The sequence below is a fragment of the Bos javanicus genome, chromosome 16 (genome assembly GCF_032452875.1).
Source record: "Bos javanicus breed banteng chromosome 16, ARS-OSU_banteng_1.0, whole genome shotgun sequence".
Classification (NCBI taxonomy): domain Eukaryota; kingdom Metazoa; phylum Chordata; class Mammalia; order Artiodactyla; family Bovidae; genus Bos; species Bos javanicus.
This window is the reverse complement of record NC_083883.1, coordinates 43,305,875-43,377,378: the sequence shown is the minus strand read 5'-3', so window position 1 is coordinate 43,377,378 and position 71,504 is coordinate 43,305,875. Positions and strand designations below refer to the sequence as shown.

General features: G+C 43.9%; 2 protein-coding genes across 12 annotated transcripts; one reads left to right on the top strand and one right to left on the bottom strand.

The window, feature by feature from the left end:
- The first annotated feature begins 36,816 nt into the window (after positions 1-36,816).
- TARDBP (TAR DNA binding protein) lies at positions 36,817-48,640 on the top strand. Of its 8 annotated transcripts, none has more exons than XR_009729956.1 (8): positions 37,120-37,221; positions 38,207-38,454; positions 39,972-40,135; positions 40,365-40,505; positions 41,138-41,308; positions 41,683-42,895; positions 43,876-43,909; positions 44,677-48,640. XR_009729956.1 is itself a non-coding variant. In XM_061382750.1 (6 exons), exons 2-6 carry the CDS (start codon positions 38,217-38,219, stop codon positions 42,211-42,213), a joined length of 1,245 nt encoding a protein of 414 aa, XP_061238734.1. In that variant the 5' UTR covers positions 36,817-36,903; positions 38,207-38,216; the 3' UTR covers positions 42,214-48,640. The 8 variants fall into 8 exon arrangements, 2 of the variants coding, with proteins under 2 accessions (XP_061238734.1, XP_061238733.1); XR_009729953.1 differs by having other exon boundaries at positions 43,630-43,909; XR_009729954.1 differs by having other exon boundaries at positions 37,104-37,221; positions 41,683-44,773; positions 48,292-48,640.
- On the bottom strand, positions 46,298-60,677 carry MASP2 (MBL associated serine protease 2). Of its 4 annotated transcripts, XM_061382745.1 has the most exons (11): positions 60,575-60,677; positions 60,263-60,491; positions 59,966-60,143; positions 59,066-59,197; positions 56,759-56,955; positions 56,538-56,685; positions 52,971-53,089; positions 51,126-51,204; positions 48,864-48,995; positions 48,289-48,363; positions 46,298-47,064 (listed from the first exon to the last, which is right to left on the bottom strand). In XM_061382745.1, the coding sequence occupies exons 1-11, from the start codon at positions 60,577-60,579 to the stop codon at positions 46,298-46,300; spliced, it is 2,061 nt and encodes a 686-aa protein (XP_061238729.1). In that variant the 5' UTR covers positions 60,580-60,677. The 4 variants fall into 4 exon arrangements, with proteins under 4 accessions (XP_061238729.1, XP_061238730.1, XP_061238731.1 ...); XM_061382746.1 differs by having other exon boundaries at positions 46,571-48,363; XM_061382747.1 differs by lacking the exons at positions 46,298-47,064; positions 48,289-48,363; positions 48,864-48,995; ... (1 more) ...; positions 52,971-53,089; positions 56,759-56,955 and having other exon boundaries at positions 56,544-56,685.
- Positions 60,678-71,504: the final 10,827 nt, after the last annotated feature.

The following is a 71,504-nucleotide window of genomic DNA, read 5'->3' as shown; positions in this document are numbered from 1 at the left end:
AGTGGGCCTGGATTTGATCCCTGGTCAGGGAAGTAAGATCCTGCTTGCTACATGGCTCAGCCAAAAAGAAAAGTAGCACATCTTTGTTGAACACTTATTCTAAATGTTGTACGTACATCGTCTCATTTTATCTTCTTGGTACCCAAGGAGGGAGGTGCTGGCTCAGGGGTCCCCAAGACTAACCTTGCTTTTGACACTAGCTTCAAGTTGAGGGTTCAGTCATTCATTAAAAGGACTCACAGAACTCAGAAAAGCTGTTACATTCATGGTTCTGATTCATCATAGTGAAAAGATACAGACGGAGATCAGGCAAAGGGAGAGGCACACAGAGCAGAACCCAGAACAGATTCTGGTACAAGTGTCTAGTCACCCTCTCCTGGTGGAGTCGAGTGGACAGAATGACCCCCTTCCAACAACGATGACAATATGTCAGGGTGCTGCCAACCAGGAGAGCTCACCCCAACCTCGGGGTCTAGAGAGTTTACTGGGGATCAGTCACATAGGCATGGCTGACCACCTGTGTGGCTGACCTTAGTTTTCAGCCCCTCTAGAGGCTGAACTGATATCATAAAATTCAAGGTCCTCTACCATATATCACATAGTTAGCACAGAGTATCTTGTGTGGTCCAAGGCCCCCAGGTAGACACAGAAAAACACTTACTAGGTGAGATAATCCAAGGGCTTAGAATTTATCTCCCAGAAACTGGGGGCAAAGGGCCAAACCTTTCTATGGGCAAATTAGTCCTTTACTGAACATGTGCCCATTTAAAAGATGTATTGATTTATTTTTGGCTGTGCTAGTGGTTGTCCTAAGAGGGCTTCTTATTGTAGTGGCTTCTCTTGTTTCAGAACACGGGCTCTAGGCACGTGGTCTTCAGTCACTGCAGCACATGGGCTCAGTAGTTGTGGTATGTGGGTTTAGTTGCCCCGAGATACATGGAATCTTCCCGGACCAGGGGTTGAACCCGTGTCTCCTGTGTTGGCAGGCTGAACTTCCAGGGAAGTCTGAACATGTGCCTATTTTGCACAAGAGGAAATGGAGTCTCAGAGATGTTAAATAACTTGCCCAGGTCACACAGCTATATCCAGGTTCTGAAACCTGACAGTCTAACCCCAGGGCCCCATGTATCTTTATTCTTTCCAGCAGCTTTAATGTCTCTGTTGAGGGAGAAGTTAACCCAGGAGATAAGATTTTTCCATCTCCCGATTTCTCCAGTTGTCAGATAAGTCATGTTTAGAGTCTATTTAATTTAAGGTCTCTATCAACTCTATGCATTAGGGAGGCCTGGGCAAGGCTCTGTTTGAGGAACTATATTATGTCCAACAAGATTATGCCATCTCATTTGGTATTGTTTCCCATGTGGTTACAGAAAACTGCACGTATTTGGAATAAAAAACACGTATTTAACATTTATTTACCAGGCACTGGGCAAGGGATTGGAGTGCTATGGTAAATAAGTTAGACACAATTTATGCCTTTTCATGGAGCTTACCTTTTATGGGTCAGGGGGAAAAGGGAAATAGACAAATCACCAGACCATTACTTTGTCCATCATTCCCTGTCTTCTGGGCAGACTAGGCTGCAGCCAAAACCATTTACTGGAGAAATATTTACTAAGCAGTTACTGTGTGCCAGGCACTGGCCTTGGGAATAGAGTGTGAACAAAACAGTCAGTCACTGTCCTTCTGAGCTTGTTTTCACTTGAATGAGAGACGAGCTCGTCTGCGCCTGTTGTTGTTGTTCAGTCGCTAGGCCGTGTCCAACTCTTTGAGACCCTATTGACTGCAGCACACCAGGCTTCCCTGTCCTTCACTAACTCCTGGAATTTGCTCAAACTCATGTCCATTGAGTTGGTGAAGCCATCCAACCATCTCATCCTTTGTTGCCCCCTTCCCCTACTGCCCTCAATCTTTCCCAGCATCAGGGTTTTTTCCAAGGAGTCAGCTCTTCCCATCAGGTGGCCAAAGGACTGGAGCTTCAGCTTCAGAATCAGTCTTTCCAGTGAATATTCAGGGTTGAGTTCCTCTAGGATTGACTGATCTCCTTGCTGTCCAAGGGACTCCCAAGAGTCTTCTCCAGCACCACAATTCAAAAGCATCAGTTCTTCAGCGCTCAGCCTTCCTTATGGTCCAACTATCACATTGTACATGACTACTGGAAAAACCAGAGCTTTGACTATACAGACCTTTGTCAGCAAAATGATGTCTTTGTTTTTTAATATGCTATCTACGTTTGTCATAGTTTTTCTTCCAAGGAACAAGCATCTTTTAATTTTGTGGCTGCAGTCACCTTCTGCAGTGATTTTGGAGCCCAGGTAAATAAAATCTGTCACTGTTTCCATTGTTTCCCCATTTATTTGCCATGAAGTGATGGGACTGGGTGCCATGATCTTAGTTTTTTGAAAGTTGAGTTTTTAAGTCAACTTTTTCACTCTCCTCTTTCACCTTTATCAAGAGGCTCTTTAGTTCTTCTTTGATTTCTGCCATTAGGGTGGTGTCATCTGCATATCTGAGTTTGTTAATATTTCTCTCAGCAATCTTGATTCCAGCTTGTGATTCATCTGGCTTGGCATTTCATATGATGTACTCTGCATAGAAGCTAAATAAGCAGGGTGACAGTAAACAGACTTGACATACTCCTTTCCCAATTTTGAACCAGTCCATTGTTCCATGTCTGGTTCTAACTGTTGCTTCTTGACCTGCATACAGGTTTCTCAGGAGGCTGGTAAGGTGGTCTGCTATCCCCATCTCTTTAAGCATTTTCCAGTTTGTTGTGATCCACACAGTCAAATGGAAGAAAAGCCATGACCAACCTAGGCAGCATATTAAAAGCAGAGACATTACTTTGCTGACAAAAGTCCATCTAGTCAAAGCTATGGTTTTTCCAGTAGTCATGTATGGATGTGAGAGTTGGACCATAAATGACTTATATCCCTTACATATGGAATCTAAAAAAAAAAATGATACAAATGAACTTACAAAACAGAAAGAGATGCACAGACTTACTGTTGCTGGGGAGAAGGATAAGGGCAAAGGATAGTTAAGGAGTTTGGGATGATCACATACACTTGCTATATTTAAAATGGATAGCCAACAGGGACCTATTATATAGCACAAGGAACTCTGTTCAATGTTATGTGGCATCCTGGATGGGAGGGGAGTTTGGGGGAGAATGGATACAATGGCTGAGTCCCTTTGCTGTTCACCTGAAACTATCAGAGCTTTGTTAATTGGCTATACATCAATACAAAATAAAAAGTTCAAAAGAAAAAAAAAATTACTTTTAGGGAATTCCCTGGTGGTCCAGTGGTTAGGACTCATGGGCTTCCATCACAGGGGGCACAGGTTGGATAGCTGATCAGGGAACTAAGATCCCACAAGCTGCGTGGTGCAGCCAAAAAAATTAAAATGACTTGTAGGCAAAAACCTAAGCTTCCTGGGAGGAAGTTTTCCTTAGGGAAATTCAGAAAGTAATCCTGGAGCTAGAAGCCAGAAAGAAGGACCGATTACAACAGGAAGAGACAGTAGGATGCAGTGCAGTGAGAAAGGTCGTGCCTTCCAGTGGGAAGGAGATTGGCTCAACGTTAGGAGCCTGATGTGCGTGTGCAGTGTCAGTCATGTCCAACTCTTTTCGACCCCATGGACTATGGCCCGCCAGCCTCCTCTATCCATGGAATTCTCCAGGCAAGAATACTAGAGCAGGTTGCCATTTCCTGCTCCAAGTGATCCTCCTGACCCAGGGATCAAACCCAAGTCTCTTGCATCTCCTGCACTGGTAAGCGGATTCTTTACCTCTGTGCCACCTGGGAAGCCCCTGGGAGCCTGGTAGGATCTGCTAAATCGAACATACCTCCACCCTCTGACCTCTAGTAATTCCACTCCAACAGAAGTGTAGACACATAGGCACCAAAAGACACAGAGAAGAATTCACTGCAACACTATTACTTCCTAAAACTAGAAACTGCTCAGATGCCCGTCAATACTAGAACAGATACAGCAGTTGTTGTTGTTGTTGTTCAGTTGCTTAGTCGTGTCCTACTCTGCGACCCCATGGACAGCAGCACGCCAGGTTTCCCTGTCTTTCCCCATCTCCTGGAGCTTGCTCAAACACATGTCCATTGACTTGGTGACGCCATCCAACCATCTCATCCTCTGTCATCCTGTTCTCCTCCCGCCTTCAATCTTTCCCAGCATCAGGGTCTTTTCCAGTGAGTCGCTGTTCGCAACTGGTGGCCAAAGTATTGGAGCTTCAGCTTCAGATTCAGTCCTTCCAGTGAATTTTCAGGCTTTATTTCCTTCAGGATTGACTGATTTGATCTCCTTGTAGTCCAAGGGACTCTCAAGAGTCTTCTCTAACACTACAGTTCAGAGGCATTAATTCTTTGGCGCTCAGCTTTCTTTATGGTCCAACTCTCACACCTATACATGACTACTGGAAAAGCCATAGCTTTGACTAGATGGACCTTTGTCAGCAAAGTAATGTCTCTGCTTTTAATATGCTGTCTGGTTGGTCATAGCTTTTCTTCCAAGGAGCAAGCCTCTTTTAATTTCATGGCTGCAGTCACCATCCACAGTGATTTTGGAGCCCAAGAAAATGAAATCTTTCACTGTTGCCATTGTTTCCCCATCTATATGCCATGAAGTAATGAGACCAGATGCCATGATCTTCATTTTTTGAATGTTGAGTTTTAAGCCAGATTTTTAACTCTCCTCCTTCACCTTTATCAAGAGGCTCTTTAGTTCCTCTTCACTTCCTGCCATAAAAATGGTGTCACCTGCATATCTGAGGTTATTGATATTAATACAATGGTAAGTTCATCCAATGAACAACTATTGAGTAATGAAAAGGAATGAATTACTGATATGTACAACAGCATGGATGAATCTCAGAAACACTTTGCTGAGGGTAAGAAGCCACACACAGAAGAGTATATGCTCTTCAATCACAGTGATAGAAGTTTAAACATAGACAAAAGTAGCCCTTGGGTTTGGAACCCGGAGAGTAGTTGCCTACAGGGAGGAAGACAAGAGAAATGAATGAATGAGAAGAAGCCCAAGAAGGACCACCAAAGAGATGATGATAATGTTGGTATGTTTCTTGTTCTGGATGGTATTTACAGGAGCGGTCACTATGGAACAACGAATGAAGGAGTCATACACTAGAGCTGAAGGGAAAACTGAAATCCTTTGAAATAGATTTCAAAGATTATTAGGTGTCTTTATTGGAAAACTAGGAGTTGTCTAGTGCACACTTCCAGATTATTTGGTTCTGTGCACCTTTCATCAAATGATTCTTGTCTGGGACTTCCAGTGGTCCAGTGGCTAAGACTCCATGATCCCAATGCAGAAAGTCTGGATTGGATCCTTGGTTGGGGAACTAGATCACACATGCAGCAACTAAAAATCCCACACGCTGCAACTAAGACCCCACCCCCACCCCCCCAACTCCCCCAACCCCCCAACCCTCCCCACCCCCGTGCAGCCTAATAAATATATATTTTTTTAATGATTTTTATCTACAAAAATGGGTATATTGTATCCAGTGGAGTTTTGGAGTTACAATATTGAGCAATTTTGTATCTACTAAGCAAATTCATTCCAGCATTCCTGACTACCTATATGTGTGTCTGTTCTTTGGAGTCTCCTTTGAGCAGATTATAATGTGTTACTTAAATGAGTTAATATGTGCCTTTTTTTTTTGGCTGCAACCTACAATATGCAGAATCTTAGTTCCCTGACCAGGAATCAAACCTGTGCCTCTTGCAATGAAAGCCTTGTGTTCTTATTACTGGACAACCAGGGAAGTCCCTACGTGTTCATTTAATATTTGTATGAAAGTCACGATTACACTATTTTAAAAAATTCTCCTTGAACAAGATCTAAAGGTTTTTTGGCCTATGACTTCAATTTTAAAAGTTAAATATATGGGGTGGGAGGTGAAAGGAAGGTTCAAGAGGGAGGGAACATACATATACCTATGTCTGATTCACATTGATATATAGTAAACCAACACAATATTGTAAAGCAATTATCCTCCAATTCAAAATAATAAATAAATAGTGTGTGTGTGTGTTAGTCACTCAGTTGTGTCTGATTCTTTGCAACCCCATGGACTGTAGCCAGCCAGACTCCTCTGTCCATGGAGTTCTCCAGGCAAGAATACTGAAGTGAGTAGCCATTCCCTTCTCCAGGGGATCTTCCTGACTCAGGGATCAAACCCGGTCTCCCACATTGCAGGCAGATTCTTTACTGTCTGAGCCTCCAGGCAAGCCCAAAGTTAAATAGAAAAGGGCAGAGCAGGGCGTTGTGATTCCATCTAAGACTGTTGTCATCGAGCCTTGGGCCAGGGCCAGGCCAATTGCCAGAACCCACAGCCTCCCCAGAGTGAGTTGGCAAGAATGACAGGGTGATTCCCTGGCCGGGAATCTGAGCTGAGGCTGCAGCCTGAGAGCCAGAGGAGCAGGAAGCTGCCAGCTGCCTAACTTTATTCACCAAATTCACCAGCTACTGGGATCCGCCTCGGAGGAGACGGGCTCCTCCCCACTCTCTGAATCTTCTGCGTCCACTGGCTCTCAGTAGGGGCAGGGAGCATTATTATTATTTGATTAATTCAGAAAACAAAGACCTGGCTGGGACAACTGGGCTTGAAGTAAGTTTCTCTGCGGGGGAGTAAATCTGAAAGGAGAACAGAGAAATAGACCAGGGAAGGAAAAGAGTCATCTCTGACATTTAGCACCGTCCTCACGGGGGAATTCCTGCCTCTGCCTCTGCATGAAGGAAAACTACCCAAAGTTGACCTTGCAAAACCGGACATGGGTGGACAGCCACCCCCGCTTCTGTACCCAATTCTCCTCCTCGAGTTTCTGACCCACTGCAGATTGACAAACAATTCGGAGAAAGATGCAGATTTGTGTTTTGCGCCCTCATTTCTGCAACCCAGCTGAGGTGGCCCCTGAATCTGCCTGTCCCAGCTGCAGGGTGGAATGACACCCCATCCCGAAGCTGAGCCCCCTCGTTGGGCATCTGTGAGAAGTGGATGGGTCCTGGGGACCTCAAGGAGGACACAGCCCAGGCCTCCTCCTGGCCCACCCTCCTCCACCCACAAAACTGGAAACAGAAGCCCTGCAGTCATCTGCCAGCTCCCACCCCAGGGGAAGTGACAACAGCCAGCTAGTGTTGCCATTCAAGCCGGCCCTTGGAGGCCTCCCTTCCCACTCACAGGAGCTTTTCAAAGTGCTTCTGAAAAGTGGTCTCAGCTGGGGAAAGGAGGCAGCAGTCCTGCTGTTGAGACCAATGACATTTTCTCCACATCCTGACCATTCACTAACTTGTGACCAGAGCCCCTGTTGAAAACTCCTTGAGGGACTTCCCTGATGGTCCAGTGGCTAAGACTCCACATTCCCAATGCAGGGAGCTCAGGTTTGATCCCTGGTCGAGGAACTAGATCCCACATGCCACAACTAAGAGTTTGCATGCCGCAACGAAGATCAAAGATCCCGTGTGCCGCAACCAGCCAAAGAAAAAATGAGTAAGTAAAAATAAATATTTAAAAAGAGAAAAACTGCTTGAGATCAAGCATCTCTCAGTCAATATGAACCCTAATTTGTTTTAAGGATCCCCTCTAAGAAAAACAAGGCGTGTTCCAGTTTCTCCTTCACAAGACAGAATGACCCAGACTTGGTCACACCTCACACCACCCACTTAGCTGCAAAGTTTCAGAATTCTGATGAAATATTTGGCTTCTGCTCCAAGCAGTGCTCAGCACTCCAGTGGCCTCCCTGAGTCCCACAGTAGCCAGATGAGACCTTTGGGGATGCCCTGGATAAGTAACACTCATCAAATGACCACTGGGAACCCTTATCATGTCTTCAGGCTCAGCAGTTCTCTCTAGCACTTGACAATTTCACCCAGAAGCAGTTCCAAGCACATGAATGAAAGGTCAGCCTCTCCCTGCCTCCTCCAGTGCAGGTCTCAAGGGTCACTCAGGAAGCATCCCCCAACTCCTGTTTTAGCTCTGGGGGCCCCAAGTAAGAGTGGGGATCAGAAGGATGACAATAGATCATCATTCTTTTGTCATCTATGCCTTCTAATAGAAAGGCAAGGGCTCAACCTCTGCGTGCAGGAGCAGCCTGTGGAGGGAGGAAAGAAAAGTTTCCTAGACCTTCTTAGGGTCCCTGGGGTCTCAAAATTGAACTGATCAGGCAGAGTAACAGGAGAAAAGCATACACATTTATTTCACAGAAGTTTTACAGGACACGGGAGCCCTCATAAGACAATGAAGACCCTGAGAAATGGTTCAAACTCCAGGAGCTGGTGGTGGACAGCAGGGCCTGGCGTGCTGCAGTCCATGGGGTCGCAAAGAGTCGGGCACGACTGAGAGGCTGAACTGAACTGAACTGAAGAAATGGTTCAACCCAAGTGTTTCTATTCGAGATTTGAGGAAGATTGGAAAGCCGTGGAAAGATAAGACTAAGGGTATGAGTGAGAGCAGTCAGCTGGACACGACTCAGTGACTGAACAACCAAACCACAGCATAGTTGATCTACAAGGTTGTGTTAGTTTCCGGTGTACAGTAAAGTGATTCAGTCATAGATACAAGGAATGATGCTGAAGCTGAAGCTCCAGTACTTTGGCCACCTCATTCAAAGAGTTGACTCATTGGAAAAGACTCTGATGCTGGGAGGGATTGGAGGCAGGAGGAGAAGGGGACGACAGAGGATGAGATGGCTGGATGGCATCACTGACTTGATGGACGTGAGTCTGAGTGAACTCCGGGAGTTGGTGATGGACAGGGAGGCCTGGCGTGCTGCGATTCATGGGGTCGAAAAGAGTCGGACACGACTGACCAACTGATCTGATCTGATCTGACACATATGTACTTACGCTGAGTGCTCAGTCATGTCGAACTCTGTGTGACCACATGGACTGTAGCCCATCAGGCTCCTCTGTCCATGGAATTCTTCAGGCAGGAATGCTGGAGTGGACTGCCATTTCCTCCTCCAGGGGATCATCCCAACCCAAGGTTCAAACTAAAGTCTCCTGCATCTCCTGCATTGCAGGAGGTCTCTTACTGCTGAACCATCGGTGAAGGCTCTCATGTACATATATCCATTCTTTTTCAGATTCTTTTCTCATATAGATTATCACAGAGGATTGAGTAGAGTTCCCTGTGCTATACAGTAGGTCTTTGTTGGTTATTTATCTTATATATAGTACTGTTCATATGTTCACCCTAAGCTCCTGATTTATCCCTATTTCCAACACTTTGCTAATATTTCCCCTTTGATCAGACTTTATTTTTAGGGGCTCCAAAATCACTGCAGATGGTGACTGCAGCCATGAAATTAAAAGACGCTTATTCCTTGGAAGAAAAGTTATGACCAACCTAGGTAGCATATTGAAAAGCAGAGACATTACTTTATCAACAAAGGTCCATCTAGTCTATAGTTATTCCAGTGGTCATGTATGGATGTGAGAGTTGGATTGTGAAGAAAGCTGAGCACCGAAGAATTGATGCTTTTGAACTGTGGTGTTGGAGAAAACTCTTGAGAGTCCCTTGGACTGCAAGGAGATCCAACCAGTCCATTCTGAAGGAGATCAGCCCTGGGATTTCTTTGGAAGTAATGATGCTAAAGCTGAAACTCCAGTACTTTGGCCACCTCATGTGAAGAGTTGACTCATTGGAAAAGACTGATGCTGGGAGGGATTGGGGGCAGGAGGAGATGGGGATGACAGAGGATGAGATGGCTGGATGGCATCACTGACTTGATGGACGTGAGTCTGAGTGAACTCCGGGAGTTGGTGATGGACAGGGAGGCCTGGCGTGCTGCGATTCATGGGGTCGCAAAGAATTGGACACGACTGAGCTACTGAACTGAACTGAATCATAAGTCTGTTTTCAGGATCTATAGGAATCCAGTTACTTCTGTTCATCATTTTTGGATTTTTTAAATGGAGCTGGAAGAAAATTACCCCAGTTATATAAAAATTTTAAATTTGAGGGTTCAGGGATAACAAGACCTTATTTTTCAATTGGGTCTCTCCCTTTACCCAGCATTTCATTATGATAATTTTCAAATGAACAGAAGTCAGAAGTGTACAGTGAACACCTATGTACCTACCACCGAGATTCTACTTAGACTGTTGAGCTATTGCTCCATCTGTTTCGGATTATTATTTTTTTTAACTCATCTCCCTGTTGATCAACTTTTCCTTAATCCCACATTGCTCTGGATTTATCATGAGCCACGTGAGAAAACATGGGATTGGACGTCGGCCCCCATTGTGGTGCCCAGGGGCTGCTCATCACCAGGGTCTATCCATGCACGGATGGGAGGCACTCACAACACCCAACAGAAGCAAACAAGAGCAGAACACACAGCTGGTTAAACCTTTACAGGGACTCTGGAGGGTACCAAGGGGCTTGGAGGCCCTGGCCCTCTTCAGAAGGTCTCACCGAGGAAGGCCAAGGCCAGTGCATCCTCATCTCACTCAAAAGAACCTGTGAGAACCTCCCCTGAGCTCTTGTTTAAATCTTTTTTTAAAATTGAAGTATAGTTTCTTATTTGTTTGTTTGTTTTTGCTGCATGGCATGTACGATTTTAACTCCCTGACCAGGGACTGAACCCTGCCCCTGCAGTGAGAGCTCGGAGTCCTAACCACTGAACCACCAGCGAAGTCCCTTTTGAAGTCTAATTGATTGACAGTGCTTCAGGTATACTGCAAAGTGATTCAGTTTCATATATATCTATAGATATAGATATATGCTTTCAGATTCTTTTCCATGATAGGTTATCACCAGATATTGAATATAGTTCCTTGTGCTATACAGTAGGTTCTTGTTATTTATCTATTTTATATATAGTATACAGTAGGTCTGTTGTGTGTCTATTAATCCTAAATTCCCAATTTATCCCTCCCCCCTTTCCCCTTTGGTAACCATAAGTTTGTTTTCTTTTTCTTTTCTTTTCCACAGGTTTGTTTCTATGTCTTTGTTTAAATTTGAAAAAGAGAAGAGGAAACAGGAATTGAAAAGCAAGTTTCTTCTCTATTTGACAACCCAAAGTCCATTTCTCCTACATACACATTCCGCTTCACACATAGCTCCACACTCCCACACACACCCCTATACAAACCCTTACACATACACCCTTCACACACACACACACATATATATACACATGAGGGCTCCTGTGTTGGATATTCTTAGAGAAAGTGGTTTCATTGGGATCTTTTCATTTGCGCTCAAATTTCATTTCTCCATTTGGGAAAAATCACATTTTGAAAATTGCTTTTACTCAATAGACTGTATGCCTCGGGAATTGACTGAATCACAGTCCCAGCGTGGTTTCACCACAATTTTATTTATTAACACCCTCCCTCCCTTGCAAATAAGAAATTGTGAAATCCTTTTTAAACGAAGGGCTCTTCTACCTGCTCAGCTGGTTTTTCAAAAACAGAAACCACTGACCCACTCACTGGTTTCCTTTGATACTTAGAGGTCAAAGGTTAATAAAATATATTAACACCAATTGCCAAGCTTCCAAAGTATTCTAAATTCGCCCATCTTGTGAGATCTGGCACCATCATTACCACTTTATAGATGAGGAAACTGACATTTAACCAACCAATTACAAGGCTTGTTAAAAAGGTACTGATTAGTCAGTTGCAAAACACACACAGCACCCTGGGAACCAGGAAATGAATGGTCAATGAGCTGTGATAAGAAAACCCAACTTTCTTATTTCTTCTATTAGAAGCAGTAATCTAATTTATTCTTGAGAGGAGTTCCCTCTCCTGGCGTGCGTGCTCATTCACTTCAGTAATGCCTGACTCTTTACAACACTATGGACTGTAGCCCATCAGGCTCTGCTGTCCATGGGATTCTCCAGGCAAGAATACTGGAATGAGTTGCCATGCAGTCCTCCAGGGGATATTCCCGACCCAGGGATCAAACCTGAGCCTCTTATGTCTCCTGCATTGGCATGCAGGTTCTTTACCACTAGTGCCATGTGGGAACAGAATGAAAATCTTTTATCATCCTTCCCTCCAAGAGGGCAACCAGTTTTTCTGCTGCTAAGAACCATCATTTATCAAGTGATTCCAGAATCAGGCTTGGTTCTAAAACATGGAACATCCAATGTGGGAATTCTTACCCAGGGTCCACCCCAAGGGTACATGTATAGAACTGGGGGTTTCTTCAGCTTGGATGGGAAAGAAAATCACATCTTTATTCCCATTAACTTCTAACTGGAATTTAGCATTTTTATTACAATGAAGACAACAAGCCTCATCATTATTATGACTCTGTCCACAGTGGAAAACCCAGATATTTTCGTACAACATGACAGTTGATACAGAGATATCAAGATCTTTTACAAATATCACTATTTTTTAAAAATAATAGTGAATTAATCTGCTGCCATTTAAATTCCAGGTGGTACAGTGGTAAAGAATCTGCCTGCCAATGCAGGAGATACAAGAGACAAGAGTTTGATCCCTGGGTCGGGAAGATCCCCTGGAGTAGGAAATGGCAACTCACTTCAATATTCTTGCCTGGAAAATTCCATGGACAAAAGAAACTGGTGAGCTACAGTCCATGGGATTGCAAACAGTCAGACACAATTGAGTAACTGAACACATGCGCGCACACACACACACACACACATTTAAATCCTAATAAAGCTGTGCTTATTCTATCACACATCATACCTTATTAGTTTGTGTGTTTTCTCAGTCACTTGACAGTCACGTCCAACTTTTTGCAACCCTATGAATTGTAGCCTACCAGGCTCTTCTGCCCATGGGATTCTCCAGGCAAGAATACTTGAGTGGGTTGCCATGCCCTCTTCCAGGGGATTTTCCCAACCCAGGGATTGAACCTGGGTCTCCTGCATTGGAGGCAGATTCTTTACTGCTGAGCCACTGGGAAAGCCCCTATACGTTAGCTTAGTATCTTGATAACCCGATAGGAGTTTTGATATCGGGTTTTGTAAACCACCTCTTTTATCATTTTTATTTGTAGTAAAACCCAGGTAGTAATATAAAATTGACCATCTTAACCATTTTTCGGTATACAATTCAATAGCATTAATTGTTGTTCAGTTGCTCAGTTGTGTGTGACTCTTTGCAACTCCATGGACTTCAGCACACCAGACTTCTCTTTCACTATCCCGGAGTTTGCTCAAACTCATGTCCATTGATTTCATTCACAATATTATGCCAACATCACCACTATCCATCTCCAGAACCCTGTCTTACAAAACTCAAACTCTACATCCATTAAAGAATAACTCCCATTCTCCTCTCCCTCAGCTGCTAGCAATCACCATTCTACTTTCTTTCTAATTTGACTAGCCAGACCTCAAATAGGTGGGATTATACAGTATTTGTCCTTTTGTGATTAGCTTATGTCACTTAGCTTAACATCCTCAAGGTTCATCCGTGTTGTAGCATGTGTCACAATTCCCTTCTTTTTTAAGGCTGAATATTCCATTGCATGTATGTACCACATTTTATTACTCATTCATCCATCTATGGAAACTTGGATTGGATATAATTATTTCTTTGTTATATCGTGTATTTTATTATGTGCATTTTAATCTTTTTTAAAGACCTTATTGAATTTATTACAATATGGCTTCTGTTTTATGTTTTTTGGTTTTGGTGCCGCAAGGCATGTGGGATCTTAGCTCCCAGCCCAGGGATTGAATTCGTACCCCCTGCTTTGGAAGGTAAAGTTCTAACCATCGCACTGCCAGGGAAGTTCTTTATTATATGCATTTTAAGAAGTTATCTTGAGAGGAAGTCCATTGACTTCATCAACCATCCAAGGGATTCATGTGTAATACATAAAGGGGGAAGAAGCCCAGTGAGACAGACATGAGGAAGTGGGCTCAGAGAAGTTGACATTTGCCCAAGGTCACCCAGGAGGGAGTCAAGTCCAGCTCGGTCACACTTGACCGAGGTCAGGTATGACTTCCCTTGCACAGAGAATGGCTCTGGTTTCAAAGGACACTTGGTGTTTTTCCAGAGAGGCCCTCCAGGAACACTGTGAAAGGAATGAAGATGCCTTCATCCTAGCACTGAAATTCAAGGTGTAAGTCACCATTTGTGGGAGGAAAGTCCAGCCCTCTCTTCACTCCCATTTCTCAGGCAGTGCTCCTGTGATTAGGTCTTCACTTGCCTCTGTCCAACCCCTGAGTGAAGACCCCAGGACAGCTGAGACACAAGCGGGCCTCTGATGTCTCATAAGGTACCTAAACCCCCAGATCTGGGACAGTGGGGAGTGTGCACCCCACTAAACCCTTAAGTCTGTGAGCAGACAACTAGAATACCCTCATTCTCACCCAACAGCTGGAAGAGGGCAGTGATTCGCAAGCCTCTCCCCAAGTCGTACTGACAAACAGTCACACAACTTTAACACCCAATATAAACTTTCAGGTCCTGTAATTGCTCTAGTTTAGCAAAACTTACCCCTGAGAAAACTAAATACTGAGATTATTCACACTGGTGTCATGGGAGACCCTCTAGAAAATGCTAAACTCTCTGACATCACCATATAATGATTCTTTTTCTTGTGAGCACTGATGGGGATAATAATAACAGGGTGGAAAGGGGAGGAGGGATAAATTGGGAGATTAGGGTTCACATATACACACTAATACACTATTGTATATAAATAGATAAGTAATAAGGACCTACTGTATAGCAGAGGGATCTCTACTCTATACTCTGTAATGATCTATATGGAAAAAGATTCTAAAAAAGAGTGGATACAAGTATACATACAACTGATCCACAGCTATACAGCAGAAACTAACACAATATTGTAGATCAACTATACTCTGATAAAAACTAATTTAAAAAATAAATAATAGTCACTATTATTGATTGGCACTTTCTGTGTGCCAAGCATGTTAATTCTCCAACAATCATAGGTAGCAGGGGCAACTACTGTCCCTCATTTTACAGAAGAGGAAAGAGAAGCCCAGAGTGGTCAGTAATTTTTAAGAGTCACACAGCCGGTAAGTGACTTGAACTTTGACCCCAGGTGGTCTGCATGAAGCGCATCATGCCAAGATCTGGGAATTTTCTTTCTGAGACACAAGCCTGCACTTGCAACAAGGGAGGAAGGCATATAAATGTCTGTCAATTTCTTGGTTACACTCTTTTTTCACCTTGTGTAGGAGATAAAGTACAGTAAGTCCCTTACATGAAAACCTTCAAGTTGCAAACTTTAAAAGCTGCAAATGTGCCTGTCTACCAGGCTCTGTATGCCAGCTGTTGTACGGGTGTTGTTCAATTACTCAGTCATATCCGAGTCTTTACAACCCTATGGACTGCAGCCTGCCAGGCTTCCCTGTCCTTCACTATCTCCCAGACCTTGCTCAAACTCATGTGCATTGAGTTGGTGATGTCATCCAACCATTTCATCCTCTGTCGTCCCCTTCTTCTCCTGTCTTCAGTCTTCCCCAGCATCAGGGTCTTTCCTAATGAGTTGGCTCTTCGCATCGGGTGGCCAAAGTATTGGAGCTTCAGCTTCAGCATCAGTCCTTCCAATGATTATTCAGGCTTTATTTCCTTTAGGATTGACTGGTTTGATCTCCTTGCAGTCCAAGAGACTATCAAGAGTCTTCTCCAACACCACAGTTCAAAACCATCAATTCTTTGGTCCTCAACTTTCTTTATAGTCCAACTCTCACATCCATGCATGACTACTGGAAAAACCATAGCTTTGACTAGATGGACCTTTGTCAGCAAAGTAATGTCTCTGCTTTTTAATATGCTGTCTAGGTTGGTCATAGCTTTTCTTCCAAGGAGCAAGTGTCTTTTAATTTCATGACTGCAGTCACCATCTGCAGTGATTTTGGAGCCCAAGAAAATAAAGTCTGCCATTGTTTCCCCATTTATTTGCCATGAAGTGATGGGACCAGATGCCATGATCTTAGTTTTTTGAATGTTGAGTTTTAAGCCAACTTTTTCACTCTCCTCTTTTACCTTCATCAAGAGGCTCTTTAATTTCTCTTCACTTTCTGCCATAAAGGTGGTGTCATCTGCATATCTGAGGTTATTGATATTTCTCCTGGCAATCTTGATTCCAGCTTATGCTTCATCCAGCCTGGCATTTCACATGATGTACTCTGCATACTGTACTGTAAGATTAAAAATGTTTTGTTTTTGTGTGTTTGTTTTTTATGCATGTATTATTTGTCTGGAAAGTATTATAAACCTATTACAGTATGGTACTATATTACCAATTATGTTACTAAGGCACCTAGGCTAACTTTGTTGGACTTATGAACAAATTGGACTTACGAATGTGCTCTCAGAACAGAAATCCTTCATAAGCAGGGGACTTACTGTAGTTTTATTTCAAGAAGCAAATTAACAGCTAAGAGCCCAGATTCTAGGAATATTCAAATTCACTAGATACCAGAGAAGTGCAAATTAAAACAACATTACGACAGAGGATTTACACTCATCAGAATAGCAAAAATTATGGAGGTGGAAATGAGAGAGGAGGAATGTTGGCAAAACTGTGCAGAGAGGCAGGAAGGCAAAGAGCTCAGAGCCCAGGTGCCACAACCAGTCTGGGGAAGGCACACCCACCTGGGCACTCCTGAGCTGGTTTCCTTATCTGCAAATGGAGGTGATTTTATCTACTTCATAGAATTGCTGCGAGGATTTCAACAGCTAATGACACCCAGTGCTGGGAAGGGCACCTATGCCAAGTAAGGGCTCTGAAAACAGCACAGGCAAGCCTGAGCTCCCAGAAGGCAAGGCCTTTTCTCTTGTCATTGGCTGCATCCTAGTGCCTAGAAGATTCCCTGGAAAAGGGCATAGCAACCCACTCCAGCATTCTTGCCTGGAGAATTCCATGGACAGAGGAGCCTGGTGGGCTATAGTCCAAGGGGTTGAAAAGAGTCGGACACAACTGAGAGACTAACACTAACTCAGTTAATATTTGTTGAATAAATGAAAGCATTTACAAATTGTAGGGGGAGAAGGCGACATCTCAGCACCACTTGATGGAACATCAAATAGTTAAAAATTGAAAATCTTGAAAACTGGGACAACACGGAAGGAAAATTAAGTGTCTGACCACTCTGTGAGGCAGTTGTCTCACTTAGATGTATCTCAAGAGTTCCTCGTCTGGTTCACAAAGGGGGCAAACCAGGGGACAATCCAGGGAACAAGTGAGTCAATGTGGGAAAGCCACACGAGAGAAGATGTTGCAGCAGTTAGAAGCGATCATCCAGGGACTTTCATGACGGCCCATCAGGTAAGACTTTGCCTTGCAAGGCAGGGGCTGTGGTGGCTGTGGATCCCTGGTTGGGGAGCTAAGATCCCACATGCTTTGCAACCAAAAAGCCAAAACAAAACAGAAACACTATTGTAACAGACTCAATAAAGACTTAAAATAAAAAGTGATCATCCAGAGCAGGGCTTGGCAAACCTTCCTGTAAAATGTCAGATAATAAATATTGTAGGCTTTTCAGGCCACAGGATCTGTTACAGCCTTAGATGATATGCAAGGCTGTTCCAACAGAACTAACTATTCATGAACTCTCAAACTTGAATTTCATATAATATTTATGTGTCCCAAAATATTAATCTTCTTTTGAGTTTCCCCACCACCACCAAGTTGTTTAAAAATCTTAGCTTGCAGGCTGCTCAAAAACTGTTGGGAAATGTGAGACTGGACACTGCAAAACTCCTAGAGGAAAACATAGGCAAAACACTCTCTGACATAAATCGAAGCAATATCAGAATAATGGAAATAAAAACTAAAATAAACAAATGGGATCTACTTAAGTTCAAAAGTTTTTGTACAACAAAGGAAACAATAAACAAAACAAAAAGACAACCCACAGATTGGGAGAAAACATTTGCAAACAATGTCACCAACAAGGGATTAGTCTCCAAAACTTACAAACAGTTCATGATGCTTAACAGCATCAAAACAAACAACCCAATCAACAAATGGGCAGAGGACCTAAATAGACATTTCTCCAAAGAAGACATAAATATGGCCATGAGGCACATGAAAAGATGCTCAACATCGCTAATCATTAGAGAAATGCCAATCAAAACTAAAACGAGATATCACCTCACAACAGCTAGAATGGAACAATAGCATCAAATAGCATCAATAGCATCAAAAAATCCACAAACAATAAATGCTGGAGAAGGTGTGAGCCCTACACTGTGGATCCAACACTTACATTGTTGGTGGGAATGTAAATTGGTACAGCCCACTATGGAGAACAGCACGAAGGTACCTTAAAAAACTAAAAATAGAGCTACCACATGACCCTGCAATTCCACTCCTGGGCACATATCCAGAGAAAAATGTGATCCAAAAGGATACATGTAGCCAAATGTTCACTGTAGCACTGTTCACAACCCACAAGATACAAAAGCAACCTAAATGTCCATTGACAGAGGAATGGTTGAAGAAGATGTGGTACGTATGCACAATGGAATACTCCTCAGCCATTAAAAAGAATGAAATAATGCCATTTACAGCAATATGGATGGACCTAGAGATCGTCTTGGAGAAGGCAATGGCACCCCACTCCAATACTCCTGCCTGGAAAGTCCCATAGACGGAGGAGCCTGGTGGGCTTCAGTCCATGGGGTCGCTAAGAGTCGGACACAACTGAGCGACTTCACATTTACTTTTCACTTTCCTGCATTGGAGAAGGAAATGGCAACCCACTCCAGTGTTCTTGCCTGGAGAGTCCCATGGACGGAGGAGCCTGGTGGGCTGCCATCTATGGGGTCACACAGAGTCGGACATGACTGAAGTGACTTAGCAGCAGCAGCAGAGATTGTCTTACTGAGTGAAGACAGACAGAGAACGAGAAATATTGCATGAAAACCCTCATATGTGGAATCTAAAAAGAAATGATACAAATGGACTGACTTACAGAACAGAAAGGGATCCACACACTTAGACAATGAACTTATGGTTGCCAGTGGGAAGGATGGGGTTGTTGCACGAAGGCGGACCCCTTCCAGGGCCCAAAACTGGGCTGTTGTCTAACACTCGGAAATGAATTGTCCAAGGAGACACATGTGCTGACAAAGCAAGAGATTTTATTGGGAAAGGGCACCCGGGTGGAGAGCAATAGGGTAAGGGAACCCAGGAGAACTGCTCTGCCACGTGGCTTGCAGTCTCAGGTTTTATGGTGATGGGATTAGTTTCCGGGTGGTCTTTGGCCAATCATTCTAATCCAGAGTCTTTCCTGGTGGTGCACGCATCGCTCAGCCAAGATGGATGCTAGCGAGAGGGATTCTGGGAAGTGGACGGACACGCGGTGTCTCCTTTGGACTTTTCCTGAACTCTTCCACTTGGTGGTGGCTTATTAGTTCCGTATTCCTTATCAGGATCTCCTGCCATAAAACAACTCATGCAAATGGTTACTATGGTGCCTGGCTGGGGTGGGTGGTTTCAATCAGTGTGCTTCCCCTAACAGGGTGAAGGGATAGTTAGGGACCTGGGGATGCACATGCACACACTGCTGTATTTAAAATGGATAACCAACAAGGACCTACTGTTTAACACAGGAAACTGCTCAATGTTGTGTGGAAGCCTGGATGGGAGGGGAGTTTGGGTGGAATGGATACGTGTGTATGTATGGCTGGGTCCCTTCGCTGTCCACCTGAAACTATCACAACATTGTTAATCAGCTATACCCCAGTACAAAATAAAATGTTTTAAAAATGTTAAAAAAAACTGCTGGGGCTCAGGTTTTGCCCATGAGCCATCATTTGCTGAGCCCTATTCTAGATATGTGTCAACAACATGGATGAATTCTAAAAACACAACCAACAAGGCTGGTAATCTTGGATAGGATGGGGGTTAAAGAGAAATGACCACACATTCGAGATTTCCAGAGAAAGACTAGTTTACCCCAGGTTGTCCCAGTAAATAATAGCCCATATCTCACTCTCTAAAGTCACAGATCAAATGATAAATTATATGTGCCCTCCCTAGTTAAACCATCATTCTTGTTACATAAATTACAAACAGACATTCAGAACAACCATCAACAGAAGGACACTGGAACCTACCAAAAAAAGATACCCCACGTCCAGAGACAAAAGAGAAACCACAAGCAGACAGTTTGATAAGCACCTAGTCTCTTCCTATCTAAAAAAATAAAAATAAAAAATTAAGCAAGAACGATAATTCTTCCAAAAAACAGACACTCGCTCATGTATCCTCCAACATCTAGAAAAGAGGTTGGCAACTTTTTTCCTCATAAAGGACCAGATAATAGATATTTTAGGCCTTGTGCCATGTGACCTATTGATGAAGCCTGAAAACAGTCAGAAACAGCACAGAAATTAAGGTGTGAGGCCAGGTACCACTAAAACTTCCTGATGGACGTTGAAATTTGAGGGTCATATAATTTTCATGTATCAAAAAATTTTATTCTTCTTTGGATTTTTTTCAATCATTTGAATATGTGAAAACACTTTCAGCTCGTGGGTCGTATACAATCTGGCAGTGGGCTGGATCTGGCCCAAAGGCTGTAGTTTGTTGACTATCAGTCTGGAAGAACACCTGGCCCCATGGTAGGTGCTGCAGAAATGTCTGTTTTTAGCTGAGTGCACTTACCATCAACAACCATGCCTGTCTTACAAGGGCACATGCATATTTAAGGACAGATAAACACCTGAGAGGGCTTCCCTGGTAGCCCAGATGGTAAAGAAGCTGACTGTCAAGTAGGAGACCTGGGTTCGATCCCTAGGTCAGGAAGATTCCCTGGAGAAGGAAATGGCAACCCACTCCAGTATTCTTGCCTGGAGAACCCCACGGACAGAGGAGCCTGGCGGCCTACAGTCCAGGCAGTTGCAAAGAGTCGAACATGACTGAGCGACTCACACAAATGCCTGACTGAGGGTCGAGGAGACACTTAGGAGGGAATAGGGATTGGGAATAAATGAGAAAAATAATGAAATAAGAAAAACTTCACTCAGACTGAGAAAGATGACATTTAATCATGAACTGAGTTGGGTGACAAATGAAACTCCACTTCTGAGGCAACAAAAAAGGGAAAAAAGAAGAAAAGAAAATCAGGGCTCTGGAGCTAGAGAGCCTAGATTTGAAATTCTGAGGCTGCCCCCACTATCTGGTGACTTTGAGCAAGTTTAACTTCTCAAAGGTTCTTTGGAAAATGGAACTAAATATGGGACCTTCTTCCTAGGGCTGCTGTGAGGACGGAATGAATCCATACAGGAAAGGGCTTGGCACAGTGTCTGGTCAATGAACAGTATACTGTTATGGCTGTTTTCCATAAAGAACAGAGAGAATCGTATGCCCAGGAGGTATAAACAAGGTGAGTGAGCACAGGTAATTAGGGCTTCCCTGGTGGCTCAGATGGTAAAGAATCTGCCTGCAGTACAGGAGATGAGGGTTCGATCCCTGGGTGGGGAAGATACCCTGGAGAAGGAAATGGCAACCCACTCCAGTATTCTTACCTAGGAAATGCCATGGACAGAGGAGCCTGGTAGACTACAGCTCATGGGGTCGCAAAGAGTTGAGACCACTTAGTGACTAAATAACAGCAACAAAGAGATGATTGAGGGAACAGGCTCTAGAGCCAATAACCCCAGTTTTGCCACATACTGGCTGTGTGACCTTGACCAAGTCCTGTGTGCTTTCTGTACCTCAGTCTCCTCAGCTGGACAGTAGTGCTTGCCTCATCGGGTTGAGGTAAAAATCAAATTACTCAAAACATAGCTTAGCACACAAGTCCTCAGGTACGTTAGTATGTTACCACTCTGGACCCACAATTTCTGCCCCAGGGGAAATTAAGAAAGGAGTCAGAACAACAATCCCATGTGACACACTCCAAAAGGTCCAAGGAGCTGGGCTGTGGGCTTTGAGCAAGGATTCAGTGGAGGAAACATCTAACATGAGAGACAAGACCAAAACAAACAAACAGAAAGTAATTATTCTGATGAAACAGACATAATGTTGTGTGCAAGAAAATATCAGAGAAACTATCATTAATAGCTTCAGAGAGTTAAATAAAAAAAATATTGCCTGCATGAAACAAGAATCATGGCTATAATCAAGGAGAAAATAAGGGAATAGGAATGATCTTTTGAAAAATGAAAATATAGCTGCTAAAAAAAATTCAAATAGAAAGACTGAAGGTAAAGTTGTTGGAGAAATTTTACAGAAAGTAGAACAAAAAGAAAAATTTGAAAAACACAAGAAAAAAAGATTTTTTAGATGATGTGTTATTGCAGGAGGTTCAGTAGCTAACTAAAGAATTTTAGAAAGAGAGAACCAAGAAAACCATGGGGAAGAAATTATCAGAGTAATAATGTAACAAACTTTTCCAGAATTGAAAGAGAAGACTATCTGGAAAGATGCGATCACCTTATGCCCAGAACAATGAATGAAAAACAAGATCTCCAGGAAGACAAAGTAAGTCACCATCTTCAATTTCAGAATACAAGTGGTAAGAAGATTATGAAATATGTTAGAGAAAATGCAGATTACTTGAATGACCAAGAATACAATGGCCTTCTCAAAACAACAAGAGAAGCTAGAGAGCAGTGGAAAAAAATATCTTCAAAGGGCTGAGAAAAAATAATTTTCAACCTGTTATTCTGTATACAACCAGACTATCAGTAAAGTTTGAAAAAGGAATAAAGCCATTGTAAGGAAGTCCCAGGATGACAGCTGATACAACTCCCAGAAAGCAACTGAGAAATAAGGTTTGAAGACTCAAAAAAAATCTAAAAATGAAAGTGATAATTATCGGACAGATTGGACTATAAGGAAAACCTTAAGAACTTTCTACACCTTTTGGAAGGTATAGGGAGATGGAGATGGAGATGTTCAAAGAGAACAAAACAAATGAAAAAACAAGGCAATTAATAACAAAAAATATTAAAAGTTGCACAGGAATAGCTACTTCTTGGCTCAGTATTGAATAAAATTTATGTAGTCACAATAAAAAAAAATATTATGTGTATTTAACCAAAACTTGTGATATAACTATATTCTAAAAATGGAGGAAATAATAATGGAGCATATGAGTTAAAAATCTTCACCAATCAGGACTTCCCTGGTGGTCCAGTGCAGGGGGACACTCAATCTCTGGTTGGAGAACTAGGATCCCAGGGGCCATGGGGCAATTAGGTCTTGAGCATCACACCTGAGAGGCGCCGCACCTCAAGTAAGACTTAACACAGGCAAATAAATAAACAAAAAGGAAAAAAGAGAGAGAAATAGATTTTAAAAAATCCTCGCTGATCATAACAGGAAATCAACAGGTGATCTCTAAGATAGGTGAATCAAAATATTATATAACAGCTGTACTATTTAAAAAGAAGGAAATCTGTAAGAAGCAACTAAAAGAATGGTTACTTTGAAAGGGGAGGTGGGGATTGAAGAGAATATGGGACTGCAGCCTTCATTACTGGTGTTTTGGCACTAATTGTCTTTTAACAAAAAGCATTTTAGGGCTTCCTTGGTGGCTCAGTGGTTAAGAATTCACCTGCCAGTGCAGGAGACACTGGCACCCCTGCATTGGCATGAGCTCCATGCCTGATCTGGAAGATCCCACATGCAATGGAGCAATTAAGCTCATGCATCCTGGAGCCTGCACTCCACCCAACAGGAGAAGCCACTGCAACCAGAAGCCTGAGCACCGCAAGTAGAGAAAAAGCCTGCACAGCAGTGAGACCCAGCACAGCCGAAAACAAATAAATAAACAACTTAAAAAAAACTTTTTTTAATCTAAGACCTAGGCCAAATAGGGGAGGCAGACCTTAATTCTGGCAGGTTCTAAGATATTTAAATGAAAAGGAAAGTAAGTCATGATGAAAGAAAAACAGCTTGCCTTGGTATTATATTATCTTTCAAAAATGCTTCTGGCAACCAAAGCAGTAATGAGTACACCTAATGCCTGGCTTCTAGTTTCTAAATGTCTCTTCTGACTGAAAGGAGCCAGGGCTCTTTAGAGGAATGGCTGATTCCAGGCTTGGCACATGGAAAGTATAAGGTGAGCCTGGAACACTTTGTTATGCCAGAAAGCAAGAATGTACTCAAAGAGTAATGGGAACACATCAAAAGGACCAAAAGCCAGTTTAAAGGGCTTCCCCAGGCCATAATTAGGACAATTTGATCATTAAAAACACTAATGACTATAATTATTGCAAAACATTGAATAAATAAAATCCAAGAGTTCATGGTAACTACAAAAAAAAAAAGTAGTTACCATTGCAGATGACTATTGGTGGTTTAGTTGCTAAGTTGTGTTTGACTCTTGAGACCCCATGAACTGTAACCTGCCAGGCTCCTCGGTCCATGGGATTCTCCAAGCAAGAATACTGGTGTGGGTTGCCATTTCCTTCTCCAAGGGATCTACCCAACCCAGGAATCGAACCCAGGTCATCTGCATTTCGGGTAATGACTATCTACAGGAGAGGACTATTAGGCCAACCTATTCTGAAAATTGATAACAAGTTAAGCATTTAGGGGGAATTGCAGTTCATCTCCAGTTAATGAAGAAAAGTTCTTCTTTACAAAAGAATGCAGAATAAATTATATATTTAAAATTTTGCCATTCTGCAATCCCTAGTGAAGTAACTGAATCAGGCAAAGATCATCAGTGGATGTTAAAAACATTAAGTAAAAGGTTGTAGGGAAATGGGATATTTGCCTTATGCCTGAGTATCATCCAGAGATCACTTGCAAATTGCAGAGGGAAAGTATACCTTTTCTGTGGAGGGATCCAGTGGTCACAATCTTAACTAAGGAGTCCAAATTTAGCATCATTGAAAGTAAGACAATCAGACATTGTGTTCCTGACGGGTGTAATAGGACATATTTGGCTGTACCCACAAACTGACCTGGCCATTATCTAACCTGAATTTGATCAAGACTTTACACCACAGAGCAGGAAAAACGAGGAGAGAGGAATGCGCTAAGGAATGTCATGAGGAATAAATCAGGTGACTCCAGAATGTATCACGAATCCAGTTGATCCTTGAACAATGCAGGGCTTAGGGATATTGACCCTCCAAAAATTTGAAAATTGGAGTGTAATTTATAATGTTCCTCTGTATTTGTGGTTCCCCATCCTCCTATTCAACCAATCAGACAGTATTTGGAATCATCTCAGGGTATCTACCTAATTATTAGATTCCTTATTAGGTTTATTTATTAGGGGCTTCCCTGGTGGCTCAGACAGTAAAGAATCTGCGGGAGACCAGGTTCGGTTCCAGGGTTAAGAAGATCCCCTGGAGAAGGGAATGGCTCCCCACTCCAGTATTCTTGCCCGGAGAAGAATTCCATGGACAGAGGAGCCTAGTGGGCTACAGTCCGTGGGGGTTCATGGGGTCACAAAGAGTCGGACATGACTGAGCAACTAACACTTTCACTTTTATTAGTTCCAAAAGGGGGGAAATGGTATTTTTATGCTGATGGTAGTTTACAGTGGAGAATAGCAGGACAAAAAATACACCGCACTGCCTCTATGGTATTCATGCCAAAAATTAATGAGAAAATTCCTGAATTTGATAATAGCACAATATTGAATTATACACATTATTATTATTTTATATATCTAGAGAGAGGGAGTGACAAAGCAAATGTGAAAAAATTTTATCAGTTGCTGAATCTGGATAAAGAGTACACAGGAGTTCTTTCTACTATCCTTGCAACTCTATCCAAAATTTTAAATAATTTCAGAGAAAAAAATCTTTAGAAAAATCTAAGTTAGACCTGGACCAGTTGGGGAGGCAATTCCTAAAAATATAGGGATTAAGAAAACATTTAAGTCTTGATCAAAAAAGTTACCTTTATTTAAACACCTTGTATTATGTTGGCATTTCTTTTAGTTTTCAGGAATACTTGTTGACTTCATGGAACTGGCAGAGCTGGGACTCCAAGGTAAGGAGGCATGCATGGCCAAGTGACTGAGCTGCAAACTGAAGTCTGTTCCCAGACATTCTGGCTCTCAGCCAGTATCCTTTCTTTCCAGCTGAATTGCCTCATCCTTATGCTGGAAGCCAGCCCCCCAAAAAAGCTACTGTGGAACCCCTCAAGCCCTCAGCATCTGCCCAGCACTGGCACCCACGTGCTTTATACTCTAGAAATGCTTTCCAATTATTCTGTTGCCACTCCCGCCTGGATTAGACCACTTCATCCAGGCCATGACTGGGTTGTGTGTTTTTACACTATAGTTTTAGCACAGTGCTAAAGGCAGAAGAGCATAAGGCATAAGAGCTCAGAAAATCTTTTCTGATCCATTATTTTCAGAAAGCATTTAATAAATAAATACTCAGAAGATAGGATATGGGTAAGAACAGATACTTTTGGGCCATCTAACAACCTTTGGGCTTAATGTGTAAGGGATATGAACACACAAGCAAACAAACCAAGATAATTTATAAAGCACATCGCAAGTAAGTAGAACTTTTTTTCTCTTTAAAAAAAAATTTTTTTTTTTTTAATATCGTCGCTTTAGGGCTTCTCTGGTGGCTCAGTGGTAAAGAATTGACCTGCCAATGCAGAAGATACAGGAGACTGGAGTTTGATCCCTGGGTCAGGAAGATCCCCTGGAGCAGGAAATGGCAACTCACCCCAGTATTCTTGCCTGGGAAATCTCATGGACAGAGAAGCCTGGTGGGCTGCAGTCCATGTGATCGCAGAAAAAGTAAGACATGACTTAGCAACTAAACAATGCAGTTGCTTTAACAATGTTGTGTTAGTTTCTGCTGTTCAGCAAAATGAATCAGCTGTACATATACAATCCATGAAGTCGCAGCAAGTCGGACATGACTGAGAAACTAACACTTTCACTTTTTTCCATACCTGTACATATATCCCTTCCCTTTTGGACTTCATTACCATTCAGGTCACCACAGTGTATTAAGTAGACCCTGTGCTACATAGTAGGTTCTCATTAGTTATCTACTTTTAACATAAGTATCAATAGTGTAAATGTGTCAATCCCAATGCCCCAATCCCTCCCACCCACCAGTAGAACTTTTTTTTTAATTGAAGTATAGTTGACTCACAATGTTGTGTTAGTTTCAGGTGTAAACAAGCAGAACTTTTGACCTGTTTCGAAAGTACTGTTTCAAGCTGAAACTCAGAGATGAATTTGGCTAGGAGTGGGAGGACTGTCTCCCTCTGGCCTTATCAATTCTCTTCCTCAAGGAGTTATTTACCTTCTTCAAGATTGTGTTTGCTGGTCTTCCCAACTGGCCTGAAAACTTCTGGGGAAAGGGACAGACGTTGTGGTTTTGTCCCTCTGTGAACTTTCTCCCTTTTCTGCATACTTAGCTCCGCCCACTTGCAGCAAGCATCCCAGGCCCAGAGGAGCCACCTGCACCCAGTACCTCAGCCTCAGTCTTGCCAGAGAGAGTGGGCCAGGGAGACGGACGGAGCACAGCTTCAGGACCTGACAAACCCTGACAGTGACTTACGGGCCGGGTAACATTCTCACGCAATTCATACAGCCTCTGAGCTTCAGTTCCTTCTGCTGCAAAATGAGGGAAGTGGGAATTCCCCAGCAGTCCAGTGGTTAGGACTCTGAGCTCCCACTGCAGGGGGAATGGGTTCAATTCCTGGTTGAGGAACTAAGATCCCATCAAAAAAACAGAAAATGGAGGTAGTAAAACTGACTTCTTGGGCTTCCCTGATAGTCTAGTGATTAAGAATCTGCCTGCCAATGCAAGGGACATGGGTTCAATCCCTGGTCCAGGAAGATTCCACATGCCACGGGGCAACAAAGCCCGTGCACCACAACTCCTGAGCCTGAGATCTAGAGCCTATGCTCCACAACAGGAGAAGCCACCACAGTGGAAAGCCAGCTAGACACAACACAGCACACCACGAGAGCAGCCCCTGCCGGCCACAACTAGGGGAAAGCCTGTGCACAGCAACAGGGACCTAGCACACTCAGAACACATTTTTTTAGAAAACTGACTACTCCCCCAAAATGACTGGGTGGATTGTGACGATGAGGCCTCTGTGCTTCATCCAGTGTTTGGAAACCTTAGTGACCATCAGGGGCCTTCTGTCCAGTTTTGTCCCTTGTTTGCACAGCTATCCCTGGCGGGGTGGAGTGGGTAAAGTCACTCATTCTTACTGTCTCCGCTCCTTCCTTCCTATCTCTCCAAATTTTGTTGTTGTTCAGTCGCTAAGTATGTCTGACTCTTTGTGATCCCATGAACTGCAGCACGCAAGGCTCCTCTGTCCTCCACCATCCCCTGGAGTTTGCTCAGATTCATGTCCATTGAGTCGGTGATGCCATCCAACCATCTCATACTCTGTCACCCCCTTCTCCTTCTGCCCTCAATCTTTCCCAGCATCAGAGTCTTTTCGGCTCTTTGCATCAGGTGGCCAAAGTATTAGAGCTTCAGCATCAGTCCTTCCAATGAATATTCAGGGTTGATTTCCTTTAGGATTGACTAGTTTGATCTCCTTGCTGTCCAAGGGACTCTCAAGAGTCTTCTCCAGCACCCCAATTCAAAAGCATCAACTCTTTAGCACTCAGCATCTCTCCAAGTTGGTTCAGGTATAATCTGGTCAATATCAACAGCAGGTATCAGAGATGGATGTGCAGGACAATATTTCTTCCCTAGGAGGCCATAAAAAGCAGGAGGCATCCACTCCAGAGTCAGGCTGCCTGGGTTCAAATCCCAACTCCACCATGTTCCTGCCCTGTGAACCTCTATGCTTCAGCTTCCTCACCTATAAAACAGGAACAATAACAACAGCAGCTACTCTGTAGGGTTATCCCGAGGATTAGATTCATCAACACATAATTACAGAGCGCTCTGCTAGTACTGCATTTCATTGAATCCAATATGATGGTACACACTAGGAAATTAAGTGTATTGCCAATTAAACTAAGACATATCATCAGTGGAACTGGAACTGAAATTACATATTGATATTAGAAAGTCTTAAATATGACATTCTTATATGTGGAATCTAAAAAGAAATGATATAAATAAACTTACTAACAAAAAAGAAAAGCTATGACAAACCTAGAGAGCATATTAAAAATCAGAGGCATCACTTTGCCGACAAAGGTCCTTATAGTCAAAGCTATGATTTTCCCAGTAGTCAAGTATGGATGTAAGAGTTGGACCATAACAGAAGACTGAATGCCAAAGAACTGATGCTTTCCAACTGTGGTGCTGAAGAAGACTCTTGAGAGGCCCTTCGATAGCAAGAAGATCAAACCAGTCAATCCCAAAGGAAATCAATACTGAATATTCATTGGAAGGACTGATGCTGAAGCTGAAGCTCCAATACTTTGGCCACCTGATGTGAAGAACTGACTCATTGGAAAAGACCCTGATGCTGTGAAAGAGTGAGGACAGGAGGAGAAGGAGATGACAGAAGATAAGATAGTTGGATGCCTCCACCAACTCAATGGACATGAGTTTAAGCATACTCTGGGAGATGGTGAAGGACAGGGAAGCCTGACATGCTGCAGTCCATGGGGTCCCAAAGAGTCAGACATGACTTAGCAACTGAACAACAACAACTTAAAAACAGAAAGAGACTCACAGACTTAGAAAATGAACTTATGGTTGCCAGGAGGAAGGAATAGTTAGGGACTCGGGGAAGGTCATGTACACACTGCTATATTTTAAATGGATAACCAACAAAGACCTATCATATAGCTCATGGAACTCTGCTCAATGCTATGTGCCAGCCTGGATGGGAGGGGGGTTTGGGGAGAATGGATACATGTATATGCAAAAAATAAATGAAAGCTATGAAAAAAAAAATTGATAGATGAAATATACTATTGTTATTAGTATACATAGCTGGAACATATTCAGTTCAGTTCAGTTGCTCAGTCATGTCCAACTCTTTGCAATCCCATGGACTGTAGCAGGCCAGGCTTCTCTGTCCATCACCAACTCCGGGAGCTTGCTCAAACTCATGTCCATTGAGTCAGTGATGCCATCCAACATTCTTATCCTCTGTCATCTCCTTCTCCCTCTATCTTCAATCTTTCCCAGCATCATGGTCTTTTCCAATGAGTCAGTTCTTTGCATCAGGTGGCCAAAGTATTGGAGCTTCAGCTTCAGCATCAGTCCTTCCAATGAATATTCAGGACTGATTTCCTTTAGGATGGACTGGTTTGATCTTCTTGCAGTCCAAGGGACTCTCAAGAGTCTTCTCCAACACCACAGTTCAAAACCATCAACTCTTCAGCAATCAGCTTTCTTCATGGTCCAACTCTCACATCTATACAAGACTACTGGAAAAACCATAGCTTTGACTAGATGGACCTTTGTCGGCAAAGTGATATCTCTGCTTTTTAATATGCTGTCTAGATTTAAGGGCCTAGATCTGATAGATAGAGTGCCTGATGAACTATGGAATGAGGTTCGTGACATTGTACAGGAGACAGGGATCAAGACCATTCCCATAGAAAAGAAATGCAAAAAAGCAAAATGGCTGTCTGGGGAGGCCTTACAAATAGCTGTGAAAAGAAGAGAAGCGAAAAGCAAAGGAGAAAAGGAAAGATATAAACATCTGAATGCAGAGTTCCAAAGAATGGCAAGAAGAGATAAGAAAGCCTTCTTCAGCGATCAATGCAAAGAAATAGAGGAAAACAACAGAATGGGAAAGACTAGGGATCGCTTCAAGAAAATCAGAGATACCAAAGGAACATTTCATGCAAAGATGAGCTTGATAAAGGACAGAAATGGTATGGACCTAACAGAAGCAGAAGATATTAAGAAGAGATGGCAAGAATACACACAAGAACTGTACAAAAAAGATCTTTACGACCCAGATAATCACGATGGTGTGATCACTGACCTAGAGCCAGACATCCTGGAAAGTGAAGTCCAGTGGGCCTTAGAAAGCATCACTACGAACAAAGCTAGTGGAGGTGATGGAATTCCAGTTGAGCTATTCCAAATCCTGAAAGATGATGCTGTGAAAGTACTTCACTCAATATGCCAGCAAATTTGGAAAACTCAGCAGTGGCCACAGGACTGGAAAAGGTCAGTTTTCATTCCAATCCCAAAGAAAGGCAATGCCAAAGAATGCTCAAACTACCACACAATTGCACTCATCTCACACACTAGTAAAGTAATGCTCAAAATTCTCCAAGCCAGGCTTCAGCAATATGTGAACCGTGAACTTCCTGATGTTCAAGCTGGTTTTAGAAAAGGCAGAGGAACCAGAGATCAAATTGCCAACATCTGCTGGATCATCAAAAAAGCAAGAGAGTTCCAGAAAAACATCTATTTCTGCTTTATTGACTATGCCAAAGCTTTTGACTGTGTGGATCACAATAAACTGTGGAAAATTCTGAAAGAGATGGGAATACCAGACCACCTGACCTGCCTCTTGAGAAATCTGTATGCAGGTCAGGAAGCAACAGTTAGAACTGGACATGCAACAACAGACTGGTTCCAAATAGGAAAAGGAGTTTGTCAAGGCTGTATATTGTCACCCTGCTTATTTAACTTATATGCAGAGTACATCATGAGAAACACTGGACTGGAAGAAACACAAGCTGGAATCAAGATTTCAAGGAGAAATATCAGTAACCTCAGGTATGCAGATGACACTACCCTTATGGCAGAATGTGAAGAGGAACTAAAAAGCCTCTTGATGAAAGTGAAAGTGGAGAGTGAAAAAGTTGGCTTAAAGCTCAACATTCAGAAAATGAAGATCATGGCATCTGGTCCCACCACTTCATGGGAAATAGATGGGGAAACAGTGGAAACAGCGTCAGACTTCATTTTTCTGGGCTCCAAAAATCACTGCAGATGGTGACTGCAGCCATGAAATTAAAAGACGCTTTCTCCTTGGAAGGAAAGTTATGACCAACCTAGATAGCATATTCAAAAGCAGAGACATTACTTTGCCAACAAAGGTTCGTCTAGTCAAGGCTATGGTTTTTCCTGTGGTCATGTATGGATGTGAGAGTTGGACTGTGAAGAAAGCTGAGCACCGAAGAATTGATGCTTTTGAACTGTGGTGTTGGAGAAGACTCTTGAGAGTCCCTTGGACTGCAAGGAGATCCAACCAGTCCATTCTGAAGGAGATCAGCCCTGGGATTTCTTTGGAAGGAATGATGCTGAAGCTGAAACTCCAGTAGTTTGGCCACCTCATGCGAAGAGTTGACTCACTGGAAAAGACTCTGATGCTGGGAGGGATTGGGGGCAGGAGGAGAAGGGGACGACAGAGGATGAGATGGCTGGATGGCATCACTGACTTGATGGACGTGAGTCTGAGTGAACTCCGGGAGTTGGTGATGGACAGGGAGGCCTGGCATGCTGTGATTCATGGGGTCGCAAAGAGTTGGACACGACTGAGCGACTGATCTGATCTGATCTAGGTTGGTCATAGCTTTTCTTCCAAGGAATAAGCATCTTCTAATTTCATGGCTGCAGTCACTGTCCACAGTGATTTCGGAGCCCAAGAAAATAAAGTCTATCACTGTTTCCATTGTTTCCCCATCTATTTATCATAAAGTGATGGGACCAGATGCCATGATCTTACTTTTTTGAATGTTGAGTTTTAAGCCAGCTTTTTTGCTCTCCTCTTTCACCTCCATCAAGAGGCTCTTTATTTCCTCTTTGCTTCCTGCCATAAGGGTGGTGTCATCTTCATATCTGAGGTTACAGATATTTCTCCTGCCAATCTTAAATCCAGCTTGTGCTTCATTCAGCCTGGCATTTCACACGATGTACTGTGCATATCAGTTAAATAAACGGGACAAGACAATATATAGCCTTGACGTACTTCTTTCCCAAGTTGGAATCAGTCTGTCGTCCCTTCAAGATGGTGGAGTAGGACGTGCACTTTTCTCCTACAAGAACTCCAAAATTGCAACTAACTGCTGAACAACCATTGACAGGGGAATGTTGGATCCCACCAAAAAAAGATACCCCACATCCAAGGGCAAAGGAGAAGCCCCAACAAGACGGTAGAAGGGGCAAAACTGTGTTTAAGAATCAAACCCCATACTCACCAGAGATGCTTGGAGGGCTCAAATAAAACCTTGTGCACACCAGGACCCAGACACCCCACAGAGGCTGAGTCAGACCTGCCTTTGTGGTTTGAGTGTCTCCTGAGGAGGCACGGGTCAGCAGTGTCCTGCCGTGGGGACAGGGGCTCTGGCTGCAGCAGACCTGGGAGGCACAGCATGTGGCACAAGTCCTCTTGGAGGAGGTCACCATTAGCCCCACCATACAGCCACCAAGCAGACGACTCATAAACTGGAGAACAATTATACCAAAAAGGTTCTTGCACTGTTGTGAAAATTCTAGGGCCCCCAGGAGATTTCCCAACCTGGGGATCTGGCAAAGGGACTGAGAAGCCCCAGGGAATTTGACTTTGAAGGCCAGTGGACTATGAGTACAGAACTTCCACAGGACTGGGGAAACAGACTCTTGGAGGGCACAGACAAAACATTGTGCAAACCATGATCAGGAGAAAGAAGCAATGACCTCAAGAGACTGAACCAGACTTGCCTGTGAGTGTCCATGACTCTCTGGAAGAAGCTCGGGTTGACAGCGGCCTGCCCTGGGGTCAGAGGCACTGAATATAACACCATGCGGCAGCATGCTGACATAAAGCCTTCTGAAGGAGGTTGTTACCATTGCTACCATTATCCTTGCCATAGTTTGGCCTCAGGCCAAACTACAGGGATGGAACATAGCCCCACCTATCAATAGAAAATTGGATTAAAGATTTACTAAGCATGGGCCATCAGAGCAAGACCCAAATTTCCCCACAGCCAGTGCCTCCCATCAGGAAGCTTCCACAAGCCTCTTATCCTTATCCATCAGAGGGCAGACAGAATAAAAACCACAATCACAGAAAACTAACCAAACTGAGCAGAAGGATCACAGCCTTGTCTAACTCAATGAAACTATGAGCCATGCCATGTAGATCCACCCAAGATGGACAGGTCATGATGGAGAATTCTGACAAAACGTGGTCCGCTGGAGAAGGAAATGGCAATCCACTTCAGTATTCTTACCTTGAGAACCCCATGAACAGTATGAAAAGGCAAAAAAGATGTGACACTGAAAGATGAACTCCCCACTGGGTAGATACCCAATATGCTACTGGAGAAGAGTGGAGAAATAACTCCAGAAAGAATGAAGAAGCTGAGCCAAAGCAAAAACAATGCCCAGTTTTGGATGTGACTGGTGAAGGAAGTAAAGTCAGATGCTGTAAAGAACAATATTGCATAGGAACCTGGAATGTTAGGTCCATGAATTAAGGTAAATATCGAAGTGATCAAACAGGAGATGGCAAGAGTGAACATTGACATTTTAGGAATCAGTGAACTAAAATGGACCGGAATGGAAGAATTTAATTCAAATGACCATTATATCTACTACTGTGGGCAAGAATCCCTTAGAAGAAATGGAGTAGCCCTCACAGTCAACAAGAGTCCAAAATGCGGTACTTGGTTGCAATCTCAAAAATGACAGAATGACCTCTGTTCATTTCCAAGGCAAACCATTCAATATCACAGTAATCCAAGTCTATGCCCCAACCACTAATGCCGAAGAAGCTGAAATTGAATGGTTCTATGATGACCTACAGGACCTTCTACAACTAACACCCCAAAAAGATGTCCTTTTCATCATATGGGATTGGAATGCAAAAGTAGGAAGTCAAAAGCTACCTGGAGTAGCAAGCAAGTTTGGTCTTGGAATACAAAATGAAGCAGGGCAAAGGCTAACAGAGTTTTGTCAAGAGAACACACTGGTCATAGCAAACATCCTCTTCCAAAAACACAAGAGACAACTCTACACATGGACATCACCAGATGGTCAATACTGAAATCAGATTGGTTATATTCCTTGCAGCCGAAGATGGAGAAGTTCTATACAGTCAGCAAAAACAAGAGCAGGAGTTGACTGTGGCTCAGCTCATAAACTCCTTATTGCAAAATTCAGACTTGAAGAAAGGAAAACCATTAGACCATTCAGGTATGACCTAAATCAAATCCCTTACGATTATACAGTGGAAGTGACAAACAGATTCAAGGGATTAGATCTAACAGACAGAATGCTTGATGAACTATTGACAGAGGTTCGTAACATTGTACAGGAGGCAGTGATCTAAACCATCCCTAAGAAAAAGAAATGCAAAAAGGCAAAACGGTTGCCTGTGGAGGCCTTACAAATAGCTGAGAAAAGAAGAGAAGTGAGAGGCAAAGGAGGAAAGGAAAGATATACCCATCTAAATGCAGAGTTCCAAAGAATAGCAAAGAGAGGTAAGAAAGTCTCAGTGATCAATGCAAAGGGATAGAGGGAAACAACAGAATGAGAAAGACTAGAGATCTCTTCAAGAAAATTAGAGATATCAAGGGACTATTTCATGCAAAGATGGGCACAATAAAGGACAGAAATGATACGGACCTAACAGAAGCAGAAGATATTAAGAAGAGATGGCAAGAATACACAGAACTATACAAAAAAGATTGTCAAGACCCAGATAACCACGATGGTGTGATCACTCACCTAGAGCCAGACATCCTGGAGTGCAAGGTCAAGTGGGCCTTAGAAAGCATCACTAGGAACAAAACTAGTGGAGGTGATGGAATTCCAGTTGAGCTATTGCAAATCCTAAAAGAAGATGCTGTGAAAGTGCTGCATTCAATGTGTCAGCAAATTTGGAAAACTCAGCAGTGGCCACAGGACTGGAAAAGGTCAGTTTTCATTCCAATCTCAAAGAAAGGCAATGCCAAAGCATGTTCAAACTACCGCACAATGGCATTCATCTCACGTTAGCAAAGTAATGCTCAAAATTCTCCAAGCTAGGCTTCAACAGTACGTGGACTATATCAGCATTAGAGTTATGGGTCAGATGTCAGGTTCACCATTTACTACCTGGGTAACCTTACTTTGGGGTTCCCCAATAGTTCAGCAGTAAAGAATCCGCCTGCAATGCAGGAGACGTAGCTTCAATCCCTGGGTCAGGAAGAGTTCCCCGGAGGAAGAAATGGCATCCCACTCCAGTATTCTCACATGAAAAATCCCATGGACAGAGGAGCCTGGGGGGCTATAGTCCATAGGGTGGCAGAGTTGGACAAGACTGAGCATCTGACCTTACTTATGCAAGATACTGAGCCTCTCTGTGTCTCAGTTTCGTCCTCACCTGTATATGTGGATAACATCAATAGCACCTACCATACAAGACTGTTGGGGTAATTAAATACGTGATGACTTAGGTAGTACCTAGTACACAATCGGAGAAGGCAATGGCAACCCACTCCAGTACTCTTACCTGGAAAATCCTATGGACGGAGGAGCCTGGTAGGCTGCAGTCCATGGGGTCGCTAAGAGTCGGACACAACTGAGCGACTTCACTTTCACTTTTCACTTTTCACTTTCATGCATTGGAGAAGGAAATGGCAACCCACTCCAGTGTTCTTGCCTGGAGAATCCCAGGGACGGGGAAGCCTGGTGGGCTGCCGTCTATGAGGTCGCACAGAGTCGGACAAGACTGAAGCGACTTAGCAGCAGCAGCAGTACACAGTAGGTGCTATGCTTGCTATTCTTTAGAACAAAGTTATTCTCTCCAGGTGTGGATGTTGACTGCGGGAGAATAGAGGACGCACCTGGCTGGGCTTAGGTTAAAAATGGCTTGGGCTCAACAGCCCTCTCCCAGTCTCCCGAGGGTCAGGATGGCCTAAGGGCCTTCGCCCCGCCCAGCCCGGCCCCGCCCCGCCCCGCCCGGTCCGGCCCCGCCCCGCCCCGCCCGGTCCGGCCCCGCCCCGCCCCGCCCGGTCCGGCCGAGCCCCTGCGCTAGTCTCGCGCATTTTAAAAGTGCGCGAGCTCCGGCGGAGACCCGGGGCCGGCGGTTGGTCGGGCGAAGCCATCTATTACGCTACGTGGGGGGAGGTAAAAGCCTACCCATCTACATTTTTTCCATTTTTAGCCTTTCTGGCCTAGGTGCTGGCCTCCTTATAGCCTTCAAGTTCACTCCCTGTGCTCAGACTGAGGGGAGGGGGGGTTCTGCCTCTCTGGGGAGAGGGTCGTTGTCTCTGTGCGGCGGTCCCCCCCACCTGCGGACGGGAAGCCGGTGGGAGAGGACGATGGCCGGAGGGGGGAGGAGGCGGCCCTAGCGCCATTTTGTGGGAGCGAAGTGGTAGCTGGGCTGCTCTTGGATTCCTCCTTGCTTCATTCTCCCTGTCGGGCTTCCTAGCAGCGGCCTAGCGGGTGAGTTGCAGATGCTTCTCACTAAGGACGCCCTGTGTGCCTCGGCTCCCGCGATGGGACGGCCGCCGCCCCGGAAAGGGAGTCGTGGGACCAGGCCTGCTTGGTCCTGCCGGAGCGGACTCGTGTGGGAGCGACGTTAGGGCCTGGCGCGGGGTGGCAGCCGGCGCCTGAGCTAGGGTGCTGGGCCCACGCAGCTGTGCAGCCCGAGGCAGCGGTTTGGCCTGGCTTCCCGGCGCGGGTATTGCTTTGTGCTTTCGTACTTTTGCACCGGGACGGAGTTTAGGGCCTGATACCCCAGCGGTCCCACCTCGGCCGCGCTTAGAAACTCCTCCCTCGGTTGTCACGCACTGGCTTCTGGGAGGCGGCGGCCCGCGTCGCGAAGGACCTGTCGCCGCTGTCCCTGCGGCTCAAGTTTGGAGAGCCTCTGGACAGCCCACCATCTGGAACAGGGAGGAACTTTTCCGTTGTTCTTTTCGGCTGGCTCACTGCTCCTATTCAGTCCTCAAAACTCAGCTTCTGCATCGCTTGTTTAGGGAAGTCACTTTGACACCCCTGTACACCCACACACACAACACATCTCAACCAGCTTAGGTTCTCCCAAACACCCTCAGACTACTTTCCAGTAGTACTTATCACGATTGTAATAAAATAAGTACTTGCTTGAGATCTTTCTCCTGCTTTCCCCTTCCCCCCCCCTCCCCCGCCTTGCCACTAGCATGCCATCTGAGACTAGTTTCACAATGGCAGCACTTGATGTATAGTAGGCATTCATCAAATACTTAATGAACTAGCGAGGCATTACATTTTAATAGCTATCCTTGCCTTTACTTTCTCGTTTTTCGGGGATAATCAACACCTGTAAGAATCCAGAGACCAGAGAATTTTTCTACAAGTTACAAAACAGTGACGTATAAATCAGCTGGGATAAGGAAACAGTTACTTTGACCACAATTGTTAAGTCATTTGTATCTCTTTTCCCTTTAAGAGAAACAAAGATGTCTGAATATATTCGGGTAACCGAAGATGAGAATGACGAGCCCATTGAGATACCATCGGAAGACGATGGGACAGTGCTGCTGTCCACGGTTACAGCCCAGTTTCCAGGGGCATGTGGGCTGCGCTACCGGAATCCAGTGTCTCAGTGTATGAGAGGTGTCCGTCTGGTAGAAGGAATTCTGCACGCCCCCGATGCTGGCTGGGGGAATCTGGTATATGTTGTCAACTATCCCAAAGGTTTGTTGCCATTTGGTTTTGCAGTGATCCTAAAGTATAGGTTTGTATCTCGTTCTCAAGCATAGATCATGGTCTCTTCGTGGTAAACCATCTCCTATTTATTGCCCAAGTATTTCTTCAAAAGTTACTGTCAGACAAGCTTGGAAGACCACTAAATGAGTGAGAATTGGAATACAGAACATGTTTTTAAAACTATGTGTTTAATTATCTGCACTAATTTTGCTGAACTAATGCCAAGTTTAAGAAATTAAGAATGCTTTGCAGTTATATCAGTCTGTTGAAAATAGTCCTCTGAAGTGCCTCAATATTTTGGTTTGTTCTTAATCCTTGCAAGCTACGTCATTCATTCAGCTAATTTTACTCCTTTTTTTCCCCCCTTAAATGAACATCAGTTGCAATAGCCCAAATCTTGAAGTAATTCAGTCCTAATTATAGTTTTAGGTCTGGGCTTTTTCTCACTGTGTCTTATCAGTGATGGTTTTAATCTAAAAGGAAGCATGAAGATTTAGAAGTGTGCCAAGGAACTAAGTACATTTTATCAGTAGGTACTTTGTGCTAGTTGATAGATCTGTTACTTTTATTGTAACTTTATATTGCAACAAAGGTGTACTATTTGGTCAGTATTTAAGATGTTGCCTCAAGAGATTTTTTCATGTATCAAGAAAAATTTTACTGGAATCAACTTGGTTTCTTTTAGTCTGCAGTTTCTTGATCCATTGGTTGTAGATAAATACTTACCCAAATTTGAAATGTCATTTAGATAGTAATGTATTGATGTAGGTTCATAGTTGTAACAAGTGTACCACCCTGGTAGGGGATTTTTATAATGGGGTGGGGCTCTGCCTGTGTAGAGGGAAGGGTATATGGGAAATATGCCTTCCTCAATTTTGCTGTGAACATAACGCTACTCCAAAAAATGGTCTGTCTTTTGTCCAAATGTCATTGAGTTTCTCTGCTCTTCCAAATACTGGTTTTTTTTTTTTTTAAATAACCTTAAGTTTCTGTTATTATAAAATTAATGTGAGTTTGATGTTGAAAGTTTGGACATAAAACAGAAAAACTGAAATCAGCCTTAAAAATCTATAACTGGAGATTACAGTTGCTAATTTTGTGGTAGTCAGATTATTGACATTAAAATAATCAAGGAAATATATTTAATAGGCACAAAGATAGCATCATTGTTTTTCAACCTGTTTTTTTCCCTTCCTTAATGTATTTTAAAGTGAAAATAAAGGAACTTTTGTTTTGATACATCTTTTGAGAGGGGAGAACATACAGTTGTAATCTTGAGCTGTTACAGAACCAGAGGTTAGAATCCCCAGATTGGCTCCAGAAAAGCAACCGAGCCACTTATTTAAGCCTTATTCTGTCCATGAGAGCTAACATCACTCATTACCAGAAGTTTCCAGTGTCTTACTATTCCTAGAATGTTTTTGTTTCTCATTTCTGCATGAAGGGGGTGAAGTGTTTAAAGTGTTAAATGAATGTTCTAAAAGATTTCTGCTCATTTTGTTTAGATAACAAAAGAAAAATGGATGAAACAGATGCTTCATCAGCAGTGAAAGTGAAAAGAGCGGTCCAGAAAACATCTGATTTAATAGTGTTGGGTCTCCCATGGAAAACAACTGAACAGGATCTGAAAGATTACTTCAGTACCTTTGGAGAAGTTCTTATGGTTCAGGTAAGCTTTGATTTCACTTAACAGTTTTTCAGTGAATGAGCGTCCAGAACTCCTTGTTCTGGTGATGCTACCCTTCATGTTCAGTAGGTGATATTTTTAATATTTATTATATGTATACGTAATGGGTGCTGAAAAGAAATTTGGTTTATACTATTTCCCTTCATGTGTGTACTCTGGGTTGGTTATATGTGTGTGTAGATTTAGTGAATTGAAATGATTTTTTTTCTAGGTCAAGAAGGATATTAAAACTGGTCATTCAAAAGGGTTTGGCTTCGTTCGCTTCACGGAATATGAAACCCAGGTGAAAGTAATGTCACAACGACATATGATAGATGGACGATGGTGTGACTGTAAACTTCCAAATTCTAAGGTACTTTCTCTTGTTTTCTCTGCTTTGGCCATTTGTGGTGACAAACTTAATTAAAAGACACTGTAAAATAAAACATTACAATTGGAAAATGTGGCAGGGTGTGTTCTTGAAATCTTTTGTTAAAAGTCTCAGGACCTTAATGCATGGTGAATATTTTATATATTTGTTTGAAATACTTAGTTTATTGCTTCTCCAGAATAAAACATGATTCATTTTATTCCTTCTCTTGTTATTTAATGAATTAGCAATTTCTTACATAGTTACATGTGAACAGAGAATATGTGGATCTCGTTAGTGTTAACAAAGACAATTAGAATATGTTGATCTTGTTACAAAAGCCTTACTTATTCCAAGCAAGCAAGACTTGCTTATTTGGAACATTATGCTCTTTGCCAGGACATTTCTAATTCATCAACTTTCCTTAATCCAAATATACTTTCATCAGCTTTAAAATTAAAAGCATTGAAGTCTTACAAGAAGATGTGCTAATACAAAAAAGAAAGGATGTACCTACTTTTTAAGCACTCACCTAAAGAAAAGGCAGGTAGATTGTGTTACATCCTCCACCAGAATGCTGTTTTCATTGCTTGTAAAATATTTCTGATGGTTTTTCTTCCTTTTGATTTGATCAGCAAAGCCCAGATGAGCCTTTGAGAAGCAGAAAGGTGTTTGTTGGGCGTTGTACAGAGGACATGACTGCTGATGAACTGCGGCAGTTCTTTTGCCAGTATGGAGAAGTGGTAGATGTCTTCATCCCCAAACCGTTCAGGGCTTTTGCCTTTGTTACGTTTGCAGATGATCAGGTATTTTTCTCTTAATAACTTTGCCCCAGTTAGGTGATTTCTGTTGAACATTGCCCTTCCAGCTAATTACCATCCTTACTAACTAAGCTCTCTGACCCTGTATTTGGGTCTGAATATTTGTGATAAACCCCTTAGGTATATTTTTAATGTGTGACATTTAAGTGGGAGTGTTACACATCCTTTGAAAATGAATGGAAAAATCCCTGCTGCCATTACTATAAAGCTAAAGGCTATTTTATGGGTTTAAAGGAAATAAGTGCTCCTTGCTGATTTTTTTCTCCAGCGTAGATGATGGCTTGAAATCTAAGTTTTATTGCTACTTTGTATGAATCAATGGTTTAATCTCCTCTATTTACATCCCTTATTTTTTATAGGTTGCCCAGTCTCTTTGTGGAGAGGACTTGATCATTAAAGGAATCAGCGTACATATATCCAATGCTGAACCTAAGCACAATAGCAATAGACAGTTAGAAAGAAGTGGAAGATTTGGTGGTAATCCAGGTGGCTTTGGGAATCAGGGTGGATTTGGAAATAGTCGAGGGGGTGGAGCAGGTTTGGGAAACAATCAGGGTAGTAATATGGGTGGAGGGATGAACTTTGGTGCTTTTAGCATTAACCCAGCAATGATGGCTGCAGCCCAGGCTGCTCTGCAGAGCAGCTGGGGTATGATGGGCATGTTAGCCAGTCAGCAGAACCAGTCTGGCCCATCAGGTAATAACCAAAGCCAAGGCAACATGCAGAGGGAGCCAAATCAGGCTTTTGGTTCTGGAAATAACTCTTACAGTGGTTCTAATTCAGGTGCAGCGATTGGTTGGGGATCGGCATCAAATGCAGGGTCAGGCAGTGGTTTTAATGGAGGCTTCGGCTCTAGCATGGATTCTAAATCTTCTGGCTGGGGAATGTAGACATTGGGTTACAGTTAGTTGGTATACTGGTGGGAATTCAAATTTTTCTAAACTCATGGTAAGTATATTGTAAAATAACATGTAAGAATTTTCAAAATTGGTTTGTTCAGTGTGGAGTATATTCAGCAGTATTTTTGACATTTTTCTTTAGAAAAAGAGGAAGAGCTAAAGGAATTTTATAAGTTTTGTTACATAAAGGGTTGAAATATTGAGTGTTTGAACGTGAACTGCTGTTTGCCTGATTGGTAAACCAACACACTACAATTGATATCAAAGGGTTTCTCCTGTAATATTTTATCCCTGGACTGTCAAGTGAATTCTTTGCATGTTCAAAATGGAAACCATTGATTAGGACTACATTCTTTTCTCCTTGTTTTAATTTGAACCCCACCATATGGATTTCTTCCCTTAGGAAAATCTCCTCTTTGGAGATCATGGTGTCACAGTGGTTGGTTCTTTTGTTTTTTTTTTGTTTTTGTTTTAACACTTGTCTCCCTTCATATACAAAAGTACAATATGAAGCCTTCATTTAATCTCTGCAGTTCATCTCATTTCAAATGTTTATGGAAGAAGCACTTCATTGAAAGTAGTGCTGTAAATATTCTGCCATAGGAATACTTCTGTCTACATGCTTTCTCATTCAAGAACTCGCCATCACGCTGCGCAGGCTGCGTCTTTGACGGTGGGTGTCCCATTTTTATCCGCTACTCTTTATTTCATGGAGTCGTATCAACGCTATGAACGCAAGGCTGTGATATGGAACCAGAAGGCTGTTTGAACTTTTGAAACCTTGTGTGGGATTGATGGTGGTGCCGAGGCATGAGAGGCTAGTATGAGCGAGAAAAGGAGAGAGCGCGTGCAGAGACTTGGTGGTGCATAATGGATATTTTTTAACTTGGCGAGATGTGTCTCTCAATCCTGTGGCTTTGGTGAGAGAGTGTGCAGAGAGCAAGGATAGCAAATAATGTACGAATGTTTTTGCATTCAAAGGACATCCACATCTGTTGGAAGACTTTTAAGTGAGTTTTGTTCTTAGATGACCCACGTTAGCTGAATGTGTTAAGTGAAACGATACTTGTATTTCCCTTACCCCTTTGTCAACTGCTGTGAATGCTGTATGGTGTGTGTTCTCTTCTGTTACTGATCTGTAAGTGTGGTAATGTGAACTGAAGCTGATGGGTTGAGAACATGGACTGAGCTTGTGGTGTGCTTTGCAGGAGTACTTGGAAGCAGAGTTCACCAGTGAGCTCGGGGTGTCTCAAAGCAGGGTGGAAGTTCTCATGTCTGTTAGCTACCCATAAGAATGCTGTTTGCTGCAGTTCTGTGTCCTGTGCTTGGATGCTTTTTATAAGAGTTGTCACTGTTGGAAATTCTTAAATAAAACTGATTTAAATAATATGTGTCTTTGTTTTGCAGCCCTGAATGCAAAGAATTCATAGCAGTTAATTCCCCTTTTTTTGACCCTTTTGAGATGGAACTTTCATAAAGTTTCTTGGCAATAGTTTATTTTGCTTCAAATAAACTTATTTGAAAAGTTGTCTCAAGTCAAATGGATTCATCACCTGTCATGCATTGACACCTGATACCCAGACTTAATTGCTATTTGTTCTTGCATTGTCCAAAGTGAAAAGTTTTTTTTGTTTTTTGTTTTTTCAAATCTAGTTTTTAATAAGTCTGGGTGACTACACCTAAAATGGTAAGCAGTACCCTCCAGCTTTTTCTTAGTGCCTCTGTGCATTTGGGTGATGTTCTATTTACATGGCCTGTATAAATCTCCATTGGGAAATCATCCTTCTAAAAATATTCTTATTTGAAGGAGTGGGCAAAGCAATGTTAATTTAAAATGCTTTGTAGCAAAGCCTATCAATTGAAATGAAGGGAATATCAGCACCTTTCTAGATGGGGATTTGAAAAGTGGAATTAATTGCAATAGGGATAAAGTAGAAGAAACCACAAATTATCTTGTGCCTGAAATCCATTAAGAAGCCTGATAGCTTTAAGAACTAGCAGGGTGGGTTGTCTGTCTGTGGAAGTGTTAAGTGAAAGGGGCTTTGTCTTCCAAAGGTGGGGAGATAGTATAATGTCAAATAAATCTACAAAACTCAAGACTCTCACGGTGCATTGTTAAGTATGTAAAAGCAATAATATATTGATTCTCTATTGTACTTAAAATGTAACTAACTTATGTGAGAGTCAGCTCCTTTTCTAGTGGAAGAATGTAACAGTTTTTGTGTTGATAATTTACCTAATGCCCTTATCTAATTAGATTATGATAAATAGGTTTGTTGTTTTGCAAGTTATGTGTTTTAAACTTTTATAAATGAAGTCGTCTTTTAGGCTTATGGTCGCCACATTGTTTTATTCAGTTTCCTCTGTAAAGGATCTTGCGTTGTTTTAATTTTTTTTTCTGCATCTAAATTGCATGATTTCCAAACCCTGTACCATCTGAATTTTGCATTTTAGCACTTGCACTATTACTCAGCAGCAGTAACATGGTAACTTAAAATGGTATTCGGGGACCTCCAAAGACTAAACTGACAAGCCTTCAAGAAGCCCAGGGGTAAGTTAACTTTGTCAATGGCATGGTTTTAATCCCTTATTTACACTTGTATAAATCTAGTTACCAGTCTTAGAAGGCTTTCAATGTTGAGTAGCCTTCTATTAACATGTTTATGGTACTACATAGCTATGGGTATTTAATTCTACCCTAAAAAAAAAAAAATTGAAGTTTAGAAGTAAACTATTTGGCAAAGATTTGTTTAAGTCTATTTGGTCATCTAAATGCATTCATTCTAAAAACTTTTTTGAACCAGTTGAATAAAAATTTTTGTTGCCACCACAGTTTAGTGTCTGGAGTCTTACTGGAAAAATACAGTTTCTTTTTTTATTTATGTGACAAAGATGCTGGAAAGTTAGCTTTAAAAAGTGAGTCTCTAGAAGTTGCACTTTATATGTACAAGAGAAGTTAGTTGAAATCACAGTGAATTTCTACATAATAATGGTGACTCTTTGGCTAGAATGAGGAATTTTGTTGAGTGTTAGGTATTAAAACTTTTTAGGGAGGCCAACTAAATGAAATTTTTTAAGGTTGGGTCAGGGCTTAAATTTTGTCCTTAGGAAAGATGTTAAGTACATAGTAATTCAGATGTATGTGATAATTAGAATAGTTTTTTGTTGTTGATTACTAGGAGAGCAACTCTTAACTGTGTATTTGAGTTCTGTACTCAGCTGTTGTACGATCTGTAATCTATTTTTAAGTGTGCCCAAGTATTTCATGTTCATGGTAAGAAAAAAAACTACATTTATTAATAATACTGCCACTTATTTTTAATATATTTCTTATGAAAATGACACTTTTGAATCAACTGTCTTCTGAATTTGAACATTATTTAGGTTATTTCCAAGTGCTAGGAATATTCTCACAGCTAAATTAAAATCTTAGCATTGTAATTACCAGGTCAAAGACTATGCACGCTTTTAAGACTTGTGAAATATATTGCCAAATTGTCCTTTAGAAAATCTCTTGACAATGTGAAATAGTGCTGTTCGTGTTCTTTGTTTGGCAGTTTTTTATAATTAAAAAATGATAGTGTTGGTTTTAACATGGAAATCAATCTATACATAGGCCAAAGTGTTGCTATTTCCAATTTATCTACCCAAGAAAAACATTCAAAGTAACTCCTGAACCAATACTGCTGTAATATATAACATTCTCAGATCAATAAGAACAAATACAAAAATAGTTAAAGAACATGAATAGGAAATTTCATAGAAATGCAAATGGATAGTAGAAAAAGACACTGGACTTTGTTAAGTAAGTAAATGCAGATTTAATCCATGAGTTTGTAATGGATTGGCCAAGATGAGTATCACTACAGTGGCTTATGTCCCCTTAAATCAGAGAGTTAAGTAGTGGAAGAGTGGCTAGTGGACACATGCCTGAAAGGCAGGCTCACCTTCAGTCTGGTTCAGTTGGGGTGGAATGGCAGCGCTCCTGTTCATGTTTCTCAGGTCAATTTGCCACTAAGATCTTTTACAGATATTTTTTAAAACAAAGAATCACGTACTAGCTGAAGACACAAAGTTAAAAATTACTATTAATGATGCTCTTGATCCAGGGAATGTAGTTTATGACTTTGGTGTAGACCCCATACTGATCTGCTTCCCCACAATTAATGGAACCCCAGGACACTATTCCTCCCACAAACCACTTCTGGGTCTCATTATCTAGAAACACTAATGCCCCCCCACTGTCACCTCTACAGCTGTCCTTGCCCCCACTTTGCAGGCCAGCACAAAGCATGTTATCAGTTACCCTTCCGTCTGGATAGGACTTCTTTTCGTAGGCAGCAGTACATTTTTGATGGTCAACAACTGGTATGTCAATAAACTTTAGATTTCTGGCAAGAAACCCTCTTTGGGTTAATCCCCATCCAGATGCAGTTCCAATGTCATTTGTCCTCATGAAAGATTCTGCTTCTTTTCTTGGCAAACAAATAGGCATGATGTTGCTGTTGATTGCAACTTTGTTCTTCAGTTTAATCAGTGCTATGTCGTTATCGTAACCAGCGTCATGAATGTAACTTTCATGTATAAAAATAGCCTCCGCCCAGGCTTGTGTATAATTAGGTGATATTCTCTTCAGGGCACCCATTCTAATCTGTAGGGAGGCAGTGTCTTCCCTTTGGTCATATACAGCATGAGCAGCTGTTAGGATCCAGTTGTCGTACAGAAGTGCACCTGCTGCCATAGTTTTACCTAGTAACAGCACTTGCCAAGGAAAATAACCAAGCTTTGCATTTTGTCCTCCATATATACGACCTTCTGTAGTACGGGTGGATATTCCACACACTGGGGAAATAAGCAGATGTATAGAGGCTTTACAGAAACCTGATGGTGTTTTTCTCTAATTATTACCACTTTGGAGTTGTCAATTACTCATGTTTAATGTCACCCAAAAATTGTATCACACGAATTGGTGTTTGTCCACCTGTACAGGCAAGTGAGTATAGTATATATATGTTTTACTGCTCGAAACATTGTTCAAAGATCCGATAAAACCATTCGGTATTTTTTAGCTCCTCAGAAAATGAGGTGAGTGAAAATTAATATGTAGAAACTAATTTGTTTTGCCAAAGTAACTTGGTCTCAGGACTGGGAATGTGTTCGGTAGGGCTAACAGGAGTTGTCTGAGCTGGTGTGCACAGGAAGTGAAAGTAAATAACCTCTCCATTGCTTCTGTTTTCCTCCTTGTAAAATGGGGTATCTACAGTGTAGTTCTGGGAAAGCAGGAACTAGGGTCAGTATCATCGGATTTGCAGACTACTTTCACCTTTGAACATTTAAATGTTTTAAAAATGAGAATGTTACAGTTGTAGCCAGGAACCTTCAGGTTCAGAAATTATTTCTGGTCTAGTTGTTCCTTCCAGACACTAGACTTTACTGTATATTGCTAACTAAATATGCTTATTAATGTAGCAAATCTGTTTCCTGTTGTGGCAGAATACTCTTATGAAAGCTTATAAACATTGTGTCAACTGAGAAGACTAAACCCAGTAACAGGGGTAATGGATATACTATTACTTTTCTGATTTTTTTTCTTCTTTGTCAACTATATCTTTAGAGCCAATTCTGGTAAAAACTTTTTCTGAGTACTATTAAAAGGCAAATTGCATTAATGTTTAAAAACTAGATGTCATTGGAAACAATTGCTTAGGGAAATAATGAGGTTATTAGCTTTGGGTTTTAATAGCATTTCTGTAGAGAAGAAAAGTAACAGAAGAACTCGTGTTTATAAATGTATAAATGGTTCAAGATAATTTTAAGTATTTAATTTTTTATGCTTGCCTAGTTGTAAGGTCAAAAATAATCAAATGACTGATGCAGTCAGGACCTAACAAACCTCTCCACATGGAAAGGGGTAATGAGAACATATTATTTGGAAATAATAAGTTGGTCTAAGAGCCAAGTGCTGAAGTTACATTTCTGCCAACACAGCTAAAGCCCTACTTACTGTTTTCTACCCAGTTCTACTTTCCATCAATTACAAATCTCTTGTATAAATGTATCCATTACCAGGCTCACAGACTGGGAGTGATTTTTCTCTTTTGGAGCTCGTCCAGAATCCATCAGCCTCACACACATATTTACCTGCAAATCATTGGAAAAACAAAAATGTTTAACTGCATGTAAAAGGTGGTTGTCATTTGCTTGAATACCCCCTTGAAAAATGTTGATTCTTGAGCATCAGTGGGAAATAGAGGTTCTGAATAACCGTTTTACATGATTTCATAAATAGGAGGTCTCTGCATTACCATGTTTGCTTGCAAAGTGGAAACCTTTTAGACGTGTAACTTGAATATGTATCAAGATCTCAAGTGCTTAATGATAAGGTTTTGACTTGTTAAATTAAACCATTTGGAATATATTGTGTGTTTGTGGTAGTCATTTACTAGATAAGATCTGTTTTCAGATTCTTGTAAATTGACATTAAAGTCACTTCAGCTGCAATATTTCACTTAGCAGGTGGGAGACGTGCCTTTTAATCTTTTGCCTAGCCTTAGCCAAAAATGTTCGGTAAGTTTATTTTCAGATCATGAGGGCTTAGGTTCCAAATATTACCCACCCCCAACTTGGAACAGTTTGCTTACCATCGTTGGTTGTCATCGTGTAGAACTCATTACAGCGGTATTTAACCACAGCCCTGTATGTGGTCACAGCAGGACCTGTGATGTACTCCACCTGGCCACTGGGTAGATCGTCAGGAGGGCCACAGTCCACAACTAATAAATAATAAATAATGGGAGAGGGAAGTCAGTTTGTGCTGAATTCTAACATTAAAATGATGTGTGGAGATTGTGATGGTGGTTGGCTGTGTGGTGCTGTAACCTGAAGGCACATTCAAGGTGGACATCATTTCATCTCTGAAAATGAGCATCACCTTAAGTGTGGTTTTAAAGTGTCACTCCTTCCTATCCCTCAGTAAATGGCTAGATTGAAGTGAAGGCCCTGGGCAAGGAGGGTAGGATGCTTTCCCTAAAGGAAGGGGATTTGAAACCACTTGGACTTCCTTAGCATTCCCACATGTAAAAAAAATGGTTGGCATTTATTGAATATCTCCTCGTGCAACAAAATAGCAACAGAAGAAAACAGCGCGGCGTGCAGGTGGCATGTACAGTCTGGCTCCATGTAAATGGTGCAATTTGGCCTTAAGGGTAGAACAATACAAAAATGACTGAAGGACTCAGCTTGTTATGATCCTTAGCTTTTTAGAAGGCCTAGAAGTTATGCTACCTTGAGTTTGGGTTGGAATTCATACCTGTTTGGACATTAATGTGAAATAACTAACCCGTTTGTGAGAAAGTGGTATCAGTCTGAAAGTCATAGTTTTGTACACAATAAAACGTTGTTGATGTATTTCTGTGGATACTAAAAAAATAATACTTGGTTTTCAGCAGCTTAATAGCAGTGTATCTGGCTCTGTGCCAAGTGCTTAGTCCACATTGTCTATAATTTCTCCACAGGTAATATGCCCATAACCACAGAAGTGGCAAAACCAGGGCTCACACCCATACCTCTTACTCCAACACTCCCTTCAGTGCCAACTCTTACTGTTTTTTAAACTAAAAATTGGTGGTATATTGGTGGTATATTCTGACAGGAATATAAATTTTAGAGATGAAAATATTTAAATTCCCCTAGGAATTTTGTAGAAACCGTTGAACAAGATATGTGAAGATATAGGTACAGAGGTATTAACTACAGCATCTGTAATGGTAAACGAAATAAAGATCGCATGGACTGAAAATCAGGTCTCATGGAATACTAGACAGTCATAAATAAGAATGAGCAGCTCTGTTAGTACTTGAATTGATGTGGAAAGATAGCCCAGCAATTATGGAGGGGAAGGGTAAACTGCAGTCAGATTTGAGAATCCCACTTTGGTTCAAAAGTATGTAATAGTGAAATACATTAGTATGAATAGCATAGGAGATAACGAATGTGAAGGAATGGACCCCAGTGTCCTAAAGGTATCAACAGTTTGAGGATTTGGGCAAGAGAGGTTTTCACTTTTTTTTGTTTTGTAAATTTGTTACTTCCACTAACATTGATGCTTTTGAACTGGGGTTCTTGGAGAAGACTTGAGAGTCCCTTGGACTACAAGGAGATCAGTCATTGGAAGGACTAATGCTGAAGCTGAAACTCCAATAGTTTGGCCACCTGATGTGAAGAACTAACTCATTGGAAAAGACCCTGATGCTGGGAAAGATTGAAGATGGGAGGAGGAGACAACAGAGGATGAGATGGTTGGATGGCATCAGCAACTTGATGGACGTGACTTTGAGCAAGCTCCGGGAGTTGGTGATGGACAGGAAAGCCTGGCATGTTACAGTCCATGGGGTTGCAAAGAGTCGAACACAGCTGAGTGACTGAACTGAACATGTAACATAGTTCATTAGATACATGACTCAGTTCACAAAATGGTAATGGACATTGTCATCCCAGTTTGATGTGGATATATGTCTGTGTGTATGTACGTGTATATACACATACACATACCGCAGTTGTCTGCATCAAGTGGTGGCCTGAACATGTTTGTATGTGTGATATATGTAACTGAGATATACACCAAAATAGCAACAGTGGTTATACTCTGATACAGTGGGATTATGAGTATTACAATGTAATTTTTCTCTATTCCCCATCTTTTTACTTAGAAAAGTACTTTTGCATATACTAAAGCAAATACTTTTCCTAGTAGCATGGTCCCATTTTAACTGCTTAAGAGTACACCTAGACACTGGGTAAGACAAGCATACTTAGAATTCAAGCCCTGATAAAATCATTTTCTAAAAAGACCAGAAGCAGTAGTAGCAGAAGCAGCTGCGGGCGTTGTGGTCGCACATACGTACTGCTGCACACTGGCATCGGTCGGTCCCAAGACCCGTCTTTCTGACAGACTGCAGCAAATGACTTCAGGGGTAAGTTACCCTAAAGAGGAATTGAGAAAATATTAATTTCCTTGTTTTCATCATAAAGTACTCCACAGTAGTTCCTCTTCCAGTGTTTCGAGAGATGCTCCCAAGGAGGGTGATGAACCCACATGACACAGCCCAGCTACCTCGATACATGTGTGTGCTTGGTAATGTCTTCTTGCGTGTGTCTCTCAAAGATGTTGACCTCTTGCAGCAGTTTTTGCTTTCCATTTTAATCCAAGAACATGTCAGATTTCAAGTTCCTGCTGATGCTGCACCATTTCTTTAAGTGCCAAAGGGTGATGGTCAGAAGTCTGGGGAAGGTCCACCTGATCAGGCATGGAATGAATATGTCTGGATTTTTCTACCCTGCAGCTATTAGCTGGAGGAAAGTCATTCAAAATACTTCCTTAAACTTCACAAGGGTGTTTTCTATCAGTTCCATTGCTAATATCTAGAGGGACATTTTTGACATTGAGATATTTTCCTGAAACGGACTTTAAATGAAAGAAAGTGGCTTTGACAGAAGCTTTATGCTTCAAAGGAGAGCAGGATGATTTTTTTTTTCTTTCATCAGAGACTGAACAGGAAATACTAAAAAAAGAGAGTGAGACTTCCCTGGCAGTCCAGTGGTTATGGTTAGGACTTCAAGGTTTCACTGCCAGGGACTGGGTTCAATCCCTGGTCGGGGAACCACAAACAACGAGGCATAGCAAAATATATATATATCTTTAAAGATAATGGCTGATAAAACTAGATGTTCAATAGATGTTTATTTAAAAAGAAAAACAGATTTGCAGTTCAAGGAGCTATGGTAAGAGCCCGCCCAGAAGTTTGCGAATTGAGAAAAGTGTCTCACTTTTCCCCCCTCCACAGGACTGGATTGCATAGCCAGCTATCATTTCAGTGTTATTACTTTTTACCATTGGGATTCAGTGACAATTTTGAAGAACATAAAGAGGACATGTTAATCTCCTACCTGGGCCCCTAAAGCAACACACTAAGCATTTTTTGAAATTATCCTCCCTCTCCCTTAACAGTGGTCACTGTTTATAACTCTGCAGAATATACTGTTTGCAAGGGCTGTTTAATTTTTTGTGGGCCCAGGAGTTGTTTCAGGAAAAGGTCATTTGACCACGAGGAGTTTGATTATAGCAAGGTGATAACATAGAGCACAATGGCAAACATTTCAGTGGCTTTACCAGGAGCTGCAGTAATGTGTATGAACTGAGAAAGGTGTTCATTTATATCACCAGCGCTCCCCAAGACAAAGCTTTTTTAAATAGCAGAGTTCTGGGACTTCTGGTGGTTCAATGGTTAAGAATCCTCCTGCTAATGCAGAAGATGTGGGTTCAATCCCTGTTCCGGGAAGATTCCACATGCTGCAGAGCAATTAAGCCCTTCATCCTTGTGCTCAAGAGCCTGTGCTCCACAGCAAGAGAAGCTACCACTATGAGAAGCCCACACACTAACTAGAGAGTAGCCCCCGGCTTGCTGCAACTAGAGAAAACCTGAGCAGCAAGGAAGAACCAGCACTGCTATAAACAAATTAATTATTTTTTTTAAATAGCAGAATTCCTAAGAACAGAAATTTTTCTATAGCCATTTCTCTTAGCAAATGTATCATTTCTTTGAATTTTATTGTTTAATCACAGGGAAAAGAAACCACCATGCTGACAGCTGTTTTCCCATCTTCCTTTCACATACTTGCTGATATAAATGTGTATTCATTTAAAAACCATCATGATTGTGGTTGCAGTTAGCAGTTTTATATTAACTTACTTGCAGAAGTTCATAACCGGTCTCGCAGAAGACGGAGAAGTGGTCTTTCAGGATGTATTTGGCTTGCACAGGGGAGATGCGGCCATTAGGTGGCGCCAATGGATCAGGGCAAGGCTCAGCTGAGCAAGGAAATGAGACGAATGGGTTTGGCTGTGGTCTACAGCAGGCGAGTCTGAATTGAGCAATTAGAAGTTCTTGATTTATAAGTGAAACACTTATTGTGTAGAGAGAGCTTTCCACAAGTGGGATAGAGTTCTTAAGATTTAAATCCAAAGGCAAGATTAAATTTTCCGTTGCTTACTGTACAAATTAGGATTTGTTGTCTGGCCTGGGCTTCAGCCAAAGTGATGGAAAGAAAATCAGGCATGCAATAAGGGAGCATGGTCATTGCAAAGGGTGTGTCTGGTCCCCACCAGGGGCCTCACGCACACTGCAGAGAACTGGGGAATGTAACGGGGGCGGTGGGGGTGGGAGTGGAGAAGAGTTGCACCACATGCATTTAAATCACAGGAAAGTCTCAGTTTCCTCATCCATAAGTCTGATGAGACTGTTTGCTCACCTCCTGGGGCTTTGTGAGGACTGAGTGTGAAGCACAGACGAACGTGCTTTGCTAATAAAGTGTTAGTCGTTCAGTTGTGTCCTACTCTTTGTGACCCCCATGGACTGTAGCCCGCCAGGCTTCTCCATCTGTAGGATTTCCCAGGCAAGAATACGGGAGTGGGTTGCCATTTCCTTCTCCAGGGGATCTTCCTGACCCAGGAAGTGAACTCAGGTCTCCTGCATTGCAGGCGGATTCTTTACCGGCTGAGTCACCAGGGAATAAGCACTGGAAGGGGATCAGTCCTGGGTGTTCTTTGGAAGGACTGATGCTAAAGCTGAAACTCCAGTACTTTGGCCACCTCATGCGAAGAGTTGACTCATTGGAAAAAACTCAGATGCTGGGAGGGATTGGGGGCAGAAGGAGAAGGGGATGACAGAGGATGAGATGGCTGGATGGCATCACCGACTCGATGGACATGAGTTTGAGTGAAGTCCGGGAGTTCATGATGGACAAGGAGGCCTGGTGTGCTGCGATTCATGGGGTTGCAAAGAGGCAGACACAACTGAGTGACTGAACTGAATTGAACTGAACTGAAGAGGTGGTCGCAGCCAGGGAGCCCTCCCAGCAGACCTCGTGGCTCAGAGCCAGACTGGCACCTGGGAAGCCTCTCCTGTCCCTCATGAGCATGTGCCCACAGGGCTCAGGACTGGCTTCCACTTTGGCCCCCAAACCCTGGCCTGTTGTCACCCCATGGCTTCAGCCCATCCCCCATGGCTGACAATCCCCCAAGGCCACCCCTCAGCCCACGCAGGCCATTTGCCTGTCCTCCACTTCCTCCAGCAGCCGATCTCTATGTGTCTGGGTGACTCTCAGTCCCAGGCAGGCCCCAGAGTCTCCAGGGACATCCCAGGGCTTACTGAGACCGTCTTAATCCCAGGCCAGGGTCCTGCTCACACCCTCCTTCACACACACTGCCAGGCCATGTGCCGGCCCCTTCTCACTCAGCAGCTGGCAAACCTGACTTTTCCCTCCTACTCGCTCTGAAACCAGTACTCCAGGTTTAGAAATTTTATTACTTTGACCCACAGGAAAACAAAAGGCTTTTAAATAATGAAATGTTTGGGACTTCCCTGGCCATCCAGTGGTTAAGACTTTACCTTCCACACAGTGGGGTGTGGGTTCGATCCCTGGTCAGGGAGCTAAGATACTATATGCCTCGGCCAAAAAAACAAAAACAGAGGCAATATTGTGGCGAATTCAATAAAGACTTTAAAAATGGCCCACATCAAAAAAAAAAGAAAAGGCTTCCCAAAGTGCTGGTCTCTGCCCTCCTGACCAGGCTCTCATTCTTTCCCACATGTCCAACAGAGGCGGCCCAAAGGTTAATCTTTGTTAATCCAGTCTCCTCATTTTAAAAAGTAATACCTCCTTCACACACACCCCATGCCTTCTACATTAGCCCACCAACCCCCACCTTTCCACAGAGATGTTATCCTTCATTAGATAATTGAGACATTATATCTCAGGAAAGTTACTTTAAGAAGCTTAGTGTCACACGGCCAGGAAGCAGGTGGCACTACAGCTGGGACATCAAGCTGGGCAGCCTGACCCTCAGCCTGCACTCTCAGCACAGCTTGGGCTGCAAATATTTTGCTTTGGAGTTCCTCCAGTTCAGTTACTCGGCCCTTCCAAAAACATCCTCAGAGACCAGTTGGCTGAGAGTGTCAACTCTCAGGGGGACAGTCACATCCAGCGGTCAGTGCCCAGAAGATGGGGGACTTGGACTTGTGTCTAAGGAGGAAGTACCAAGAACCATCCAGTGTGTGAGGGTCTGTCATGAGGAAGAGGTGGGGAAAGCCCAAGAGGCCTGGAGGGTGGAGGCGGATCAGGGAGGCAGAGTGTAGCCCCAGCTGCAGATGCCCTGTCCAAACTCTGTGTGACGGGAGCCCCCATCTCTGCCCACCCCATCACACCCACTGCAGCTTCACACCAAGAAAGATGGAGCCTCTGGGCTTTTGCACATAACAGTTGCCTTGCCCTTGGGACAACACCCTTCCATATTCCTCCCTTTACCTCTCCCTTCTCCCCTGAAGCAGGTTATAAGACCCTTGTGTGACAGGTGTCTTCCCTACACTCAGAGGGAAGCCTTATCACCAAAGACAAAGGGATGCCAAGAAGAATCCTAACAAACAAGGCTGGCTACATTTGAGTCATTGAAGGGACTGAGGCTGAAGCTGAAGCTCCAACACTGGCCACCTGATCCCAAGAACTGACATTGGAAAAGACCCTGATGCTGGGCTTTCTCAGGGTAGGAGAAAAACGGGACGACAGAGGATGAGATGGTTGGATGGCATCACCGACTCGATGGACATGAATCTGAGCAAGCTCCAGGAGTTCATGATGGACAGGGAAGCCTGGCATGCTGCAGTCCATGGGGTCGCAAAGAGTCAGACATGACTGAGTGACTGAACAACAAGTTTCCCCCAGTTCACCACCCTTACTTTATATTCCTCAACCTGTCACACTCCTTAGCAGACCCAGTACAGAAGTACACAGCTGTGTCTCTGGGTCTTCATTTCCTTAGGAAGGCAGTTGTGCCATGTAAAGCATGGAGTGTGTGTAGAGTGTTAGTCACTCAGTCGTGTCCAATTCTTTGTGACCCCATGGACTGTAGCCCAACAGGCTCCTCTGTCCATGGGATTCTCCAGGCAAGAATGCCAGAGTAGGATGCCATTCCCTTCTCCAGGGGCTCTTCCTGACCTAGGGAGTGAACCCAGGTCTCCTGCATTGCAGGCAGATTCATAGCATCTGAGCCACTGGGAAGCCCTAGTGCCACATAAAACTTACATGAAATGAACAAGTATACTTTTTCCCATTAACCTTTCAGTTTGCTTTTCAGACTTATCCAGGGACACTGAGCAGGTTAAGGAAAAATTGTCCCTTCCCAGTTTCCGGGGCCCAGCCAGGAAGAGTTCCATCCCTTGTGGTTCCTTGATGCTTCTGGAAGAGTCCCTACCTGCCCTCACCTGTGCTGTTGTATCGGACCTTCCAGCCCATGTGGTCCCCCGACTGATCGGTGGTAAAGGTGATGGTCACGGTATTGCTCTTGGTTTCAATCCTGCTGGGCAATGTCTTCCCACAGAACGGGCCGTATTCCGCCTTGTCTGTTCGAATCTGAAAACGGAGAGATACCCGTCACCCCAGGACCTACCGGGCCAGGATGAGGTGGGGGCCAGAGGAACCAGACCTTGAGGGAGTCGTAGGGGCACAGGGTCTCGGGGTGTGTCTCCACGTCAAAGGACTCCACAAAGTCCAAGATGACGTGGAATCCCTCCTCCAAGTGGATGCTGTAGGTGCAGCTGGAGAGTTTGGGGTATGGCTGTGGGTATTCAGGGCTGCTGAGCTCCCCAGACCGGGCAGTGAAGACCTGGTCAGAACACAGGGCTGGGGAGAGGGGGGAAGACAGGCACGGTGAGCCGGGCACAGAAGCCTGGCTCAGGCTACTGGTCGAGCTCAGACACCAGCCCCAGAAGCCCTTCCAGAGACAGGACACTCCACCCAGGGGCTGAAGGGACAGTTTAGGGAGGGGCTTCCTCTGGCTTCCAGGCTTTAGCTGACACCCTCGACACTTGAATGTACATTCTCTGGGGCTGCATTCACACCCCCAGGGAAGGTGGGGGCCCTAGGCCAAGGCTTCTGTTGCAGGAATCACTGGGCCAGAGTCCCAATTCCAGGAATGAGGGGTGTGGGATTTGCCCGGGGGAAGGAGGCACCAAGAAAAGAGAAGGGGACTTTCCTTATTCCCCAGGAATTGGGTGGGGAGTGGGTGGGAGGAGGGATATCTCCTTGGGCTGAGGGTCACCCACCCACCCCTGACTCTAGCAACCCCCAAGTTCATCTGCCCCAGTCTTGGACAGTCCAGCCCAGCCTCCCTTGGGCCCTCCCCCCACCCACCTTCCCTGGATCAAGACAGGGGGGCAGTTGAGGGAAGTTCAAGTCCACATTGATCACAGATGAGTCTGGTGCCCACATTCCCCACTGAAACAACTGATTCTGCCTTTGAAGAGGGAAGTCAGCATCACTCATGGGAGGGTCCTGCCCCCCTCCCCCAGGTGGTGGTGCAGGGGACATTTCAGGAAGTAGGAGCCCAGCACTGCCTTTCTTCTTCTACGTGGCTGCTTCTCAGGGTGCAGAGGCAGTCAGCCCCAGATGTGGGGGACCAGATTACCTGTCAGTGAGTTGATGGGCAATCAGTTTCCATCCATCAAAACCTCCCTGGCCTCTTCTGCTCTGGGTCAGGCTCCCCCTAGCCCATCACACACAGGACCTGAATTGCCCTCTGAATAGGAAGTGGACCCAAGGATGCTCTGAGCCCAGTCCTTGGATTCCTGGTAGGGGAGCAGCAAGAGCTTGGCTGCCCTGTGGGAACTCAGGCAAGCCTATGCCCCCTCTCTGGACCTCAAGGCCCCACCATCAAAACGAGGGTGGAGGTAGAGCAAGCCCTTCTGGGAAAGACGCCTGTGGCCCCATGGAGGGGGCCACCCCACCAACTGGGGCCCCTCAGACTGAGATGAGGGTGGAAGAGGAGAGGGGCCAGGAAGCACATCACGGCCCTCCCCCACTGTCCCCCCAGAGACAGGCAGCAGGTGGAGGTGGAGCCACGTTTATTGTTAGGTCCAAGGGGGCGGTCAGTGGGGGCTGCAGGCAGCAGCAGACTTGCCCAACCCAGACGGGAGCTGGAGGGGAGGCTAGAGGCTCTGCTCTGGAAGAGAACAGAGACAGGGAGAGACACGGGGGAGGGATGACTGAGCAGGGGGCTCAGGGTCAGCTTCGAGGGATGTGGCTGCTCACTCCCCAGGGCGCCAGCTGGTTTTCCATCCAGGCCCCTGGCAAAGGCGCAGAGGGGCATCCAGGCAGTGGAGGACAAAGGGGTTGGCTGGCTGGGCACCAAACAGCAGCTTTGAGCAGGACCTGCCCTCACCCTGAGGTTCCATGAAGGGAAGCTTGTGTGAAGCAGGCCTGGGGCCCCCCACTCCTCCATCCTGGAGCCCCCCCACCCCAGGGAGGGTGAGCCAGGTACAGAGTGAGAGCCTAACACATGCTCACCAAGTGAATGAGCTGAAGGGGATGAGAGTGAGCCAAGGACAGGGCAGAGGTGAGTGAGGAATTGGAGAGCACGGGTGAATGGATGGATGGATGTGTGGATAGATGGACGGATAGATGGATGGGTGGATAGACAGATAGATGGATATATGGATGGGTGATAGATGGATAGATGGATGGATGGATGGGTGAGTGGACAGATGGATGGATGGACGGGTGAGTGGACAGATGGACAGTTGGGTAGAGGATGAATGGGTGGATGGTGAGAAGGGACAGAAGACCAAGAAGGGGCCACCACCTAGGAGAAGTGTCTAGAGGGCCAAGGCCAGTGGTCCCTCCAGTCGCCTGGGCAGAGCAACTGTGGCCTTGAGGAGCCAGTGGTATCTTGGGGCAGAGTGGGGGCTGGGCCAGGCATAGTGTCCCCCTTTTCCCCTTTCCAGCTGTGGCTCACCTGAGCAGGTGCGCTTGTTCCTGTGGAGAACATAGCCCACACGGCAGGAGCAGTAGAAGCCACCCAGGTGGTTGTGGCAGTGGTGGTCACAGGTGGGGGCCTCTCCTGGGGGCACCTGGCACTCGTCAATGTCTGGGGGAGGGCCAGGCAGGCAGGCAGCAGGAAAGGAGAGGGGATATCACTGAGGCCCGGGCTCAGGCTCAGAGGCCCCCAGCCTCACAGCTGCCCTGAGAGGAGCCTCCTCGGGAATGGAGGTGCTTGTGCCCGGCCAAGTGCGAGAGGCCGAACAAAGGCCACTGTGGCCTTCCTGCAGCAAGTGGAGGGAGACCTCTATTTCACCCTTTTTAAACCAGTGAAGGTGAAGCGTCCTGCTCCACGCAGCCAGGCCAGGGCAGGGAGCAGCCTACAAGGGAACCCGGTGGGTAGGCCTCTGTACAGGTTTCACTGAACTCTTAGAGCAGCCTCAGGACAAACACAGAGAGGTTGAACCACTTGCCCAAGGCCACACAGCAAGTCCCTGCAAGAGCCAGAATCTGAAATCAAGCATCGAAGTCCACACGCAGACGCAGTACTCAAGCTAGTGGGGCTTCACCTGCCCATCTGCAAATGGGCTCACCTGGCCCTTGCATCACAGGGGCCCCTAAGGATGTCCCTGGCACAGAAGGGCATTCAGTCTTAGCACCTGGCACCCAAGGAGGGCTTAGTTTAGAGCAGAGATCATGGCCTGTTAGGGATATTTGCATTGTGATGATGTCAGACCAGGTATGCACTCTTGTCCTGCTGGTCTGGCAAGAAGCCAGCCTCAGGGACTAGAGTGGGGGTGGGGAGGAGACCAAAGGGAGGACCAGTCTGGCCTGAGACCGAATCCCGCCCCCACAACCGGCCTCCTCCCCTGCTCACCCTCTGCAGAGTAGAAGGCCTCAAAGCCCGTGAACGGCTTCTCGTTGGAGTAGTCGGAGCGGAAGGTGACATCCAGGCTGGAGCCCGGTGAGTAGAAGGTGTCGTTGCCAGGCGCCCGCTCTGTGTCCGTGCTCTCCGAGCCACACAGCGTGGCCAGCTCCTTGGTCCCGGCGCTCAGCTGGGGGGTTCGGGGGTCACGGGGAGCAAAGGCGCGACGCCAGGCCTGACTGCCCTCCCACCCTCCAAGGTCAGACCCTGCTCCCAGGTGTCCCATCCCCCCGCCTGCCCTGCTGGCACCTTGACAAAGTCATACTCGCACAGGTAGGAGGGCTCCAGCTGGAAGTGGGTGAAGTAGAGGCGCAGGCGGTAGCCGGGGGGCGCCGTCAGGGCCCAGCGCCGCTCCTGGTTGTTGGCGTACTTGTCGGGGAAGCCAGGCGATGCCAGGCGCCCGAACACTGGTTTGGGCCACTGTGGCCCCGAGGACGCAGCCACCAAGCCCCACAGCAGGCCCAGGAAGACCAGCAGCCTGAGGGCGGTGCAGGGCAGGGGCGGTGAGGCCTGCTCTCAGCCCTCACCCCTGCCAAGCAGGTCCTGGGGGCTTCCACCCACCTCATGGTGCACTCGGTGTCCTCCGGCTGACTAGGCACCGTCTGGAGCCCCAGGGAGCCTCACCTTTGATCTGTTTGTCCAGCGCCTGGCCCTGCCCCCAGCCACCCTGGCCTTCTGGGAACAGACCCCATGACTCCTGCCTGCCCAGATTTCTGGGCAGCGAGGGCAGGATGCTCCAGGAGCCAGGGCCTGGGCCTGGGTGACGGCCAGGCCTGGGAACAAATGCTAGCTCTGTCTTCACCCTTGACCTCTGGGGTTCCCCAGCAGTGTGTGACTTCCAAGGTCACGCAGAGTCCTGGGGACAATGATCTCAAAGGTGGTGGCTTCTAGGTGGACATGGGGGAGGCACACAGGCATCTACCTTTCCCTCCTGGCAGAGAGAAGAGGGGAGCTTTAAAAACACGAGTCCACAACAATGGGGAACATGGGCAAGGACATGGAATCGACATTTAGGAAGCTGGAGAAACAGATGGATAGGTGGAAATGATGCTCCAGGAAGCAACTCTGAGCTTGCAGTGAAATCAGGAATTTGCGGCCCCAAGTCCTTCTGGACACAAGTAAGCATCTTGCCAATCCCTGCTTCCCATCCCCCAACCCCAGCAGAAAAGGGTGACTTATTCTTGGAGGAAACACCTGTCAAAGCAGGAGACGAAAGAGACACAGGTTTAATCCCTGGGTTGGGAAGATACCCTGGAAGAGACCATGGTGACCCATTCCAGCGTTCTTGTCTGGAGAATCCCATGGACAAACAGCTTAGCAGGCTACAGTCATACAGTCACACAGAGTCAGACATGACTGAAGCCACTTAGCACACATGCATGCATTCTTGGAGGAAGGATTTGGAGAGTCCCATCCTGCCAAGGATGGCAGGGCCCAACAGCAAACAAGGGATCCATGCAGACAGACCAGCCGTCCTCTGACTCAGCTCCTGGAACCTGGCAGCCACCAGACTTCTCTCTTTTCCCGGGAAGAGTGAAGAGGTCAGGAGGAAAGATCTAAAGATGCTGACTTGAAGGTTCTACATGCAAATGGCTCAGCATATTATCCACCGTGAAGGTCACCAAGCTTCCAATTAGCTTTTTAGTCCCTAGTCTTACAATGAGCAGAACTTTCAATGATTACTGAGGAAAACCGCATACATGAGAAAGACCAAAAAATATCAGCCAACCAACCAACCAACCACAGCAAAACAGAAAACATCAGTGAGAGGGAAATATCCAAAACTAAAAGGAAGCAATCATTCTTTTCAAAAGAAGAGGGCCAGAACAAGAAGCAAACACAGGATGCTTGCTGTTTAGCAAGAGCATTCAGAGAACAAAACATGGTTTGGGGAAATAAAAATACAATAGAAACAAAAAACTCAATAAAATGTTTGGAAGATAAGCTGAAGAAATCTTCCAGAAAATAGAGTTTAAAGAGAAAAAAAAAAAAAAAAAACAGTAAAGATAAGAAGTCTTATATGGGGATTTACCTGGTGGTCCAGTGATTAAGATGCCAAGCTTCCAATGCAGGGGATGTGGTTTTTCGATTCTTAGTTGGGGAACCAAGATTCCACAGGCCCCACAGTGTGGAAAAAATATAAAAAACTAAACAAACAAACAAATATGATTCATTCGTAAGAAGCCCTATACTATGTCAAAGACTGAAAAACAGAAATTCCAGGAAAAGACAACAAAGAAAGCAGAGGGAAGGAAATTATAAACAAAGTAACACAAGGAAACTTCCCAGAAGAGAATGCAAGTTTATTGATTGAAAATGTCACCCAAGTGCCCAGAACAAGAGATGAAAATAGAACTTTACACATGTTATTTCAACACAGTAGAGAGAAAAACTATGTTCTACAAATTGTGAGGTACAGAGAGGGAAGCAGAGGGAAAAATCACATACAAGAGATCAGATATAAATGATCCCGGAGCTCTCAAAGCAACACTGGAAACTAGAAGCCAGACTCCAGTGAGTGCCATATTGGAATATTCACATCCTCAGGTGTAGAACTCTTCCACACTGATCAAACCAGTCAATCCTACAGGATAGCAACCCCGAGTATTCATTGGAAGGACCCATGCTGAAGCTCGGATACTTTGGCCACCTGACGTGAAGAGCTGACTCAGTGGGAAAGACCAGATGCTGGAAAGACTGAAGGCAGAAGGGGTGACAGAGGATGAAGAGGATGGTTGGAGAGCATCACTGACTCATGTGTGCACGTGAACTGGAGCAAACTTCAGGAGACAGTGGAGGACAGAGCAGCCTGGTGTGCTGCAGTCCAGGGGTCACTAAGAGCTGGACACAACTTAGCAACTCAACAGCAACATAGGACTCGGCTGAAAGGATGGGATGTGATGTGTGGCGAGGCATTCGAGGCATCGCAGAGTCTACCTGGCTCTCTTCTGGACCACTTGTTCAGGGGGAAGTCAGCCATCATGAGTGAGAAGTCTCTATGGAGAAGTCCACTTCAAGAGGAAATGGGTTCTCCTGATAACCACCTCTGTAATTTGCTAGTCCCGTGACTGAATCATCTTGGCAGCTGACCCTCCAGCAATAGCGACAGTTTTACTACAGCCTCATGAATGACCCTAAACTGAACCAACCAGCTAAGTCACTCCTAAATTCCTGGCCCACAAGAGACATGCTTACTGTTCCTCTTTCAACCTACTGATTGTTTCCATGTGCTACATTTCGGGCTAATTTTAAATGCTGCAATGATAATAATAATCGAAAACAGCAAATCTCAAAATGTTGAAGGAAGATCATTGCCAACATATTTCTATACTCATCTAAATTCTGAACCCATCGGTTAAGCATGAAGATGGATAAAGACTTTCATGCCTGTCAGATTTTTTAAAACTTTCATCTCTTGTCCCCTTTCTCAGAAAACATCTCAAGGATGTGCTCCACCAAAACGACGGAGTAAAACAAGAAACAGAAAGATACGAGCTCAGAGAATCAAGAGTGGAATTCCATCTGGGTAGTCAGGAGACAGGGAGAAGGCAATGGCACCCCACTCCAGTACTCTTGCCTGGAAAATCCCATGGACGGAGGAGCCTGGTGGGCTGCAGTCCATGGGGTCGCTAAGAGTCGGACACGACTGAGCGACTTCACTTTCACTTCTCACTTTCATGCATTGGAGAAGGAAATGGCAACCCACTCCAGTGTTCTTGCCTGGAGAATCCCAGGGACGGGGGAGCCTGGTGGGCTGCCCTCTATGGGGTCGCACAGAGTTGGACACAACTGAAGCAACTTAGCAGCAGCAGCAGCAGCAGCAGTCAGGAGACAAAGAACAGACTTGTCAGAAAGATGAAAATGATAAAATACCTGTAGAGCCTAAAGATTCTTTAAAAAGCTTTTTTCCAGTAGTTATTTTTCCTAAACAAATGTGAAAATTAAGCAAATGGAAAAAGCCTCCAGAGAAAGCAAGAAGCTATGCCAGAGATAAGAAGGTATCGTTTTTTGTTTTTGTTTTTGTTTTCCTGAGTCTCAGCTGCAAATGTTATTTGCAGGGTTGTAATGGTGCAAACACTGAAGGTGGAGCCAACTGACTCTCATTTAATTGTTGAGAGTGTGGTGGGGGCAGGGAAGCAGAGAGCTACATCTTCACCTTCCCAAATGGGAAATCGACAGATTGTGACTAAAACTCACAACAAGCATACTGTTTAGAGTCAAGATGGTAAATACCAAAATAATCAACAGAAGAGGTGAATGCGGCAGCCTTGGGAGAGAAGAGTGGGTACAAAGAGGGGCTATTTTTCTCCTAACAACTCAGGTGGGAACTACTGGAATCCTTAAAGTGGGGGCAGGGCTGATTTTAATACCTGAACTTCAGGATTCTAGATAGGATTCTTATTCTATTCTCCAAGTCAGAGACTAGACTTGTTCACGGACCTCTTCTGAATTTTGGGGACTTGAGAAGACTTGACTCCCCTCCACCAAACACTGGCTTCTGCAGATGAGTCTGTGTCCACATCACATCCACCCAGCTGTGGGGTCAGTGCTTTTTCTCAAGGCCCATCTCTGTGAGGTGGGTGCAGACTTCACCTACATTTGAGGAAGTGGAGGGATTTACACTGCAGACACCTTCTACTTCCAGGTCAGGTTGTTTTTTTTGTTTGTTTGTTTTGAATCTTCCCAGAGCAGGGATCAAACCCATGTCCCCTGCCTTGGCAGGTGGATTCTAACCACTGGATGACCAGGGCAGTCCCAGGTCAGGCATTCTTGCTACTATTTCTGCAATCTGGGCCCTTTCTTCTTCCCCTGCTCTGAGAAGGAATTCTGATCTCCACCAGCTCAGTGAGAACCATCTGACATGTGCTCTTTGAGAAACCTTGTAACCATGGAGGACCATGCTCCCATTTTACAGACAGGATAACTGAGTCAGGAGTTGTGAGTATCTAAGTCACAGATTTCCCTGGTGGTTCAGACAGTAAAGAATCTGCCGGCAATGTGGGAGACTGGGGTTTGATCCCTGCATTGGGATGATCCACTGGAGGATACTTGGCGACCTACTCCAGCGTTCTTGTCTGGAGAATCCCATGGACAAAGGAGCTTAATAGGCTACAGTCATAGGGTCACATAGAGTCAGACAAGACTGCAGTGACTTGGCACACATGCATGCATTCTTGGAGGAAGGATTTGGAGAGTCCCAGATCATACCGAGAATGGCAGGGCTCAACTGCAAACAAGGGCTCTACGCAGATAGACCAGCCTTCCTTGGACTCAGCTCCTGGAATCTGGCAGCCACCAGGCTTCTCTCTTTTCCCCAGAAAGAGTGAAGAGGTCAGGAGGAAAGATCTAGAGATGCTGACTTAAAGGTTCTACACGAAAATGGCTCAGCATGTTATCCACCATGAAGGTCACCAATAGTCCCTGTCATGTGCTCAGAGCTTCCAGTTAGCTTTTTAGTCCCCAGTCTTACATATGAGCAGAACTTTCAATGATTACTGAGGAATACTTTATACATGAGAAAGACCAAAAAAATATCAACCAACCCACCAACCATAGCAAAAAGAAAACATCAGTGAGAGGGAAATGTCCAAAACTAAAAGGAAGCAATCATTATTTTCAAAGGAAGAGGGCCAGAACAAGAAGCAAGCACAGGTTTCTCAAAGAGCACATGTCAGATGGTTCTCACTGAGCTGGTGGAAATCAGAATTCCTTCTCAGGGCAGGGGAAGAAGAGGAAAGGGCCCAGATTGCAGAAATAGCAGCAAGCACGTGTTTAAAAAGAGCATTCAGAGAACAAAACATGGTTTGGGAAAATAAAAACACAATAGAAAAAAAGAGAAACTCAATAAAATGTTTGGAAGATAAGCCGAAGAAATCTTCCAGAAAATAGAGTTTAAAAATAAATGAAAAAAACCAGTAAAGATTAGAAGTCTTATATGGGGATTTACCTGGTGGTCCAGTGGTTAAGATTCTAAGCTTCCAATGCAGGGGATGCGGTTTTTCGATTTCTAGTTGGGGAAGCAAGATTCCACAGGCCCCATAGTGTGGCAAAAATATAAAAAATTAAACAAACAAACAATTCATTCCTAAGAAGTCCTATACAGTATGTCAAGACTGAAAAACAGATATTCCAGGAAAAGACAACAAAGAAAGCAGAGGAAAGGAAATTATAAACAAAGTAACACAAGGAAACTTCCTGGAAGAGAAGGCAAGTTTATTGATTGAAAATGTCACCCAAGTGCCCAGAATAAGACATGAAAATAGAACTTTATACATGTTATTTCAAAACAGTAGAGAGAAAAATCATGTTCTACAAATTGCGTGATACAGAGAGGGAAGCAGAGGGAAACATCACATACAAAGGGTCAGGATATAAATGATCCCAGAGCTCTCAAAGCAACACTGGAAACTAGAAGCCAGACTCCAGTGAGTGTCATATTGGGATATTCACATCCTCATGTATAGAACTTTTCCACATTGATCAAACCAGTAAATCCTAAAGGATATCAATCCTGAATAGTCATTGGAAGGAAAAATGCTGAAGGTCTGATACTTTGGCCACCTGATGTGAAGAGCTGACTCAATGGAAAAGACCGGATGCTGGGAAAGATTGAAGGCCAAAGGAGGAAGGGGTGACAGAGGATGAAGAGGATGCTTAGATAGCATCACTGACTCATGTATGGACATGAATTGGAGCAAACTTCAGTAGCGGAGATAGCGGAGGACCGAGGAGCCTGGTGTGCTGCAGTCCAAGGTATCACTGAGTTGAACACAACTTAGCAACTGAAGAGCAACACAGGACACGGCTGAAAGGATGGTATGTTATATGTGCTGAGGCGTTTGAGGCATCCCAGCATCCACCTGGCTCTCTTCTGGATCACTTGTACAGGGGGAAGTCAGCCACCATGAATAAGAACAGTCTCTACGGAGAGGTTGACTTGGGGAGGAAATGGGTGCTCCTGATAACCACCTCCGTAATTTGCTAGTCCTGTGACTTCATCATCTTGGCAGCTGACCCTCCAGCAATAGAGACAGCTTTACTGCAGCCTCATGAGTGACCCTAAACTGAACCAACCAGCTAAGTCATCTTAAATTCCAGGCCCACAAAAGACATGCTTATTGTTACTCTTTCAAGCTACTTATTGTTTCCACCTGCTGCATTTCGGGCTAATTTTAAATGCTGCAATAGACAATAAGAATGGAAAACAGCAAATCTCAAAATGTTGAAGGAAGATCATTGCCTACATATTTCTATACTCATCTAAATTCTGTACCCATTAGTTAAGCATGAGATGTAATAAAGGGTTTCATACATTTCATTTTTTTTAAACTTTCAACTCTTGTCCCCTTTCTCAGAAAGTATCTCAGGGATGTGCTCCACCAAAACAAGGGAGTAAACCAAGAAACAGAAAGATATGGTGTCTGAGAGTCAAGAGTGGAATTCCATCTGGGTGTTCAGGAGACACAGAACAGACTTGTCAGAAAGATGGAATTGATAAAACACCTGTAGAACCTAAAGATTCTTTAAAAGGTTGTTTTTTTTCAGTAGTTATTTTTCCTAAATGAATGTGAAAATTATCAAACGGAAAAAGCCTCCAGGGAAAGCAAGAAGCTATGCCAGAGATAGAAGATATCGTTTGTTTTTTTTTCCCCTGAGTCTCAGCTGCAAATGTTATTTGCATGGTTGTAATGGTGCAAACACTGAGTCGGAGCCAACTGAGCCTGTCATTTAATTGTTGAGAGTGTGATGGGAGCAGGGAAGCAGAGAGCTACATCTTCGCCTTCCCAAATGGGAAATCGACAGATTGTGACTAAAACTGACAACAAGCATACTGTTTAGAGTCAAGATGGTAAATACCAAAATAATCAACAGAAGAGGTGAATTCGGCTGCCTCTGGAGAGAAGAGTGAGTATGCTGTTGCTCTGCTAAGTTGCTTCAGTCGTGTCCGACTCTGTGCTACCCCAAAGACGGCAGCCCACCAGGCTCCTCTGTCCCTGGGATTCTCCAGGCAAGAACACTGGAGTGGGTTGCCATTGCCTTCTCCAATGATGAAAGTGAAAAGTGAAAGTGAAGTGGCTCAGTCGTGTCCAACTCTTCATGACCCCATGGACTGTAGCCTACCAGGCTTCTCCGTCCATGGGATTTTCCAGGCTAGAGTACTGGAGTGAGTTGCCATTGCCTTCTCCAGAGTGGGGCTATTTTTCTCCTAACAACTCAGGTGGGAACTACTGGAATCCTTAAAGTGGGGGCAGGGCTGATTTTAATACCTGAACTTCAGGATTCTAGATAGGATTCTTATTCTATTTTCCATGTCAGAGATTAGACTTGTTCATGGCCCTCTTCCTGATTTGGGGGACTTGAGAGGACTTAACTCACGTCTCCACCAAACACTGGCTTCTGCAGTTGAGTCTGTGTCCACATCACATCCACCCAGCTGTGGGGTCAGTGCTTTTCCTCAAGGCCCATCTCTGTGAGGTGGGTGCAGACTTCACCTACATTTGAGGAAGTGGAGGGATTTACACTGCAGACACTTTCTACTTCCAGGTCAGGTTTTTTTTTTTAATTATGTTTTGAATCTTCCCAGAGCAGGGATCAAACCCATGTCCCCTGCCTTGGCAGGTGGATTCTAACCACTGGATGACCAGGGCAGTCCCAGGTCAGGCATTCTTGCTGCTATTTCTGCAATCTGGGCCCTTTCTTCTTCTTCCCCTGCTCTGAGAAGGAATTCTGATTTCCACCAGCTCAGTGAGAACCATCTGACATGTGCTCCTTGATGAAGCCTTGTAACCATTGAGGACCATGCTCCCATTTTACAGACAGGATAACTGAGTCAGGAGTTGTGAGTATCTAAGTCACAGATTTCCCTGGTGGCACAGACAGAAAAGAATCTGCCCACAATGCAGGAGACTGGGGTTTGGGATGATCCACTAGAGGATACTTGGTGACCTACTCCAGCGTTCTTGTCTGGAGAATCCCATGGACAAAGAACTTAGCAGGCTACAGTCATAGGGTCACACAGAGTTGGACATGACTGCAGTGACTTGGCACACATGCATGCATTCTTGGAGGAAGGATTTGGAGAGTCCCAGGTCCTGCCAAGGATGGCAGGGCTCAACTGCAAACAAGGCCTCTATGCAGACAGACCAGCCTTCCTCGGGGTCAGCTCCGAGAATCTGACAGCCCCCAAGCTGCTCTGTTTTTCCCAAGAAGAGTGAAGAGGTCAGGAAGAAAGATCTAGAGATGCTGACTTGAAGGTTCTACAAGCAAATGGCTCAGCATGTCATCCACCATGAAGGTCACCAATAGTCCCTGTCATGCGCTCAGAGCTTCCAATTAGCTTTTTAGTCCCCAGTCTTACATATGAGCAGAACTTTCAATGACTGCTGAGGAATAGCTCATACATTAGAAAGACCAAAAAATACAACCAACCAACCAACAACAGTAAAACAGAAAGCATCAGTGAGTGGGATATGTCCAAACTAAAAGGGAGCAATCATTATTTTCAAAGGAAGAGGGAGAGAACAAGAGGCAAGCACAGGATGCTGTTTAAAAGAGCATTCAGATAACAAAACATGGTTTGTGGAAATAAAAATATTATAGAAAAAAAGAAAAACTCAATAAAATGTTTGGAAGATAAGCTGAAGAAATCTTCCAGAAAATGGAGTTTAAAAAATAATGGAAAAAAAAAAAAAACAACCAGTAAAGAGTCTCATATGGGGATTTTACTGGTGGTCCAATGGTTAAGACTCTGAGCTTCCAATGTAGGGGATGTGGTTTTTCAATTCCTAGTTGGGGAACCAAGATTCCACATGCCGCACTCTGTGGCCAAAAAATAAAAAGCTAAACAAACAAAAATCATTGTTAAGAAGTCCTATATAGTATGTCAAAGACTGAAAAACAGAAATTCCAGGAAAAGACAACAAAGAAAGCAGAGGGAAGGAAATTATAAACAAAATAATATAAGGAAATTTCCCAGAAGAGAATGCAAGTTTATTGATTGAAAATATCACCCAAGTGCCTGGAACAACACATGAAAATAGAACTTTACACATGTTATTTCAACACAGTAGAGAGAAAAATCATGTTCTACAAATTGTGAGGTACAGAGAGGGAAGCAGAGGGAAAAATCACATACAAGAGATCAGATATAAATGATCCCGGAGCTCTCAAAGCAACACTGGAAACTAGAAGCCAGACTCCAGTGAGTGCCATATTGGAATATTCACATCCTCAGGTGTAGAACTCTTCCACACTGATCAAACCAGTCAATCCTACAGGATAGCAACCCCGAGTATTCATTGGAAGGACCCATGCTGAAGCTCGGATACTTTGGCCACCTGACGTGAAGAGCTGACTCAGTGGGAAAGACCAGATGCTGGAAAGACTGAAGGCAGAAGGGGTGACAGAGGATGAAGAGGATGGTTGGAGAGCATCACTGACTCATGTGTGCACGTGAACTGGAGCAAACTTCAGGAGACAGTGGAGGACAGAGCAGCCTGGTGTGCTGCAGTCCAGGGGTCACTAAGAGCTGGACACAACTTAGCAACTCAACAGCAACATAGGACTCGGCTGAAAGGATGGGATGTGATGTGTGGCGAGGCATTCGAGGCATCGCAGAGTCTACCTGGCTCTCTTCTGGACCACTTGTTCAGGGGGAAGTCAGCCATCATGAGTGAGAAGTCTCTATGGAGAAGTCCACTTCAAGAGGAAATGGGTTCTCCTGATAACCACCTCTGTAATTTGCTAGTCCCGTGACTGAATCATCTTGGCAGCTGACCCTCCAGCAATAGCGACAGTTTTACTACAGCCTCATGAATGACCCTAAACTGAACCAACCAGCTAAGTCACTCCTAAATTCCTGGCCCACAAGAGACATGCTTACTGTTCCTCTTTCAACCTACTGATTGTTTCCATGTGCTACATTTCGGGCTAATTTTAAATGCTGCAATGATAATAATAATCAAAAACAGCAAATCTCAAAATGTTGAAGGAAGATCATTGCTAACATATTTCTATACTCACCTAAATTCTGTACCCATCAGTTAAGCATGAAGATGGCATAAAGAGTTTCATGGGTGTCAGATTTTTTTAACACTTTCATCTCTTGTCCCCTTTCTCAGAAAGCATCTCAAGGATGTGCTCCACCAAACCAAGGGGGTAAACCAAGAAACAGAAGGATACGAGCTCAGAGAATCAAGAGTGGAATTCCATCTGGGTAGTCAGGAGACACAGAACAGACTTTTCAGAAAGATGGAAAGATAAAACACCTGTAGAGCCCAAGGATCCTTTAAAAAACTTTTTTTCAGTAATAATTTTTCCTAAATGAATGTGAAAATTAAGCAAATGGAAAAAGTCTCCAGGGAAAGCAAGAAGCTATGCCAGAGATAAGAAGGTATCGTTTTCTTTTTTTTCCTCTGAGTCTCAGCTGCAAATATTATTTGCGTGTTTGTAATGGTGCAAGCACTGAATGTGGAGCCAACTGAGACTGTCA

Bases quoted from the DNA above. Each gene is read 5' to 3' on its own strand.
- TARDBP (XM_061382750.1), top strand. From the start codon at position 38,217: ATGTCTGAATATATTCGGGTAACCGAAGATGAGAATGACGAGCCCATT. The intron at 38,455-39,971 runs GTTTGTTGCCAT...CATTTTGTTTAG, and splicing joins TGTTGTCAACTATCCCAAAG to ATAACAAAAGAAAAATGGAT. The intron at 40,136-40,364 runs GTAAGCTTTGAT...TTTTTTTTCTAG, and splicing joins GAGAAGTTCTTATGGTTCAG to GTCAAGAAGGATATTAAAAC.
- MASP2 (XM_061382745.1), bottom strand. The intron at 56,956-59,065 runs GTGAGCCACAGC...CCCTCTCCCCAG, and splicing joins GAACAAGCGCACCTGCTCAG to CCCTGTGTTCTGACCAGGTC. The intron at 53,090-56,537 runs GTGAGGGCAGGT...TTCCTTGCTCAG, and splicing joins GGTCCGATACAACAGCACAG to CTGAGCCTTGCCCTGATCCA.